The following is a 71,576-nucleotide window of genomic DNA, read 5'->3' on the forward strand; positions in this document are numbered from 1 at the left end:
ATGGCCTCTTAGCTTCGTGATAAATATTGTCAACTCATGTGACACTTAATACATTGTTACAAATTTTGTAATCTCCAGGTAATCTCAGATCCTACCTGTAACAGGGTTCTATATAGACCTAAGTTCTAAATTTTTGAAACAGGAAACCTATCACTTTGAGTCACAAACATTGCTGAATACAAGGATGGTATATGGATTTGGTGTTGGCAAAGAACTTTTCCCTTTTTTTTCAGGGAAGTCCAATTTAAAGGTTGTTGTAAGTCACCAGTGTACGTAGGACATACACGCACCCATTGTTCTTGGCAAAAGTACTGCATCCACAGGGTAACAAAAATGGAGACACTTCTTCTTGAAGGGCTGGGGGCTCTACTTGGTGGTATATGTGGTGTGTTTGAACAGCACTGTGCCCCTTGGGAGTCATAAACGTCTTTTCTCATGAAATCTGGATTTAGACTGATACTTGCCTGAAAAATCACTTTGTTTTTTCCCTCCCGGGGAGATGGGTCTATGATCTAACCCAAACATTTCTCACAAGAGATTACAAATTATGAGGATGACCCAATTTCTCATTCATCGTCAGGCCAAGAGATTGTGACAAGATACTCTATGGGTTTGATATAGGACTAGCCACGTTAGACTCTTAGGGTCCCATGGTGGTTTAGTCACTAAGTTTTGTCTGACTCTTGCGACCCCATGGACAGTAGCCTGCCAGGCTCCTCTGTTCATGGGATTCTCCAGGCAAGAGTGGGTTGCCATTTCCTTCTCTAAGGGATCTTCCTGATGCAGGAATCGAACCCAGGTCTCCTGCATTGCAGGCAGATTCTTTACCGACTGAGCTACAAGGGAAGCCCAGGATCCCATAGATGGTGTCATTTAAGACCAAATGACTTTGAGTCTGGGAACAGTCTTCCGAACTTCTGGGTTTGTCTGGTCCAGGCCATGAGAATTTAGTGTTGTGCTAATGAAGGAGCATGGCTCTTTTCCAGGAAGGGAAAAGGTCTTCCTGTTAGTAATCAGACTGGAGTATGGATGAAGGATGGTCTTAAACTTGAGGAAAGGCGTCTTCCTCTCTCTGAGACAAAGTTGGGTCTGGGATTTAAGGAAAGAGTTTTCTTGGAGGTGGCAGGGATAGAAACAAATAGCTTAGCCAAGTGGAGCTAGACCAGTAACCAAGACGAAGCCCTAAGTGAGGTCAGGGCTGTGCTTCAAGATGAGACATCTGTAAGGTGAACAAAAATTATTATAATTTTTTGGTCCAGGTTCGCCCAGAACTGACACAATTTTCAAACTAAAATTTCTGGAGAACTCCTTCTTTAAAGAAAAATTTTTGAAGTTTTTATTGGAGTATAGTTGCTGTTCAATGTTGTGTTACTTTCTACTGCACAGGAAGTATATCGGCTATATATATATACACATTTCCCCTCTTTTTTGGATTTCCTTCCCATTAAGTTCACTGCAGAGTACATCATGAGAAATGCTGGGCTGGAAGAAGCACAAGCTGGAATCAAGATTTCCAGGAGAAGTATCAACAACCTCAGATATGCAGATGACATCACCCTTGTGGCAGAAAGTGAAGAGGAACTCAAAAGCCTCTTGATGAAGGTGAAAGAGGAGAGTGAAAAAGTTGGCTTAAAGCCAACATTCAGAAAACAAAGATCATGGCATCTGGCCCCATCACTTCATGGGAAAAAATGGGGAAACAGTGGAAACAGTGTCAGATTTTATTTTGGGGGGCTCCAAAACCACTGCAGATGGTGATTGCAGCCACGAAATTAAAAGACGCTTACTCCTTGGAAGAAAAGTTATGACCAACCTAGATAGCATATTGAAAAGCAGAGACATTACTTTGCCAACAAAGGTCCGTCTAGTCAAGGCTATGGTTTTTCCTGTGGTCATGTATGGATATGAGAGTTGGACTGTGAAGAAGGCTGAGTGCCAAAGAATTGGTGCTTTTGAACCGTGGTGTTGGAGAAGACTCTTAAGAGTCCCTTGGACTGCACGGAGATCCAACCAGTCCATTCTAAAGGAGATCAGCCCTGGGATTTCTTTGGAAGGAATGATGCTAAAGCTGCAACTCCAGTACTTTGGCCACCTCATGCGAAGAGTTGACTCATTGGAAAAGACTGATGCTGGGAGGGATTGGGGGCAGGAGGAAAGGGGGACGACAGAGGATGAGATGGCTGGATGGCATCACTGACTCAATGGACATGAGTCTGAGTGAACTCTGGGAGTTGGTGATGGACAGGGAGGCCTGGCGTGCTGTGATTCATGGGGTCGCAAAGAGTCAGACACAACTGAGTGACTGAACTGAACTGAAGGTCACCACAGAGCACTGAGTGGAGTTCCCTGTGCTATACAGTAGGTTCTCATTAGTTATCTGTCTTATTGCTGTTGTTCAGTCTCTAAGTTGTGTCCGACTCTGCACTCCCATGAACTGCCACATGCCAGGCTTCCCTGTCCTTCACTGTCTCCCAGAGTTTGCTCAAACTCATGTCCATTGAGTCGGTGATGCTATCCAACCATCTCATACATGGCATAAATAGAGTGTATATATCAATCCCAAAGTCCTAATTCATCCCCATTTCAAATTAGGATGCTTGGCTGACCTAGCTATTAATCAAATGTTTCCCTTTGTGTTGTAATATCGATGCCCCCAAGACTTCAGTAAAACTGGTTGGAGGTCCAAGCTGTGCTCTGGGGACCCATTATTCCCCCTCCCTTTGGAGGGGCACACATCCATGTGTGAGGAGAGAGCAGTGGCTACCTGCCTTAAACATGACTCTCAGATGTGGTAAGAAGCAGTCAGTGGAGACGCTGAGCATTAACCTGGACTGGTTAGAGGAACACGGAAGTGGCCTTCACAGGTCCCAGGAGAAAGATGGGAGAGGTGACAGTGACAGGATGAAGGCTGGACTTCCTGTCAGGGCACAAACGATTATTTGAGCATTGAAAGGAAGTGTTGACCTTGAAGCTGGTAAACTTGGGGACATCTGGGTTACATATATTTCTAGACATCTTCCTGTGTTGTATGGAAAAACACATGCCAATCTCAGAATTGATTTTTCCATTCATTTCCTTGGTACCAAATATATAAGTGACATTTTTCATTCCTAATGCCAGGTGTTCCAATATAGAATTGCCTGTGCATTAAGCTCTTCTTCAGTGGAAAAAATGAGACAGTAGACTTAAGACCCACCCCCAGCACTTCCTAGTTGTAGGACCTTAGGAAAATTTCTTAAGTCTTCAAAACATCACTTTCTCCATGTCTTCCAGTCTTTCAGGATTACCCGGAATTAAGTGAGAAAGTTTCTATCAAGTAGGGTCACCACATTAAGAAATCTGTGGACCCTTGCCACATTGCCTTTGTTGGCTCCTTCCTCCACAAAGTAGGGTTAAAAAAACAAATTATTATCATAATAATTTTAAATTGTATTATATGAATCAATAATATATTAATGTATTTAATTTATTGTATGAATTGATAATATATTAATGTATTTGTTATAATAATTTAAATTTTATTATATGAATTAATAACATATTGTATATAAATACATTTTAATTTTATTATATGACTCAATAATGCATTAATATAATTATACTATTATTATATTCATTGTTTTCATCTGATTTTAAAAGACATTAAAACACCCCTGTTGCCCTAGGCACTGTGTCCTGTTGTGGCCTGCGAGTCAGCCCTGATGTCGAGTGCCTAGATGAGCATTCAGTAGGTCCTCCGCAATTTTTATTCCCTTTCTCTCCCATTGGACGTCAAAAGAAAAAAAAATTTTTTTTTCAAAAACTTCAAGTGGCAAATTAAAATTCAAGAAATCAAGTCAAAAGAAAATGTTCCCCAAGCCAGTGGATATCTGTAACAGCAGGTTTCACTTATAGTGAATATCACTTTACTGCTTTTAACAAACTTCAAAGAAAATGTTGTAAGGCCATTCATTCTACATGTCTGTTTCACATCAGTCACAATTATATCCCAGCTTCACTTCTCTCCCCTTGTTATACCTCATAAATTGTGTAACCAGAATGTATGTGTAGTATATGGATTACATTAGGAATTGTCAGAAGTAGCCTGATAGTAAGCATTTGCAGTCACCCTCCCTTCTGGCTTCTCTGAACCACTCTGAAGGTATGTTTAATACACTGCACCCACAGTAACAGGCGACAAAAACACAGATCAGGGAAGGTTACCCAACATTCTTAGTAGCCCTTCCAGAGAACTGAAATTGCCACTGCGATGTCTAAACAATGGCCCTGCAGTTCTGTGAGAGGTGTCTGCTTACCTGTTGAACTGTCATACAGAAATAAAAACGAAAATTTCCACTGAGAGTGAAACCTTGCTTGTGGTAGGCAGGGACAACTTGGGTTTCCAGAGCAGGTTCATTCAGCCCGGCAGTGAAGAATGAGATATCCTTTAAGAAACGCTCTCTGTGAAGTGCCTGTCCACGCAAGAAATGTCTCTAAGCTTTCAGCTTGATTGTCTTCTGCTCTTCTCGCTATGGGGAAGACCCCTGGGTGTCAGCCGCCATCCTTCGCATAAGGAAACAACTACAGAGATGAAATGGCAAGCCGGGGCCTCTCTGGCAACCATTTGGACAGCAGCAAGAGAAATTCACCTTCTCTCCAGCCTCCCCACCTCCCATCATGGGTCCTTTCTCCTCACAGTGTAAAGAACCAAGGAAGTGACTCATCTGTGCCCGGCAACTTTTTCTGTTTGAAAGATGCAGTTAAAAAAAAAAAGTTATATGGTCACAGAATATAGATTCCTTGTTCTAAATGAAAGAGCTTTAATAGATTTATATTTATCACTCCTGTTGCATTTATAAGATCATTGAAATTCAAGACTGTATCATTTGTCTTGCACTGTTAGGGAGAGAGCTGCTTCCCACATGTGGCTTTTCTAGATAACCCAAGCTTTCTACCCTTTGAAGCACCAGCACTTGTTAAAACTGAATCTTTTTTTTTTTTCTTGATAGAAAAATGTCCAAAATGTTACACATGTCTCCCAGGCTTTTAAAACAGACTTCCCTGAAACATAATTTAGCCTTTGTTGAGGGTCATCCTACGCTGTTATGCTAATGCCTGAGAGGCATGATGGTGAAAGGACTCTGAAATCAGACAGGCTGGGTTCACATGAAATTCCGATTCTGCAGTACTGACCATGAAACCCTGGGGCAATTACAGATCTCTAAGTGCTGCCATAGAGGTGGGATAAAACCTGCCATTTCTGAGAGATGCTGAGAGTGTAAATGACCTGCCACACATTCAAAAGTGTTCAGTATGATGCTCAGGAGATAGTAAGCATTAAAAAAAAAAATCATTGTAAAAACTAAATTGTACAATAAAATTTTAAAAGTGAATAAGCAAAATAAAAATGTAGTGAAACTGTAATAAACTGAAAAAGCAGGGTCATGATACAGAGATGACTTCAAAGGCCTCTTAGAGTAAGCATCATTCATTCCACCTATCCAAAATGGTCCCAGATCTGCTCTGTGATGACCTAGGTGGGTGGGATGGGGAGTGGTGGGACGGAGGTCCAAGAGGGAGGGGATATATGTATATGTATAGCTGATTCACTTTATTGTACAGCAGAGACTAACACAACATTGTAAAGCAATGATATTCCAATTTTAAAAAACTGGAAAAAAATTAATTAAAATAAGTACAAAGCTAAAAAAAAAAAAAAAATGACCCCAGGTCATAATGCTTTTTGAGTTCCTTATCTTCTTATCACAATTTTCTTTTCTTTTTTATTGCCCAGCAGCTCTCCCTTCTCGTTGTGCCTACCAGTGCATACCTCTGGTAATATTGTCTCTGGTATTTTGCTTCAAACATCCTGTGAGATGGAAAACCATATAAACAAGTTGGGGAGAAGTGTTTTAAAGTAAGAGCAAATAGTTCTAAAGCATGACTTTAGACAGTTTTTTTTCTGGGGGGTTGAGGGTAGATGAAAAACAACTTTTAATTCATTATGTTAGTCAGGATGGGCTAGGTTTTGCTGCAGGAACAAAAGTCTCCAAAATCTCAGGGGCAATAACACAGCACAAGTTGGTTTCTCATTCATTTTATGCATCCACTGGGTTTCAGGAGAGCTCTCCTCAGCATGGCCATTCAGGGACCCAGGGGAGCAGAGGCTCCATCTCAACACATGCTTCCAGGGTGCCCCTATAAGGGAAGAGGAAGTGGTGAATTGCTCACAAGGTCTTATAAATTCTGTAGGAAATCACATATGTCTTTATGCTTACATTTCATTGCCAAGCACAAAAGAACATAGCCACACTTAACTTCTAGAGGGCAGATAAATGCAGTTCTATCAGGGGCTGGCAACAAGGTGGGCATTATCTCATGCATGGCTTTGGTTTTACTTATTTTAGGTAATAATAATCCAAGGTCATGAGTGTTTTACTATGTTCCATGTGCTGAACTAGGTGATTTCCATGTACAAACTATTAATATTTTCTACCATGAAGAATTAAAGCTCAAATGGATAGTTAGGTTGCCTATCCATAGTCATAAAGATAGTAATTACATGATTAAACTGATGCTCAAACGAGGTGTGCCTGACACCAAACCACATGTTCTTAACCAACTTATTCTGAATCTCAAATACGTTCCAGATCACTGAGATTAATCAATAACATTGAAATAAGTGACTTACTGTTTCGTCGGTGCAATTTATCCACTAAAGAATGGTCAGAACTTGCTTGTTCATTTTCCTTTCTTCATTGCCTTTCCATCAGAGAGACTGCTTTCAATTTTACAAACATATTCTTTACAACGTGATTAGCTGTGGAACATGCCATGAGGGATTCCAGGGCAAGGTATAATAAACACCACAGTTCTTGACTTCTGAGATTCTATAATCTTTTAAGGGAAATATTGAATAAAAGAAAGCAATTAAAAGGGAATAGAAAACATAAGATAGTTACATACAAATCAGAGAGAGCTAAACAGAGTGCAATTATGTGTTATGTGCTACAAACATATAAAGTTGTTGTTGTCAATATTGGATTATACAAAGAAAGGTCTTTAAGAACTGGCAGGATTTGGACAACAGAGACCTGAATCCTAAAATAAGTCAGATGATGTATGTAAAAAGAGAGACTGGCCTGATGGAAATGAAAAATATGCATTGGGAAGTAGAGAGGGAGCTAAGCTGGCTGAAACATACAGGCATGTTATAAGGGGCCATGAATATCATGGAAAATCCTGATCATCTCCCAGAGGCGGAGAGGGGGAAAGGCTTGTTTCTAAATGGTTTCTAAACTGTAGAACATTTCAGATAAAGTTGACATCTCCTCTACCCCCCAACCTTAGCCCCTCCTGGTCACCGTCATCTCTTCTCTTTCCCAACAGGAAGCTACTGTCATGTTTTGGTGGGTAGTATTCAAGTTCATAATTTTATATTTTTCTTTTACTTGTGTGAAAATTATGCATTCCATTTCTATTCTGTCATGGCTACCCTTACATTCATGTGTGCGTGAATGCTAAGTCGCTTCAGTCATGTCAGACTCCTCGTGACCTTATGGACCATAGCTCGCCAGGCTCCTCTGTCCATGGGATTCTCCAAGCATGAGTGGAGATTCTCCAGGCATACTGGAGTGGGTTGCTGTGCCCTCCTCCAGGGGATCTTCCTGATCCAGGGATCAAATCTGGGTCTCTTATGTCTCCTACCATGGCAAACAGGTTCTATTATACCACTAGAGCCATGTGAGGAGCCCCACCCTTATATTCATATTCACACTTAGCATCTAGAGTTAATCAGTGTCACTTGAAAGAGGGTGAAAGTGTTAGTCACTCAGTAATGTCCAACTCTTTGCAACCTCATGGCCTGTATAGCCCACCAGGCTCCTCCATCCATGGAATTTTCCAGGCAAGAATATTGGAGTGGGTAGCCACTCCCTTCTCCAGGGGATCTTCCTGAACCACGGATCAAGCCTGGATCTCTTGCATTGCAGGCAGATTATTTTTTTACTGTCTGAGCTTCCACGCATGTGTGCAAAGTCTCTTCAGTCATGTCTGAATCTTTGTGACACTATGGACCGTACCCCACCAGGCCCCTCTGTCCATGGGATTCTCCAGGCAAGAATCCTGGAGTCAGCTGCCATGCCCTCCTCCAGGGGATCTTCCCAACCCAGGGATCGAACATGTACCTCTTACATCTCCAGCGTTGGCAGGCAGGTTCTTTACCACTAACGCCACCTGGGAACCCCACCTGAGCCTCCAGGGAAGCCCGATCAATATCACTGATCTCCTTCTAAATAATATATGCTTTAACCCTGATTTGCTCTCCCATGTTCCATGATTTTATTACTTAGAAATTTATTTTCCCTTATTTTTAAACACTCATAAAGTAGCCATTTCAATTTATACTATTAAGTGTTTGTTTAGATACTTATCCATTTAAAAAATATTTCCTGCATCCCACTTCTTCTTTTCAAGGTAATTTACTTCCAGGCCAAAGTAAATATTCATGTACAACATGCCAAATACTGCTGGCCAAAAGAGTCATTTGTATCTGGAATTTACTCTATTCTACTTTCACTCTGGAAAGATAGTTTTTCTGTCAGTAATTTAAATGCATTATTCCTGTGCATTTGTAACTATATTTATAACACAACAGCTGTGTTCTGCTAGTTATTCTTGCTTTGAATATTATGCCCCCAGTCTAATTGTCATTCATTTCTAGGTAATTTATTTTTTCTTTCTAGTTAATTTTAGGAGAAGGCAATGGCATCCCACTCCAGTACTCTTGCCTGGAAAATCCCATGGATGGAGGATCCTGGTAGGCTGTAGCCCATGGGGTCACTAGAATCGGACATGACTGAGCGACTTCACTTTCACTTTTCACTTTCATGCATTGGAGAAGGAAATGGCAACCCACTCCAGTGTTCTTGCCAGGAGAATCCCAGGGACGGGGGAGCCTGGTGGGCTGCCGTCTATGGGGTCTCACAGTATCGGACACAACTGAAGCGACTTAGCAGCAGCAGCAGTAAATTTTAAGGTTGATACTTCGCAGTTGAACTTCTGTATTTAAGAATGGGTTTGTTTTTAATTATACTGCATAAGAACTGGTGTGCTTCTTTAAAGACTCCTGTCTTACATAATGGAAATTATTGACTACTATTTATTTGCTACTAACTCTTTCTTTTTTTATCCACTTGGAACTCTTAATAGACATAAATAGGACCTTATCATTTGATCAATTTTCATATTTTTCATTTCTTTATCTTGTATGTTATATTCTGGATAATTTCCTGTAATGTGTCTTCCAGTTCACGTAACCTCTCAGCAGCCATCTCTGCCTTACAGTCCAACTGGTCTATTAGATTTTCATTTCAATTAGTATATTTTTTCCTTTTTAGAATGTCTTTTCCAAATCTGCTCATTTTCAAATAGTTTTATTCTCGGTTTGTGACTACTATTCCTTTTTCCATGTCTTGAAATGATTTTGTTTTTATTTATTTTAAGGTCTTTTTTTTTAGGGTCATGGATTTTGGAATAGCTTAGCTGGTGAGCTCTGGTTTGGGCTTTCTCGTGAGGTTGCAGTTTAAGAAGTTTAGGGAATCGGCAAGAATTTCATTATCTGTGGCTGGACTCCTGCCTCCAAAATGATCCTCTCATATGGCTGGCCAATCAGGGCTGGCTTTTAGCCAGAGGTCTCTATTTCTTTGACCCTTTGAATGCCCTCAGGACAAGGTATAGGGCTTAGTGCTAAGTAAGTGATCTGAGAGGGCAAAGCCACAGTGCTTTTATAACTTCCCCTTGAAAGTCACATGATCTCCACCACCTTCCATTTGAGAGAAATGAGTTATGACACCTGGCCCACATTCAAGGGGAGTGTAAGAAGACCTGTCAAAGATTGAACTTATTTTAAACCATCAGAGCAGCAAAGAGACTCAAGCAAAGAATGCCGGTGCCTATGGGAGTCAGGCAGGCTGAGGCCGTGTGGAACAAGGGAAATGGGTGAACCCCAAAAATGCCTTCTTCAGGAACAAATAAAGATAAGGCCCATCCATTTTCCAGTCAGTTTTCATTCCCATCCCAAAGAAAGGTAATGCCAAAGAATGTTCAAACTACCACACAATTGCACTCATTTCACATGCTAGCAAAGTAATGCTCAAAATTCTCCAAGCCAGGCTTCAACTGTACGTGATCCGTGAACTTCCAGATGTTCAAGCTGGATTTAGAAAAGGCAGAGGAACCAGAGATCAAATTGGCAACATCCATTGGATCATCGAAAAAGCAAGAGCATTTCAGAAAAACATCTATTTCTGCTCTATTGATTATGCCAAAACCTTTGATTGTGTAGACCACAACAAACTGTGGAAAATTCTTAAAAAGATGAGAATACCAGACCACCTTACCTGTCTTCTGAGAAATCTGTATGCAGGTCAAGAAGCAGCAGTTAGAACTGGACATGGAACAACAGACTTGTTCCAAATTGGGAAAGGAATACTTCAGGGCTGTGTATTGTCACCCTGCTTCTTTAACTTATAGGCAGAGTATATCATGCGAAATGCCAGGCTGGATGAAGCACAAGCTGGAATCAAGATAGCCGGAAGAAATATCAATAACCTCAGATATGCAGATGACACCACCCTTATGGTAGAAAGTGAAGAAGAACTAAAGAGCCTCTTGATAAAAGTAAAAGAGGAGAGTGAAAAAGTTGGCTTAAAACTCAACATTCAGAAAATTAAGATAATGGCATCCAGTCCCATTATTTCATGGCAAATAGACAGGGAAACAATGTTAACAGTGAGAGATTTTATTTTTTTTGGCTCCCAAATCACTGCAGATGCTGACTTCAGCCATGAAATGAAAAGATGCTTGCTCCTTGGAAGAAAAGCTATGACCAACCTAGACAGCATTTTAAAAAGCAGGGACATTACTTTGCCAACAAAAGTCTAGTCAAAACTATGGTTTTTCCAGTAGTCATGTATGGATGTGAGAGTTGGACCATAAAGAAAGCTGAGCGCTGAAGAATTGATGCTTTTGAACTGTGGTGTTGGAGAAGACTCTTGAGAGTCCCTTGGACTGCAAGGAGATCCAACCAGTCAACCCTAAAGGAAATCAGTCCTGAATATTCATTGGAAGGACTGATACTGAAGCTGAAACTCCAGTACTTTGGCCACCTGATGTGAAGGACTGACTCGTTGGAAAAGACCCTGATGCTGGGAGGGATTGAAGGCAAAAGGAAAAGGGAACGACAGGATGAGATGGTTGGATGGCATCACCGAATCAATGGACATGAGTTTCAGCAAGCTCTGGAAGTTGGTGATGGACAGGGAAGCCTGGCGTGCTGCAGTCCATGAGGTTGCAAAGAGTTGGACACGACTGAGTGACTGAACTGAACTGAACCCATTTTCCAGGCTTGGGGAAATAGATTTGGCTGATAGGAGGAGTTACAAAGCGACATCTTTGCAAAGGATGTAGACTCAGAGAGGGGTGAAGATTTGAGATATTTTAAGTGCCAATCTGCTGCAACCACTAAGAAAGAAAAAAACAGCAACAATTAGATTATGATACTCCATTAATTATCAACTTTATCCCAGTTTGGGCAACACAAGTATGAGAGAAAAGTACATCTTAGAATCAGCAAATATAGTAGCTGCACAAAAAATTTCATATTTTCACCTATATGGTTGTTGCAAAAGCAAACACCTATAACTATTATCTTCCATCTTATATAGAGGTCATTAAAAATTAAGGGACTTTACCGGTGGTCCAGTGGTTAAGACTCCACCTTCCAACAGAGGGGGCCTGAGTTCGATCCCTGTGGGGTGTGACCAAAAAAAAAGTTTTTAATTAAAGATAGGCAATCATCAATATGGAGGTTTTGATCATTAACTCTCTCTGCACCTCAGTTTTCACATCTGAAATGTAGATAAGGTACTACTTTGATTTTCCTACAGATCAAAAATGAATTCAAAATAACTTCAAAATTAATATGTTATCAAGTTGTAAGGTGCTATGAATGGACAGAAGCAGCTATAAAACTTACAGGCAGCATGAAAGTAGATGATCATTTTCTTCTCGAAAGCTCAGGAAAAAGTGACTAATTCCTCATGCTGCTAGTCGAACTGGAATGATTCCTACATTTTAAAGAAATTTCACTGCTTAAAGGCAAAAGGGGGGAAAATGGGAGGTGGTGATTGGAAGCTGAGGATGGTCCCATACACACAGATCCTTCCCATAAATAAATTAAAGAAAAGCCCAAGTTGGTCATTTTCTAGCTGGTGCAATAATTCCAGGTGCAGGAGAGATACATATCTCATTGGCTGAGTGAGCATGCCTGATCATTGTTCACACATGGCTGTTTCCTAATGCTTTCTGCACGGCCAAAACAGAGAACTTGGGGCTCTCAGCCAGAAAAACCCAGGCTGCCACTTGGGGAGCTTGAAAGCTCCCAATATAAAGAAGTGACATACACCTGAGCAGGTCTGATATATATTCCTTTCTGCAGAGGGCAGTGGAATGCATTCCCGGGCCATTCATCATCTTGCTAAAATTAGATCCTGCTTAGAAGGAATGATATATTACTGATTACATAATAAAGATAGCTATATTTCTCATGAGAAACAGAAGGGAGAGGTATAGTTAGGTGGAGGGCAAATATATCCTTGATATGAAAAATGGATTCATTAAGTATTTAATCTTTATACCATTCCTGTGAAATAAATGCACACATACATCATACGTGTGTTAAAGTGAGTTGATAATTAATATTGTTACACTTGAGAAAAATCTTAGCTCTCCATCCAGAAGTCATGTCGTGAGTCGGAGAATACAGGCCGAGGCATGCCCTCTGCTGACCTCTGAATGGGACGGCATGGTTGTGCTCTGAAAGCCAAGGGAATCATCTCATGTGTGTGTCAAGGGTGAGTCATGGGTTTGCATCAAGATTTCACCTCATTTTTCGGTGAAGGCCAGTGAGAGTCACAGGCCCCCCAGGTGGCTCAGTGGTGAAGAATCTGCCTGCCAATGCAGGAGACACAGGTTCTGTCCCTGAGCTGGGAAGATCCCCTGGAGAAGGAAAAGGCAACCCACTCCAGTATTCTTTCCTGCAGAATCCCATGGACAGAGGAGCCTGGCAGGCTACAGTCCATAGGGTCGCACAGAGTCAGACATGATTTAGCAACAGAGCATGCACGCCCGCAGTGGGAGTCACAGGGCCTTTCCTCAAGTAGCTGGATCTTATGTTTTTAAGGGTCATGGAGAGGCAGCTGTAAAGATCCCATGTACTAAGGGTCTCTGTTAATTGAGTACAGCCTTCATGCTCTCCTCTTCACAAATAAACTTTCTCCCTCTACATCCCATCTCATTCTATTTCCCTCCTCCAAGAGCCTTGCCAGAAAGGGCAAACCTCACAGTTTGTAAAACCTGGAGCCACAGTGGAGGAATTTCCAGATATCCTGGTGATGATATTCCAACTTAAAACAAACATGAGTGCATTTGGTTTGAGTTAAACAAACATGCAGATTTGTAGCACCTTGGATGTCAAAGATCAGTGAATCTCTGAGTGAAATGAAAGAAGAAAATAATTCTAAGAATTAATAGCTTGGAATAGTAGACTGATCTAACTAAACCAAAGAGATAATGTTAGATAAACACTAACAGGCTATCAAGGGTTTAAGTCCATTACTTGTATGCTTATAGTACAGGAAAACTTATAGGTTTTAAGTCAGATGGACTTGGGTTCTTGTCCTGACTCTGTCATTTCCTAGTAGGTAATTTTTTTTAATTTTTTCTTTCTTGTTGAATTTTTTATTTTATTTTATTGACCACACTGCATGGGGGATCTTAGTTCCCTGATCAGGGAATCGAAACCATGCCCCACTGCAGTGGAAGTGCAGAGTCCTAACCACTGTACTGACCCCATAGTTAAGTGATTTTTAAACAAGTAATTTAACCTCTTTGGAGCTCTTCTTCCTTATCAATAATATAAAAATTAAAATCCTCTAGCCACACTGTTCTGAAGACTGACTGCATGCACATCATCTGGCAAGGCACCTGGTATAGAGTAGGAAAGCAACAAACATTATTTCCCTTCCATTCTCCATCCCCTTGAGTGCACCCACCATAGATGAGCACAGAAAAGGAATGCCAGAAACCTTTTACCTCTCCTTCTGCTTTACCAGGCTGGAGATGAGTAAAAGTTCTAGAGAGTTAACAGGAGCACCTTCATGGGGAAAATCTTTGCAGTAGTAAGGATAGGCTAGGCTCTGCTGCAGTAACAACAGCCCCCAAGGCTCTGTGGCTTAACATAGTGAAGATTGATGTCTCTTTCATTCTGTCTGTCCACTGTGGGTCAGCAGGTGGCTGTGCTTCATTTAGTCACCCAGGGACTCAAAGATTCTACCATTTTTCGATGCCACCATCTCAACACAAGGTTGACAATTCATCATCAGAGGAAAAGAGAACAACAACATCAAAAATACAGTGGTGGCTCTTCATGGCTTCCACAAGGAAGTAATGTATGACCCTTCCTCTCATGTCTCAAAGGGGCAGGGAGGTACAATCTGCCTGAGTGCGTGCATTAAAGAGAGGAGATTCAGAGAGTGGAGGCCCCTACACGAGAAGCAAAAAGATGGACTGAGCATGCTTCATACAACCAAGTCCACAGAGGCTCCCAAGAACCCCACCGTGGTTGCTGTAGACCCGACTACCCCATTCCTCTCCTGGGAGGAGGCAGCTTTGCATGGCAGGCCCCCCAGTCTTTGCCAAGATCTCATCTGAGCCCATTCTCTCCCCTGGTTCCTGCTTGTGAGCAGCACTCTGAAGTTGCTATTGTTAACTTGTCTAAATAATTCATACACCTTTCTCAACTCACACGTGAGTTGCCAAACTTTTGGATGCTTCATGGCAATGTGATCAAATTGTCATTTTGTCACCTTATTTTCACCTCAGATTGAATCAAACTCCCCATAGAGCTGATGTTCACACAGTTTTTGCTTCTTTCTGAGAAATGCTCAATCAATATCTCCCTTATTTGCTTTCTATCTGTGGTTGGCTGACTGCATTAATGGCCCGCATTTTTCACCCCTCCCTGTGTCCCGGCCCCTTGCACATGGCTTTACACAGCCTCCTGCTCAGGGAGTGGGGTTTGTTTCTCCCAAGAATTTGAAGGCAGTGTTGAGGGGCCATGTTCAAGGAGATTGCCCTGTTGGGGGATTTGGCAGCAGCTGAGTTTGTCAGGCTAGAATGAATCAGGAAGAAGCCCCCATTGTGGTTCTGGGTAGTTCATCTCTTTGAAGCCTTGGACGTGGATATAAGGCCACCATGAATTGGAAGTCAGCAGTAGCTAAGCAAAAAGTAGCCAGAAACAGGGAAGGCAGTGGAGGATTGGGCTGAGTGTCCAGGAGAACAGCTAGAGACCAAACAGGAAATTGGAAAAGGGGAACTCCCTGGTGGTCCAGTGGTTAGGACTCTGTGCTTTCATTGTGGAGGGCCCAGGTTTAATCCCTGGTGGGATAACTAAGACCTAAGACTCCACAAGCCCTGCAGCTTTAAAAAAAAAAAGGAAATCGAAACAGGAAACAGAGTGGAGAGCCCTGGTGGCCTTGGACCAGGCTCACTGGACATTGTTGAAGACAGCAAGACCAGTTTCCGAAACCACCCACAGGTAAGAGGGGGATCCTAAGTTCTTTCCAGGTTTGGTCAGAGCTGGATGAGAATCAAGCGCCTCTACCTGGCAGCCGTGGGAGAGGCAGGGCTGACAGCGGCTACCCTGATCACTCACTTTTCTCAAGAATGGACTATAGCAGCCTGCTAATCCGGGGTTCTCATTCATGGCTACAGATCAGATCACCTGGCACAGTTTAAAAAACACTAGTGCCTGGGACTTCCCTGGCAGTCCAGTGGTTAAGAATCTGTGTTCCAAAGCAGGGGCTGGAGGTTCGATCCCTGTTCAGGGAGCTAAGATTTCACAGGCCTCATGGCCAAAAAAAAAAAAAAAAAAAAAACCCATAAAGTAGAAGCGTTATTATAACAAATTCAATAAAGACTTAAAAAAAATCACTAGTGCCTGGGCTAACCCTCCAAGGTCCTGATTTTACTGGTCCTGGTTGGTAGGATAGATCATTGTTAATAACATACAGCCAGGGTCAAGAACCACTTACCCAATCTTGTCTGTCCCCCAACCCTTCCTCCCAGGGCAGACCTCCACACTTGTCTTTCTAAACCACAGTTTAGTTAGGCACACTACCTGCAATTCTTGAAGAAAAAAAAAAAATTCACACACACACATACACAAGGATGAGAAAAACTTTTTGAGAGTAAATTTTTAATCTACTGATCATGCACAGAAGTTATTTAGCTTTAGAACCTGTAAGGTAACCAAATACAGACATTTTCCCCTAGCCATATATTTGCATGCCCTCCAAAGTAATGGTCTGACTCTAAAAAGATAAGCAATGTATTGTAAGCCTTCAGAGTACTTCATATTAAAGAGATTCCTTAGCAACTTAAAAATGACAAAATACTAACTTATCAATAACTATTATATACATTTATTCTTATCAAATAGTGGAATTCTAGGGTTTTACAATTATTTATATATTTATTTTCAGCTGTGTTGGGTCTCGCTGCTCACGGGCTTTCTCCAGTTGTGGTGAGTGGGGGCTGCTGCTGCTCATTGCAGTGGCTTCTCTTGTTGCAGCATAGGCTCTGGGGCGTGAGGGCTTCCGTAGCTGCAGCTCCCAGGCTCTAGAGCACTGGTTCAGTAGTTGCGGTGCACGGGCTTCGTTTCCCCGCGGCATGTGGCATCTTCCTGGACCAGGAATTGAACCCATGTTCCCCTGCATGGGCAGCAAGATTCTCAACCATTCTTGAACCACCAGGGAAGTCCAATTCTAGGGTTCTTACTAAAGAATCTTACATGCTAAAGAGAAAATAAAAGAGAATGCCAGGATACACTGATGGGGGAGGTTCTTTGGGACCTGGGGTCAAGGCAGGGCCTCTTGGAGAAAGTGTCATTTGATCTCAGTCCCAAGTGAAGAGAAGGTAGTAGTTATGGGACCATCTGGGGAAGAAGGCTTTCCAGGCAGAGGGAATCATCAGCAAGAAAAGCCAGCAGAGGTTTCCGGCTTGGTGATCAGTGAAGAAAGGCCATAGTCCAGCCTCTTCAGATGACACACAGCAGTTTATCATCCCAAATACGGAGCACCCCAACCAGCTGAAGGGCAGAAAACAAACACCACAAAATAAATGAGGAATAGGAGCCAAATACAGTTTCAAAGCACCATGAGCAAGCACAGCTGGTGTTACAGGCAGTGTGCTGGGGACGATATTATGCGCTTTTGCATAACATTTATCAAGAACAGAGAATGGCATGGCCCCGCTCAGTTTTCCCTAGGAGTGATACAAAATAATCTTTTATTAATCTTATTTTAAATTTGTTACCATTGTACATGATCTCAGAAGACCAAGTGGAGAACATTTGAAATAAATCAAAGGAATAAATGAATATGAAAGAAAAGACAATTATATGCTGCAATAAAAATTTCTGCCCATTCTGTTACACTGTAAAGCATTTTGTAAATGTAAATATTGTACATAAATGTTAAATAAATCTATTAATATGAACTTCCTCTGGGTTTTTAAAAATAAGAATCTCGGTAGGCAAAGAGTTAGCATTTCATATTGAAAAGTTCCCTCAGGCCCACATTTTCCAGCTTCTAACAGTTATCACAAGGAAGCCATTATCCCAGTAGAGACAATGAGAGTGATGCTCAAAAGCCTTGAGTTGGGGGCAGACAGACTCAGGCTCAAATTCCTACATGGCTATTTAATAACTGCGTGACCTCGAACAAGGTAAGGTATCTTTCCAAGCCCTTATATTGAAATGTCTAAAATGTAATGATTCTTTTTATCGAAAATTGTTATTGTTGGAACAAAAGGAGGTTCTGTTGAGAATAGGGAGCAGTGGCCATGGCATCTTCATGTTCACCATTCCTCCCATCATCTTCTCATCAGAGGGCATGGCTGTGTGCAGGGGGCTCATGCTCACACACTTAGAAAAACGCAGGACAGGCTCAGGATAGAAGAAAACTGTGGCATGGCTGCCCCCCTCCCTTTGGAAGACTTGTAACGGACAACAAGCCCGCTGTAGCTTTATCCACCCATCCTCTCTGACAGTTAAGAATCCAGGACTGATGAGCTCAGTTTGTTGCCAACTGGTTGTCTGTATCTAGCCTAACCGGTTTGACTTCTCCTTCTTGATTGAGGAATTTGATAATAATCTTAAGAAGGGTTTCTGGAGAGAATCTTTCCTGCAACAAATTGTTACCCGGAAACTCATAAAGGATACCACCCATCCATACAAATAGAAATTCAACTATGTGGCAATTAGTTACTTTGGAGGACTATAGAGATTAATGTTACTCGTGATGGAGAAAGATATTCCACTTTAGGCATAATTCCCATACTGCCAGCAGGGGTATGAACATATTTTTTTCCCTTTTCCATTCAAAACAAAGACAATGAGTGCATTAATTAGAAGCTGTTGGATTTATTCTAGGTAACAACTCAGAATATATATTGAGAGAGGGAAAGGGAAAAGACTAATCAGGAGTCATCTATCACTACCTCATCTGTTGGTGAGGTTACACTCCCAGGATTCCAGCTGTCTGTTCTGAGTTTACTCTGCTTCACAGCTTTGGACCCTCTGCAGAGTGACTGATCAAAATGACCATGCCCTTGTGCTTCACCAGAATAACCATGGCCTCCTCTGGACCAAAGGATGGACTGTTTCCTTACTGACATCATTAAACACTAGGTGTATCTGGATGACAAATTTTGTTCTCTGTAGGACAAAAAAGACACAGAAGGTTAGCTGCTGTTCCATGTGTGTGTGCTCAGTCTCTCAGTCGTGTCCGACTCTGTGACCCCATGGCCTGTAGCCCACCAGCCTTCTCTGTCTATGGGATTCTCCAGGCAAGAATACTGGAGTGGATTGCCATTTCCTCCTCCAGGGGATCTTCCTGACCTAGGGATCGAACCCATGTCTCCTGCGTCCCTATATTGCAGGCAGATTTTGATTACTAAATGACCTTATGAACACAAAGTCTTAAAGGTCTAGCATGGGTTTGCAGTGGTGATTTAGTCGCTCAGTCGTGTTCAACTCTTGCAACCCCCACTGACTGTAGCCCACCAGGCTCCTCTGCTCATAGGATTTCCCAGGCAAGAATACTGGAGTGGGTTGCCATTTCCTTCTCCAAGGGACCTTCCCAACCCAGGTCTCCTGCATTGCAACAGATTCTTTACTGACTAAACCACCAGGGAGCATGGGTGCAAGCACACTTAATATTCAAAATACTACATGAGTTATGTAGAATAAACAAGCTGTTGAGTTTCATGGAAAAAAAAAATTAATGACCCCAGAGTGAGAACTCAGGTTTAAATCTGAGTTTGATTACTGAGCAGCTGTGTGACCTTGGATGTGGTCATTTCACTTTTCAGAATATATTTACTCATCTATAAAATGGGAATGATAATATTTACTTCAGGTTCCTCATAGCACTGTGGTGGAAATTAAAACAGAGAGTGTATGTGAAAGCACTCTGAAAACTGCCAGAGGAGCTGCCGTGTAAATGGTATCATTATTACCAATTTCTAGAAATTATTGAACACCATATCCTTAGACCATATCAGCAAGTAGACACCTGACAAATGAGAACTCATTACTGTGTCATATCCCATTGTCTCTGGCTGTTTTCATCCTCAGCTGATAGGGTGGGCCTGTGGGCCCTGTTAGCATAAATCCTTGGTAGAGGGCATTTCTCTAAAGGTAGAAAGAATTTCTAGATCCTGTCCCACCGCACCTCTGTGTCCTTCCACATACTCATACCACCAAACATACATCACTCAAAATTCCTAAAGCAAGGTAAGAGAAACATAGGAAATATATAAGCTCCTCTGTTTTAGATTTCCCCACTGTTGTCAAGATTCTTTACAGATCCAAATGGCCACAGCCTCAACTCCTGAAATCCTTGTAGAATAATAACTGTCTATTTACCATGTGTTGAGTGCTAACTGTAGTGGGTCACAGTGCAGAGTATCTTTTTTAATCCTCACAACAAGCATATGGAATACTGTTACTGCTCCCAGTTGAAAGATTGGGAAGTTGAGACTTGAAGAGGTTAAGCAACCTTCCTGAGGGTCATATGCTAGCTCCTAAGTGGCAGAGATAGGACTAGACTCTAGGTCTGCTTGGCTTCAAAGTCCATGGTCTGACTGCTGCATTATCAAGTTTCTCCTAAAACACTGTTCTGTTGTTATTGTTAGTTTTGTGTAGAACCTGCCATTGGGAGAAGTGGTTATTGAGCACTTAGACTTCTTCAACGTCAAATTAGAGACTGTCAAATGATTCATTTTTCCACCTAACAGATATTTCCAACCAACAAATACCTACTGTCTGCTCTAGGTATTGCACTGGGGAGGGAGGGGTCTGACACTGTGAATGAATCCTGTCTCTTAATCCTAAAAGAGATTTGGTGTAAGGATAACAAATCAATGACAACTTTTTTCTCTAAGGTGTGTTGACATGTATTGCATCAGGAAAACCCCTTCAAATTATAATACAAATTCATGAGGATTTTCTTCATCATCTATAAAAAAAAGTCACCCTAGGATTTCTTTAATTTCATGCATTCAATCCATGAAACAATAAAAATTTGCTAGGTTTTTATTAGGAGGCAGTCACTGTGCTAACCAACCTAAAGACAATATTACATCTATGAACACTTTGTTTACTCACTGCCATTCCAGAAATACCAGAGAACATCAAATGTTAACACATGTTCATTCTTAGTTATGTAACTTGACAGGGAAAGAAGGTAGTTGAGATAAAAGTACATATATCTATAAAGCTTTGTGTGTATATATATATATCTCCATATATCACTATGACCAAGAATTTGAGACTCTTCCCACTTTAAACTTTCACAAAGATGTTTTGAGCTTATAAACAATCTTCTTAATTTGCTCTGTGGGGGCTTCCCTGGATGTCCAGTGATTAAGAATCCACCTTCCAATGCAGGGGACATGGGTTCGATCCCTAATCAGGGAAATAAGATCCCACATGCTGTGGGGTATCTAAGCCCTCATGCCACAGCTACTGAGCCCACATACACTGGAGCGTGTGTGTAGCAACCAGAGAATTACACGTGCTGCAACAGAGATTCCCTGTGCTGCGACTAAGACCAACACAGCCAAATAAATAAATGATTTTTTTACATTTGCTCTGTGGAAGAAATGTTTATAAACCGTACAATAGCTAAAATTAGGCTGCAAAAAAATAAAAGAGGTAAAGGGAGAAATGAAAGGCAGCACAGGTAAGCTAGAAGCTAAGTAAATTCTTAAATAAGCATCAGGGTTTTTAATGAGCTTTTCATGCTTTCTGAGCACCCAGATCAAATCAAGCTTTCATTTTTCTGAATGATGGTTCCACTTTGTACATTAAGCTTATTTTCAGATTTGTGGGGGCCTTCTCTTGGAGAGATAGATGTAAACTCCCCAAAGGAAATGGCCTGGCTGTATTTCTTTATACCTCCACACTGAACAAAACAATTCTGGGCACATAACAGGCACTGAATATGTACTTGCTGATTAACAGATTAAGATTCTTGGAAAGTTAACAGTAGTACATGAAAGATTGCAGAGAACATAAACAGAGATAGTACCTAAAAGCCACCATCTTCCCATCTGTTGGAAGCAGTTAGAATATGGTGGTTAAGAAGCCAAGTTCTGTCATTTTCTATTTATGAATTTTTAGGAAAATTACTTAATCTTCTGTGCCTCAGTTTATTTTCACCTATAAAAATGAAAAAAAAAAACCAGACTGTCTATATTATAAAGCTGTTATGAGAATAAAATTTAGTTAATATAATAGCATTTATAACACTAGCATATGATAAATGGATAATAAATGTTAGCTATCATTATTTGTGATTCTTTTCTCTTATTTTTGAGACTGCAGAAGTGATTTAAAATGAGAAAGATGATATAACAGATTGATTTACTTCAAAGATAATAGGAAATTTAGTTCTTTACCACGACTAAGTTTAACATAAATAATGAAATTCACAGTTGACTTCAGGTAAAGAATGGCAGACTGCCCATGTGCATCTACTTTCACTCCCTCCCAAGACCATTAAAATGGCAGAAAACAATCTTATTTACTGGGCTGCATTGGGTTTTAGTTGCCACATGTGGGCTTAGTTGCCCGAAGGCATGTGGGATCTTAGTTCCACAACCAGGGATTGAACCCGAGCCCTACTGCATTGCAAGGCGGATTCTTAACCACTGGACCACTAGAGAAGTCCCAGAAAACAATCTTTCAAAGGGATAAACCCATCGGGATTTGGAGAATTAAGAGAGGATATAACAGCAAGTTTCTTCAGTCAAACCCTCACATCTATGGAAACTGGGTTTATATCAGTTCCGACATGGATTGCAGAACAGTGGGGAAGGATAGAGCGTGGTTGGAAAAACACAACAGAGCATCTAAGAGATGTGAAACAATGACAAAAGATCTGACTTATGTACAATTGGCATCCCAGGAAGAAAAATAAGGAGAAATAATACTCAAGAATATTCCAAAATGAATAACAGATACCAAACAACTCAAAGAACACCTAGCAGAATCAACACTCCCCTCCCCAAGATACGCCCACACCATATGCATATTACATAGAAACTGCTGAAAACCAGAGACAAAGGAAATTATGAAGGCAGCCAGTGAAAAAAAAGACACACAGCATATAGAGGAATGAAAATTAAAGACTTAAAGTAGACTTCTCCAGAAACTATACAAGGGATGAGGTCTCTGTAGCCGAACATCAGCAAAAACCTGTCAAGTCGGAATCCTATACCCAGCAAAAATGTCTTTCAAAAAGGAACAGGAAATAAAGACTTTCCTGAACCAAAACCATAAAACAAATATGAGCAAATTCATTGCCAGTAGATCAATGTTACAAGTAATGTTAAAGAAAGTTCTTCAGACAGAAGCATATAATAGCAGACAGAAATCTGAATCCTCACAAAGAAATTAAGAGCGCTGGAAATAGAATAACTACAGGTAAACAAGGTCCAAATTTAATTTTCTGTTGCTTTTAGTTGCTCTGAAAGATAACCACCTAAAGCAAAAAGAGTAAGATTGTGTATTTATAGCACATGTAAGAGTAAATATGTGGCAAAAACAGAACAAGAGATGAGAGAAGAAACTGGGGATATAGTGTCCTTATAGCAGACATGAAGTGGGATACAATGTGAAAGTAGACTGATTAAATAAGATGTACATGGTAAACCCTAAAGTATTCAATTTTTTAAAAAGAGTTGTACATGATAATTCAATAGTAGAAATACCATTGACTCATAGAAAATGCTCAATTAATTAAAAAGGAGGCAAAATGAAAGGAAACAAAAGACAAAATGGAACAAATAGGAAACAGCTGGTTAGATGGTAGATTTTAATTCAACCATATCGATAATCACATTAAATGTAAGTTACACTAACTCAAAGATAGATTGTTATATTAGATAAAAAGCAAGTCTCAACTATATGCTGGCTACAAGAATACCACTTTAAATATAAAGACATAAATAGATTAAAAGAATGAAAAAAGATATTCCATGCAGACACTACTCAAAAGAAAGCTAAAGTAGCTTTATTAATATCAAAACAAGATTGGACAAGAAATATTACCAGTGATAGAAAGGCTTATTACCTGATGAAAAAGGATTCAATTCTCCAAGAAGACAGAAACATTAATGACTTTACGCCTATAATTTCAACAACTTAGAACAAGTGGACAAATCCCTCAAAAAGCACATCTTACCAAAATTAGCACAAGAAGACATAGAAAAAAATCAAAGAGCTTTATATCCATTTTCAAAATTGAATTCATAATTAAAAACCTTTCAACAAAGAAAGCCTCAGGTCCAGATGGCTTTACTCATAAATTCTATCAAAGGTTTAAGGACAAAACTAATACCAGTGTTATATAAACTCTTTGAGAAAATAGAAGGAAATGCTTTTCAAGTAGTTTAATGAGGCCAACATAACCCTGTTATTAAAACCTGACAAAGACATTACAAGAAAAAAAATTATAGACCAATATCTTACATGAATAAATATACAAAGTCCTCAATAAAATATTAACAAATCAAATTCAGTGTTATATGAAAAGGACAAATGTTATTAATAAATGGAGCTTATGCCGGGATTAAAGGTTGGTTTTACATTATGAAATCAATAGTTGTAATTCATCACATTAACAGAATCAAAGAGAAGAAAAATCTCAATTGATGCAAAAACATTTTTGACAAAATGTCATACTCATTCATGAAAAGAAACTCAGAACACTAGGAAAAGAAAGGAATTTCATCAACTTGATAATGGGCATATATGAAAAAACAACAGTTAATGTCATACTTAATGGTGAAATATTGAATGCTTCTTAGTTCAGGAACAAGACACCCAATGTCTCCACATCTATTCAACAATATACTGGAAACCCTATCTAGCACAACAATGTAAGAAAAAAATAAAAGTATAAAAATTAAAAAGAAGCAGAAGTCTTTTTTTTTTGCAGTTGACATGATTGTATATAGAAAACACTCTAAGGAATCTACTCCCACAAAACAACTAAAACTGAAAAGTGAATTTAGTCACAAGAATTAAGGTCAATATACAAAATTTATATTTCAAAAGTTACCAGCAAATTATGAGAAAGTGAAATTAAAAAGTAATCCATTTACATTTGTAGGAAAGGCATAAATACTCAAAGATAAAGTTAAGAAAATATAGATAAGACTTAAATTCTTAAAACTGCTACATACTGTAGAAAGTTATAAATAAAAACTTAAACCATATAACATGTTTAGGGATGGGAAAAATCAATACTGCTAAAGTATCAATTCACCCTTAATTGATCTATAAATTCAGTACAGTCCCAATCAAAATTCCATGTAGTAGAAATTTACAAGTTGATTATATATGTACATGAAAATGCAAAAGCTAAAAAATAGTAAAAATAACCTGAGAAAGAAAAACAAATTTTGAAAACTTGTACTTTTAAATTGTGCTGAAAACTACAATAATTAAGATGCTGTTACTTGCATAAGGAAGATAATAAAAGTCAGTGAAGCAGAATGAAGTCCTGAAATACACAAACACACACACACACACACATCCTTTGTGGAAAGGAAAGTTTTCCCAAAAAATGATGCTAGAACAATTGTATACTCATATTTAAAAAAGAAAGAACCTCGACCTCTACATCACACCATAGACAAAAATTATATTTAGATAGGAAAGGAATCCTTCATGTAAAATCTGAAACTAGAAAGCTTCAATGTTTTCTAAAAGAAAACATAGAAGAATATTTGCATGATCTCCTGGTTGGCAAAGAGCTCTTTGATAAGATACAAAAAGTACAAATCATAAAAAAAATCATAAGATGGACATAACCAAAATTTAAAATTTCTCTTCATCAAGTAACACCACTGAGAATATAAAAAGATAAACTACAGACTGGGAGAGAGATTTGCAAAGTCGATTTCTGACAAAGAGCTTGTTATCTAGAATGTATCAAACTTCCATAAATCAATAATAAAAACATCCCCAAAGTGGAAACAAATGAGTATCAATAAAGAAAATTGACATACAGTAGTATTTTCATACAATGGAACACTACTTGGTAGTTAAAAGAAATAAGTTTCTGCATGAATCTCAAACATATCATTTTGAGCAAAAGAAGTCAGGAACAAAAGAGTACATAATATCTAATGCCTTACAGAGAGTTCCAGAGCAGGTAGGTCTAATCTACAGTGAAAGAAATAAGAAGGGTGATTGCTTTACAGAAGGGGACTGATTGCAAAGATCTATAAGGGAACTTTTGGGGGTACTGCAAATGTTCTGCAGTTTAGTGTACAGGTACGTCAGTATATTCTTTCATTAAAATATATATGGTGATGGACAGGGAGGCCTGGCGTGCTGCAGTCCATGGGGTCGCAAAGAGTCGGGCACGACTGAACGACTGAACTGAACTGAAAATATATTGAATGGTACATTGAAAATCTGTGCATTCATTGTATATAAATTATACCCTGGTTTTTAAAAAGAGTAATTAAGGAAAATCCACCTTCATGGTCAAGGGAAGAAGCAAGTCACATTTATGTAACATCCCAAAACTGGTAAAGCAAAACAACCTATTTCTCCCTGTGACATTATTTTCTAAATAATCTGCTGTAAGAATTGAAAGTGGTTGCCTCTGATGGGCAGGGTGGGGAGCTGGGGAGAAGGCTTAATTTTTTTTATTTTTTAATCACAAAACCTGGAACTACTTGACCCTTCAAAAATCTGTGTATATATAACTTTAGTAAAAATAGAGAACAACAACAACAAAAATCATACCCATTTGCAAGTTGGTGATATTAGCTTCCATAGAGAATTACTGACATTCGTTTTCAAGAGGAAATTATTTCTGATGGGTGAATCTGGCAGAACTTCAGGCTGTTAAGACCAGGAGACTTGAGTCAGTCCATTTGCTGTTGGTGTTCATGTGGGCCACCTTGTTACCAGTCAAGCAGAAAAGACAGCAGGGAACTCAACACATCCAGGGTGATAATACACTGGAAAGGGGGGCATTAAATTAGAGGAAGTGAGCAGAACTGTGCCAGAAACCCGGTCTGTACTCCCTAATTACAGAGCCTCACTTTCACCAAACTGACACCAATGTTAAGTCAAATTAAATATTGTCTAATTAACCAGCATATACAAGAATTCAAGCCCAGTGACTAGGTAGGATTCAGCCCAATAAAGGAAACTTGAGTACTTGTAAATGCTCAGTCACTCCCCCCACCCCACCCCCACCTGCCATCTCCACCAACCGCTACAAGATTTGTCCATTTTGTTTTCACGCATCTCCACTTCTCAGGGCTCTGCTTGTAATATTTACAGAAAAAGGCAATGCTGGTAAACAGTTTCACACAATGAGGTGTGAGAGTTGATAGGGTCCTATTCAAGCTCTGAACTCTCCTGATGAGCTGCCAAAAGTCGTTATGAATGGCCCGGCTGACAGGGTGATGACTGATAAAGGAAAAAACAAACAGCTCTGGTAATTCATGAAAACACACAGTGTTGAGACAACTCAAAGTGCGAGTGACAGTTAAGATAATGGAATTTTGGAAGTGTTTCTTAAAGGGATCCTCAGTATACAATTATTCTGTTAATAGATTCTTCCTTAATGTAGCTGGATCTTCAACTTTTTTTCCGCTGAAAGATATTTATTATGATCGTTGGCAGAGAGGTGCTGGTCTGGGCTTTTATACTATGATCAGTTTTTCATATAATTTCCTCTTTCCAGAGCAGGATGAATTTTAGCTGAAGCCTGTGCCTGCCATTTAAAGAAATAAAATATCCTATTTCCATTTCTATTATGAGAAACATTTCAAAGCATTCTTCCCTCATTTCTTTCATTTATAAACCATTTGCCACAAACCTTTGATTAGAAAATAAATATTGGTTTACACACTCAACTGCTAATATTTTAAAAGACAACAATTTAAATGTGGTTGAAGTCAATTTCCAATTCACATAGCCTATTTGGGGTTCGTTTCCTTAAATCAGGCGTGACCAAGCAAGAAAGTATCAATTTGTCACTGTTTTGCCTTTGTGCCCAATGTTTTTTCATGAAGTGCATTGTGGTTTCTGTAACAATGGCCTATTTCTCAATTAATGTTTTAGAAAGCAGGAATATAAAGATATATATAAAGCATGTGTTTATGTACATAGACTACTGCAGCGAATAAGGGGAATGTGTTCACAAAAGTTATATTTTAGAGCCCAGCTACTGAGAGGTCTGGGAACAAGCAGCTTGTTAAAAATGCAGAATCTCAGTCCTGCCCAAACCACTGTCCCCCTGCCCCCACAGAATCACATAATTTGCATTTAAACAAGATCCCCAAGTGATTCATATGCACATAAGGTTTTGGGGATCTCTCTAATTTAGATGATTGAGTTTTTTACCTAAGCTTCCCTGATAGCTCAGTTGGTAAAGAATCTGTCTGCAACACAGAAGACCTCGGTTTGATTCCTGGGTTGAGAAGATCCCCTGGAGAAGAGAAAGGCTACTCACTCCAGTATCCTGGCCTAGAGAGTTCCATGGACTGTATAGTCTGTGGAGTCACAAAGAGTCGGATACCACTTTTACTTTTCACCTTAATAGTTTAAGTTTTAGAGAGGAGAAAGCTTATAGATAAGAGGATCCATATTTTCCAAAAAGTTTAAAACTATGTCATAAATACTTTAAAGCTGCCTCCAAATTGTTTAATATCTTCATTCAAAGCTCTTACTTTCTTTTCCTCCCCTTGAAGAAGTCTTAGAGCATCCTTGAACTCACCAAGCCTTCTAAGGGAGATTCATCCTTTTCATGAATCATGTTCCTTTACCCCAAACATTGATAGAGTTGTCCAGCACATTCCTGAAGGATAAGCATGGTGGAAGGGTAGAGCCTGGATATTAAAAATCCAGAACCTATTGTTATATTTAAAAAATTGAATCACTGTAGTGAACCATATTACTTTTATAACTAATAAAAACATTTTAAAAACATTTAACGGAGAAGGCAATGGCACCCCACTCCAGTACTTTTGCCTGGAAAATCCCATGGATGGAGGAGCCTGGTAGGCTGCAATCCGTGGGGTCGATAAGAGTCAGACACGGCTGAGCAACTTCGCTTTCACTTTTCACTTTCATGCATTGGAGAAGGAAATGGCAACCCACTTCAGTGTTCTTGCCTGGAGAATCCCAGGGACAGGGGAGCCTGGTGGCTGCCGTCTATGGGGTCACACAGAGTCAGACACGACTGAAGTGACTTAGCATAGCATAGCATAGCAAAAACATTTAAAACAATCATATTTTGATTGTAATGTTGACTGTTCTGCTAATATAAGACAGAGTTGAGTATTTTACAGGAGAGATGACAGAATCCTTGGAAAGGCCTAGACAATAGAAGTAGCTTTCACTCACCTGCTAAAGTCTGCAAAAATCCACCACTGGACGCATATTCCTTTCATTTTGTAGTTGATGGTATTTGTGGCATCTTCTTTAGACTTGGAGGGATCTTGAGATGTAGTCCAGCTCTCAACAAATTTCCTGGGTGTTGAGAAATTTAAAAACATGTAAACACTTAGGATGGACTGAAAAACTGTAAACAAAGACAAAAGACAAAGGGTAAACTGGAGGAAATATTTGCCTTCAGGGCTCATTTCCTCGATTGAAAAGGGGTCTATATAATTCAGGTGGAGAAAGATATACCAGTGGAAAAGTGGACAAAGGATATGGATAGGCAATTCACACTCAGAAGTAAAAAATACAAACAGGGAACAAATGCATGAAATGGTGCTCAATGATGTTGATAGTTAAAGACAAACCCAAGCAACTATGGGAGAATGGATGTTACCTATCGTGTTGGCAAAAATGAAAATACTTGATAACATCAAAGAGGTGCATTCATCCACTGTAGATGAGAATGTATTGGTCTGACTGTTTATAAGGGCGCTTTGGTAGTATCAATCCAAATTCTGAATATACAGAAATTCTAATCCAGTTACTTTACTGCCAGGAATTTAATCTAGAAGAATACTTGCAAAAGTACCTTAGACGAGATGGATGAGGCCCTGCAGCGCAGCATGACTTGCAGTATTAGATTGGTAGCATCTACAAGGAGCATCACTCCAGAGAGCTGGCAGCCATGACAGCGCAACCCAACAAAAGAAGACTACAGCATCTGGGGGCCAGCTGGGCTCTGGGGGGACTTTCTGCAACATTCCATTTGCCTAGTTTAGGCCTCTGCATGATGGAGTGACCGCAGAGCCATTTTGCAATGGGATTACTTGAAAGTTGGCTTGTAGGAAGTATTGATCACCTCTTATGGTCTTTCTCCCCAGAAACTTGGTGCTGGAACAGCTCAGCGTGTCACCTGACTTCAAGGAAACCACCCAGGTATGTCCAATGTGTGTTAAAAGCAGGTGCTGTTGATCTGATTCTCAGAGCTGTGTCACATTGACGACACACAGCCGATGAGTTAAATCCCTTTTGACACGTTACACCAGCCTCTGACATGTTACTGATGTAAAATGACATAATTTGTTGAAAATGGTAATATTTAAAACTATGATAATATATAGATCCAAATAACCAGCAGGTAATATCACTTTCAAATATTAAAATGGAATGATAGTAATTACTTGGTCCCATTCTGAAAATGCACCTTTCTCAGAATGATGATAATCACATAATAATAGCAACTAACATCTACTTAATACCTGCTATTTACAGACATATGTTATGTGGATTATCTCACATCCTCTTCACAACAGCCCTCTCAGGTAGGTATGATTAATAACCCCATTTTGTAGACTAGAAAACCAAAGGCCAGAGAAGTGAAGTAACCTGCCAGAGGTCACACGGCTGCTAAGTGGCAGAAGCCCCTTAGCAACATGGCTACATACGCCTTCTTTTAAAGGAATCCAGAAATTTCAATGGGCCTTTTCAAAGTCACTTCAAAACCTAGATGATATCTCTGACACACACACTGAAAAAGAAATACGGAGCATGTAAATGGTATGCTTGGCTTGCTACATGAAAGTCATCAGGCCAGTGTTTCAGCTTTTACGAACCACTGTTTCTTTATCTTACAATGGAGATAATGACAGTACCTTCATTACAAAAATTGTGGTGAGAATTCAACACTGTTAGGAGCTGAATGTGTCTCCCTCTCCCTCATCCCAAATTTATATATTGAAGCCCTAATCTCTAGAACGGTTTGGAGATAGAGCCTTTAAAGAAGTGATTAAGTTATAAAATGAGGCCATTTGGGTGGCCCCCTAGTTAATCCATTCTAACTAACAAGGGTCCTTATAAGTAGAGGACATGAGGGCAAGAGGCACACGGATGCTTACACACAGAGGACTGGCCAGTGAGGACACAGCAAGAAGGCAGCCATCTGCAAGCCCAGGAGAGACCAGACTCGCCAATACCTTGATCTTGGACTCCCAGTCTCCAGAAATATGAAAAAATAAATTCCTATTCTTGAAGCTACTCAATGTGGTATTTTGTTATAGCAGCCCTGAAAAATATTTCAAATATATTTGGAATAACTACCATAATATCCAGCAAATAGTAAGTGCTCAGTAAATGGTTTTAGTATTAGTTCAGTTGTGAATACACACACACACATACACTGTCACACACACACTCACAGCCTTTGTTTTGACTTAAGGGGCATGTATCCTAAGGTATCTGAAAAATGCCTCTGGTCCAAACAAAAGACTTTTCATGAGACGTTTAATTAAAAGACTAAGGATTTCCCTGGTGGTCCAGTGGTTAAGAATCTGCCTGCCAATGCAGGGGACACAGGTTCAATCCCTGGTTCCAGAAGATTCCACATGCCATGCGGCAACTAAGCCTGCGTGTGGCAATTACTGAAGCCTGTGTGCCCTAGAGCCCATGCTTCACAATAAGAGAAACCACTGCAATGAGAATCCCAGGACTGCAGCTAGAGAGTAGACCCCACTCATCACAGCTAGAGAAGGCCTATGCACAGCAAAGAAGACCCAGCACAGACAAAAATAAATAAAATTATAAAAAGAGAAATGGTTTAAAAAATTAAAAGACTGAACATAGTTCACTTTTCAAACTAATAAAGTCTAGTTAACACTGATTAAAAGTCAGTTACTATTATATGGCATCCTATTATGATGTTAAAACTGCATGTGACTTTCGAAAGTTCCTTTTTTTGCCTGGTAGCTACACGAAGCACATGTAGTTAAGTCTAGGCTGAAAACTGATGCCATTTGGAGAATAATACACAAAAGTCATGACAGAAAGAGGGTGAGAATATCCAAACATAAACCAGTGTAGACTCCCAGAAAACATAGAACTCTGACATTTCCTTGAATGAAGCTGCCTAGATCAGAGCTGGTCTATAAATGTCTCCTGAAGCACCAGTTCCAATCACTTGCCTTAAACTTGTCTTAAGGAAGGTTCTAATGACGCATCTGGGCCAGGGGAAGAGTGCCAGGTGGATTAGGAATGGCTGTTTGAACAAGGGGAGAAACAGTTACTATTCTGGATCTGGAAATTAGTTGATGGATCCTTCTGACTCCTGAAGTTTACGGCCTATCAGATTCAGGCTATTATGCATACTGGATGCATCTCAATTCTGTAAGTCAGCAGTTCTGAATTCACTAAAAAGTAAGTGTTTTCCTTTATTCATCTATTTCTTGAGACATTTAAGCTTTGTTACTTAAGAACATAAGGAGAACACTGCCTCAGGCCAACAAAGACCGTCAACCTAATCACTGTGCGGGTTTCTCAAGCCGACAAATCCATACAATCAGAAGAGGAAGAGAGTTTTTCCTCCAGAAGTCACCATGGTAGCCTTTTAGGCTGCCGCCAACAAATAGGCACGTGGTTCACACATTTGCATCAATCTCTAGCTAGTTACTGTTTAAGTTAACTCCTGATGATTGCATGTTATCATGGAGGAGGCCAGGTCGTGGGATGTGTCACCCACTGAACTGTCCCCTGGAATGTGAGAGGGGACATATTGGCCCCACACCTGAACTTCATTTGTTTCTACACGGAGGACCGAAGCTCCCACTGTAAGCGTGAGTCAAGGCTGATGCAGTAGCCAGCCAACCCCGTCTCCTCAATGGAGAAAGTTATTCCTAATGATTAACAATTAGCATTTGCATCCAAAGCACCAAGCCCAGTTGTCTAAAGTAAGGTGCTAAGAGGTCTAAGAATCTGGGTTTAAGCCCCAAATGGGCCAATTAGCTTCACGCAGAGAAACCTGCAGCTCCACTCCAACTGTAGTCTGCCCTGTGAGTTAGGGGGAGGAAAGAGACAGAAGCCCAGAGGGACAGGGAGACTGACTCAAGTCAGGTTCAGCACCAAAGGGCAGGTGCTGCTGAGAGAACCCCGCCCCCTTTCTCCCCAAGATCATCACAACAGATGTGTAGTCCGCACTCAATACGTATCACTGCAGAAGGGTAAGAGAAGATGCTTGATGTTCTAAGTTAGTCATTGCGTCCCAAACATGTGATGCCTGTGGCATCTCACACAGTTCCTTATGCACAGGGATGTGCAATAAGTACCTGTTGACTGGCTACATTTCAAAATAAAAATCAGCCTATTACTTTCATTCGATAGAACAAAGTATGCTCACATCTCTATTAAATCTGTTGAAGGAAGCTGGCTCATGAAGCAACTTATTGTACTGTGTTAAGGATTCTCCCCAAAGTTTGTAAATTAAAAAAGAATTATTATGTTACTTTAAAATTTCACTCAAAATAAGAAGTAGAACAAAATAAGAATTATGTTGGTTTATTTTCAATGGTGAAAACAATCTAGAAGACTTTAAAGACTTCTTCAAACTTTAAGAAATTCTAACAGGCAAAAATAAATTTTTTTCAAAAATCCAGCAGGCAGGCTGCTGTTAAGATGATGCCATAATTTAGAAACTCATTGTGCTTAATCCCGATATTAAATTAGTTAATAACTTTTTTAAAGAATAATACTTTTCAGAGAGAAAGAGAGCTATTCTTTTCATGACAGTCTGTTGGTAGCTAAATTGTCAGAAGTCACTATAAAGTAAAACATCAACAAACAAAAAGAGAGATGACTCCAGTCAGGGGGTGTCCGGCTTATATTTATTCTAGCTTCATTTATACTCTCCAGATATGCACAGTGACAGTTTGTGAATGACACATTTCTCATGCCATTCTGGAAGCAGTGCCTCCTCAGGCTGGCTTCACTTGCCACCAGCAGAATTGCCATACTGTGGAAAACATTCTAAATGACTGCTTTTTTTCCTGAGAGACGCAAAAAGATGAGCTTTCATGGACAGCAAGGGATCCCTTAACTGATTCAGTATACTTTGCACATCGTGATAGGAACCTTCCCAATTGAACATTTAGTTATGCTTTTTTAAAAAAACAATAAAAAGTTGCTTCTAAAAGAATGCAATCTCTCATTCAAATATCGGGGTTTCTAGCACCTTATCTGAAGAAACCCCTGTAAATCCTCTCCCCTTTCATTGTCTCCTGAGAGGCTTTAATAACCAGGAAGCACAAAGATGGAACTTGAATTCAGGCAGCATAAGTGGTAACCTTCTCCCCCACTCCCTGTTCTCTACAACCCTGTGGAATGCTTTTTGAAGTCAGAAGGAGCTCCCTAGGAGGTGAGGGCTGACTTTGGCTGCCAGCAAACAGAAATGTTCAGCTACTTAACACGGGGCCACATGTGGCAGCTACAAAAACACCATCAGGATGTGAAATCTACTTGCTTCAGTGGTAATCCCCTTACCCTCAAATCTTTGCAAACCTAGGGAACTATGGGAATAGGTAAACTTGGTGGGGAAGAGTGGAAAGAAATAGCCTGTGATTTTAGTCCAAAATTTGTACTGTTGGGTGAATCTTGGAACATATCCTGCTGTGCTTTTTTTCCACATTGCACTTTGAGTCTGCAGTCTTGGGCTGCATGAGTGTTGTGTTTAACACAAAGCCTGGGGTGGCACAGGGGTTTTGCAAAACTGACTAATAGGTGTTTTATGTTAATTATAAGTCAGAAGAAAGGCGATGTCAGAGTAGGTTCCCAAGGTGCCCTTCTCAGGCTAAGCACTGTATTTACTTAAGTTACATCAGACTATAGCTTCCTTTACCCTGTGGACAGAGGGCTGTGTGCACTTGCCCAGAATGATCTGGGGCCCACTTTTGTGCCCTTCTGTAGGTGCCTTGGTGAGCCACGGAGTCTGGTCCTGCTATTTCCTATGAGGCATCAGTGCTAAATGCAGTGCTCACCCTGCAAATGATGGGTGACTGGAAGTGTCAGGCATACGTTTTCTCCTCAGTGCCAACAGGAGTTAGACCAAATAGATGACCTTTGTGATCTTTTCTTCCTCTAAGGAGATCACATTCACCAGATGTGATCTTTTCTTCCTCTAAGATGTCATGACTCCAGCCAGTGATTCTGTGATGCTTTAGTGTAGAGGGAGGAAAACATCACAGAAACCAGTAGAACATGCTGACACCAACAGAAGCTTTGGCATCAGACAAAGCCAGGTCCAAGCCCAACTTCTCTCATTCATAAATGCTATGGACTGGAGCAAGCAATTCATCTTCTCTGAGTCACAGTTTCTTTATTTATAAAAACAGGAATAACAGAGATAATTTACCCCCTGGTGGGAATTAAATGAGATCATATATAAAGAAATGGAAACCCACTCCAGTATTCTTGCCTGGGAAATCCCAGGGACAAAGGAGCCTGGCGGGTTACAGTCCATGGGGTCGCAAAAGAGTTGGACACGACTTAGTGACTAAACAACATCAAAATGTTGCACATACAGTATGGTGCCCAGCACGTAGGAAGTGCTCAATAAATGTGAGCTCTCATTATTAACACAATGAATCAACTCCCAACCCAAGATCACTGATCTACACACTCTTTTCCAAAAAGGACAGGGCTTAAGTCATCACAGCTGGAACACAGATGTGAGGGAGTGAGGAGCAGACATAATCTTCCTCTCCACATGGATCCAGCTTCACTCCTTCGTAAAGCAGTATGTGGTCCCAGATCTGGCACTTGAAAGGCAACATGGGTGCCTCTGATGGCAGCTTCCTCCAGGCCAGGCAGAAGGAAAACGGTGTACTTCCTGCAGTCTAGAACAACCTATCTCTGCTGTGTTTATTTACTCAGCAAATGTGTACCACGCAGGTGCCAGGATTTGCATTAAGAGTGATAAAAGATAGAGCTTTCAGCCTAGAGAGGCCAAAAGACAATATAAGAGGGAGAAAATGGAGACACCCCCAAGAGGGGTCTCTGATGAGGTGACAGTAAAGCTGAGACCTGAGGAAGAGATAAGGGTTCCATTCCAGGCAAAAAGGACACAAGTATGTAAGGAAAAAAGAAGGAAGACATGACTGCACTAAAGATATCAAAATCATCTTCAAAGACATCAAAACAATTTCGAAAGCAGAGAGTGTGGAGAAGTGATAAGCTGGCTTTAAAGAGCAAAGGAAGCTAGAATCTAAATTCTGCAAAGGGGAGCAAAAATGAGAATGAAGCCCATGACACCTAAAGGCTCAGGAATGGGAGGAAACAGGTATGGTGGAGCGTGGGGGCTGAGGGTTAAGGTAGGGATGGGCTCAAATTCTTTGCACAGCAGTAAGACTCCCAGATCTTCTCCCCTCTCCTATGTATCCAAGCAATGGTCAGGGGCAGGAGACATTAAATTAAAGGGTCCAGCCTCAGAGATTCCATGCAGAGAGAAGAGCTGTTCAAGACATGGGGCTTAAAAAAGCCACATACTTTTTTTAATTTTTATTTTTTTAATTTAATTTTATTTAACTTTACAATATTGTATTGGTTTTGCCAAATATCAAAATGAATCCGCCACAGGTATACATGTGTTCCCCATCCTGAACCTTCCTTCCTCCTCCCTCCCCATACCATCCCTCTGGGTCGTCCCAGTGCACCAGCCCCAAGCATCCAGTATCGTGCATCAAACCTAGACTGGTGACTCGTTTCATATATGATATTATACATGTTTCAATGCCATTCTCCCAAATCATCCCACCCTCTCCCTCTCCCACAGAGTCCAAAAGACTGTTCTATACATCAGTGTCTCTTTTGCTGTCTCGTACACCGGGTTATTGTTACCATCTTTCTAAATTCCATATATATGCGTTAGTATACTGTATTGGTGTTTTTCTTTTTGGCTTACTTCACTCTGTATAATAGGCTCCAGTTTCATCCACCTCATCAGAACTGATTCAAATGTATTCTTTTTAATGGCTGAGTAATACTCCATTGTGTATATGTACCACAGCTTTCTTATCCATTCATCTGCTGATGGACATCTAGGTTGCTTCCATGTCCTGGCTATTATAAACAGTGCTGCGATGAACATTGGGGTACACATGTCTCTTTCGATTCTGGTTTCCTCAGTGTGTATGCCCAGCAGTGGGATTGCTGGATCATAAGGCAGTTCTATTTCCAGTTTTTTAAGGAATCTCCACATTGTTCTCCATAGTGGCTGTACTAGCTTGCATTCCCACCAACAGTGTAAGAGGGTTCCCTTTTCTCCACACCCTCTCCAGCATTTATTGCTTGTAGACTTTTGGATCGCAGCCATTCTGACTGGAGTGAAATGGTACCTCATAGTGGTTTTGATTTGCATTTCTCTGATAATGAGTGATATTGAGCATCTTTTCATGTGTTTGTTAGCCATCTGTATGTCTTCTTTGGAGAAATGTCTATTTAGTTCTTTGGCCCATTTTTTGATTGGGTCATTTATTTTTCTGGAATTGAGCTGTAGGAGTTGCTTGTATATTTTTGAGATTAGTTGTTTGTCTGTTGCTTCATTTGCTATTATCTTCTCCCATTCTGAAGGCTGCTTTTCACCTTGCTTATAGTTTCCTTTGTTGTGCAGAAGCTTTTAAGTTTAATTAGGTCCCATTTGTTTATTTTTGCTTTTATTTCCAATATTCTGGGAGGTGGGTCATAGAGGATCCTGCTGTGATGTATGTCGGAGAGTGTTTTGCCTATGTTCTCCTCTAGGAGTTTTATAGTTTCTGGTCTTACGTTTAGATCTTTAATCCATTTTGAGTTTATTTTTGTGTATGGTGTTAGAAGTGCTCTAGTTTTATTCTTTTACAAGTGGTTGACCAGTTTTCCCAGCACCACTTGTTAAAGAGATTGTCTTTAATCCATTGTATATTCTTGCCTCCTTTGTCAAAGATAAGGTGTCCATATGTGCGTGGATTTATCTCTGGGCTTTCTATTTTGTTCCATTGATAAATATTTCTGTCTTTGTGCCAGTACCATACTGTCTTGATGACTGAAGCCACATACTTTTTATTTTATTTTATTTTTTTAAACTTTTTAGCCTACTCCCGCTTCCTACGCCGCCGGACTGTGCCCGCCCAACCACTCGGTACCGCTCGGTTCACCCACGTTCGGAGTAACAGCCGAACTCTTGCAAGACCCTTCCCACATACTTTTTAAAGCATACTCCCTGGGGCCTTCCTCCTCCTTGCTTCCAGAAAGTGTGAAAATGTCAGTCGTTCAGTTGTGTCCGACTCTTAGTGACCCCATGGACTGTAACCTGCCAAGCTCCTCTGTCCATGGAATTCTCCAGGCAAGAATACTTGAGTGGGTAGCCATTCCCTTCTCCAGGGGATCTTCCTGACCCAGAGGTCAAACCCCAGTCTCCTGTACTCCTGTACTGCAGGCAGATTCTTTACCCACTGAGACATCAGGGAAGCCCTAGTCAGCCACTAAATCAGACCTCCCAAAGAGGAGATTGGTAGGTTCACCTCTCAAGACCCAAGTCTCAAGAAAGGGAGACTTTCAAGAAGTTCAAGGGTTCCTCAGAGTCAAGAATGGCTTGCCACTTGATCCTCCAATTCATTCACCAAAAAGCTTCACAACGGTACACACAGCTTCCCATCAGCTTTTGAGTACCTTTCTCTTAAATATTATACCTAATGACCACAAGACATTTGAGGAGATCCTCCAACAGAAAGAAGAAGACCTAAACATATCAAAAAATGGGATCTGGAGGAAGCTGAGACCATGAGGAGCACCAAAGGAAATACTGCTGAAAATCAAGTTATTAACAACCTCAGAAAAATAAGGGGAGATACTGTGTCAATGAAGCAAGAATAAGCAGTTAAAGAACAAGAGCAATCAGGGTATAAGATAGAGCTCTTAGAAAAGTGTCACACCTCCAGTAGAGACATTCTCACATGAAAATATTTTACTTCTTTCCATACTTCTGTAGAAAGCTGTGAAAGGACATGCTCCATGAAAATGAGAAGCAAGAAAGAAGAAGACATAAAGCAAGAAAACACAGACTCTAACACAGGACAGCAGAAATATAAGTTTCAGGATGACAACCAGGTGGCAAAGCAAGAAAGCAATCAATGCAAACTGGAGAAGGAGGGAAAGAAAGTTTCCAGAGAGAGTTCCCTAGAAAAGAAAAACCAAATAAACAAAAGAGAATTGATAAATTATTATCTGGTAGGTCTAACAGTTTAGAAACTCTTGATAGTGAATAATGGATGGAGCAAATGGAAATTAATCAAATATGGAAACAAGTCCATCATTAGCATCAAGGGAAAAAAGTGTAAATGATTAGGGAAGTTTAGTTACACTATTTTGCCAGCAGTAAAAAGCAAATTTAACCAAAAATTATATTGTGAGAATAAAGTTTTAGAACAATAGAAATGGTAAACTAACAAAACCATATATTCATGCATCATGAGTGGAAGTCAATAAAGCACTCCTTTAACTGATAAGCAAAGCAGAAATCATATGATTTAGAAATGTGAAGGCAAATAATAGAAGAAACAGCTAGAAATTTTTCAAGGGTTATCTCTGAGGATTAGAATGGAGTGAAGAAGGGCAAGGTGAAGACCTCCTATTTTTCTTTTAGTGCTAGCTCACTGTTAACTAATTCATCATTGTTACCCTGACAAAAATAAAAATTAAAATGACAGAAATAGATTAATAGAAATTCCAGAGCAAATCACACTGTAAACAGGTATAGGAATAACTACTATGGAAATGAAGTCATCCCTCTCAATGGAGCAAACTCAGAGATGACAGATTTGAAAGACCCAGAGTGAGTGATGGGCAGTCTCTCAATATCACTGAAGGCCCACCTGGAGAACAATAGATTCTGTTAGCAGGACAAGGACTCTGGGGAGGCAGGTGAGGCCCCCAGAGTGCAAAATTCAGGGAAGCACACACTCTCAGCATCATGCGAGGTCTGTCTGACTTTGAAGTCACTGACAGTGATCACCTCAATTTTGCACCCCCTGGGCCTCCCTTGGCCTACTCTAGTGCCAGCCCTTCCCCACACTCACTCACCCTCACTCACAGGTACAGTGGGTTGTAGCAGCAGTGTGTGCTACTGAGAATTGCTCACCAAATGGAAGGAGATGTGTGCCTGGGGAAGGCTCACTGTTGAGGTCTGGAGCAGCAGGAGAAGCAAGAAAAATGTGAAATAACTCCAGACTCTCAAAAAAAAAAAAAAATCACAAGGAGTACCACACTGGGGAAAAGGTTGCCTTTAGTAATCTAAGGGAACAAAGACAGAAAGTTTATATCAATTAAATGCACAATCCACCATGAAGATACAGCAGAAACAAATCTTTACTCTATGAAACAACACAGCCTCAAAATATATAAACACATTATTGGAGATACAGGAGAAGTTTTCAAACTACAAGCTCCAGGCCACTGACAGGTTAAGACATGTGGAAAATAAGAATGTAGAGTATTTGAAAAACATAATTAACAAAGTTGATTTAATAAGTAAACTTAAAGATACTTTTCCTAAAGAGAGAAGGCATATTTCTTTAAATATGCAGAATGTTTACAGACGTTAACTGTTTGACTACAAAGGAAATCTCAACATACGACCCAAAGGGCAAATGATACAGGCTTTATTCTCAACCTATTATGAAAAAAAAGAAACCTAAAATAAACAATATATGGATAGCTCTCTCCTCTTGATCTATGCCCCCCCACAAAATACTGCTGTAACCACTTATTTTTTAATGCTATTTTCAAAACAAATCTTTGGTTAAAAAATAATAAAAGTGTAAAACTATAGGCTATTCAGTTAAGAAAGACAATGAAAGCAATACATATATAAACTACTGGACACAGTCAAAGCAAAACCAAAGGAAAATTTATAGCCTAAAGGTAGGTATTAAAAACAAAAAGAGAGGGAAAAATAAACACACTATACATTCAGCCAAAAGACCCAGGAAAAAGTCAATCATATAAACTAAAACAAGTAAAAGGAAGAATTAAGATGAAAGAAAAACAAGTGAAAAAGAACATATCAATAAAATCAAATTTTTTATATACATAGACCAATAAAGTAAAACTGTTGTCTGACAAAGATAAAAAGTGGAGAAAGCAAAGTAAGCTACATTTGGATTAAGAAACTGTACATAGTTAGAAATATAGGGAAGATGTTTTAGGTGAAAATACTATGTATAATAGAACTTCACAATGATTAGTTTAAAATCTAATGAAATAGATCATTTTAAGAATTTTTAAACTATCTAGAAAAAAAACAAGTATTTACCCCCTCTCCTTGTCTCTAAAACCAAAACAAAGCACATATTCATTCATTCAGCAGATATTTATGAGGTGTTATTCTGAGATATCATAAGGAGTGAGGATTAGAAAGTTCATCCCTTCCCCTAAATTGTGCTATAAATTCAATCTATTCCCAACTGAAATCCCAAAGGAATTTCTAAATGAAATTTTTACACTGACACAAATGTTTATCTGAAAAAGCAAATGTATGTCATTAAAATATCTTAAAAATGTTTATGTATATATAATTTTGTATTATATATAGATATTTATAATATATATTATTTTTATAATATGAGAGTGTTTGATAGAGATTATTCTTTAATTATAAGATTTTAAACTCACTTTTGTGTTATAATGGTAAAAAGTGTGATGCTGTAGGACTGGACAAGTGAAATATTCCAGAGAATTGGCAATCCAGAGATATATATAGGCAGAATATATTAAACAGAGGTTATCTTTCAAACCATAGAGAAAAAAAATGGACAGCTTACAAAAGGAACCTGTGGGCGTTACTAGAAGTAAAAGGTTTGATCTTTATCCCACACTGCACACCCAAATAAATCCCACTTGAGTGGAAGATCAAAACTGTTAAAAAATTAAAAGTAGTAGAAGAAAACGTAGGAAAACATACTTGTAATCTTGTAGGTGGTGAAAAACTTCCTTATACCTCAATCCATAAAGCAAAACTTGTAGTATTAAAATAAACCAAGGTAAAAATATAAGCAATGGGCTTAGAAAAAATATTTGACGAAGTATAACTAAGACCCAACAGCCATTAACAATTAAGATCTGTTGTCATTTGCTAAGAAGACACCACTACATAAAAATGAGCAAAGACAGAAACAGCCCAATTCTCAGAAGAAGAAATGTAATGGCAATAAACATATGAAACCACATTCAAACTCACGACTAAGCAGAGGTAAATTAGAAGGAAAAACAAAGCATTTCTGCAGGCACACTGGTTTGGTTAAGAACTCAGACTGGTGTGCCAGACCTCCTGGGTTTGACCCAGGCTCTGCTATTACTTGCCTGGGGCCTTTGGCAAGCACCTCAACCTCTCTTGTGCCTCAGCTTTCCTATATGTAAGATGGAGATTACAATACATCTTAGCTCTTTATTGTAATGATGCAACGGCATAATATATGTAAAGTGAGGAAATGGCAACCCACTCCAGTGTTCTTGCCTGGAGAATCCCAGGGACGGGGGAGCCTGGTGGGTTGCCGTCTCTGAGGTCACACAGAGTCGGACATGACTGAAGCGACTTAGCAGCAGCAGCTTTGAATAGTGCCTGGCACAGAGTAATCATGCAATAAATGCTAGTTCAATATCTTTTTATGACATGTGCTCAAAGATGCACACACATCTGCTGCAAACACACATATACACACATACACTCAGGCACACTCGGAAGTTCACTGCAACGCTATCTGCCATAGTGAAAAACTAGAGGTAACTTCAAATGACATCAACAGGCAATAGCTAAACGAATCTTATGCCTCTAAAATATGGAATGACAATTAGCTATGAAAAAGAATAAGGAAGATTTGGGCACCATTATAGGAAAGTATCCGTGATGATTAAGTGGGGAAGAAAAGTATGTTCTTTAAATACACCATGTATAATGTATAAATAACATCTCTTTGTGCACATGTATAATATACATGAAAAATATTATGGATGCTTGATATATTATCAAACTGTTAGCAAAGGTGATCACCAGTGAGAGAGGGAAGACTAGGGAAGAGGGTGCAAAGGAGAGTTTATCAAATACATTTCTACATTTTTCTTTTCTCTCTCTTAAAAAAAATAACCTTTACATCTAAACATTACAAAAAATAAAATAGAAATCATGATCAGTTAGAATAAATTCTTGAAAACAACTGTCTCAGACAATGGTAAGCAAAAGAAGATGGTGAAACCAAAGTGTCTTGCAACTTTTTGTTTTTTTCAAGAAAAGACAGAATGTGATTGGCAAAGGAATTAGGCGAGTTATGCTTCAAAGAATGTCAGTTTAGCTACGGTTTTTCAAATACTTTGAACACGGGCTAAACATGTCAAAGTCATACATCTTTCACGGACAGGGATTCTATAATAAATAGTCTCCATTAATTGTTTCCATTGTCCATAATATTTTGTAAGTTTTACATCCCCAGGAAAATAATGTTTGCCAAATTCAAACCAGGGACCTTCAATATTCCTTAGATGACATAAACAAATTAAAATGAGACCGACCTAAGCCAGTTGTGTTTATCAACCTGATCCCCTCTGAAAAGGAGAAATGAAGTCAAATACCCTTTAATACTATTTATTAGTGGAGTAATATAATACATTTTGACAAGTTGAACGGTTGTAACAGGCGGCCGTTGAAGTCTCTACAGGGCCTGTTTAGAATGAAAACAGGAGTGAGAGACAGCTCTATAACTGGGTTTCAAGAACAGCTCAGCCATCAACTATATCCTAACCAAGTACTTTTATCCAGTTAATTTACGGAGGGAATCCCTTAGGGTCTCTAGCCGTCTACCACTGTAGCTCATTAGAGTCTAATATCCAACTTTTCTCATTGTAACACTGAAAGCATTTATGCTTAAAATGTAATTAAACTTAAAACAAACAAGATCTTTATTCCCTGACAGTCCTGCTATTTTTAAACTGACAAAAGCATGAACTTATATAGGATTATTTAGAAAGCACTATACATTTCAGCCACTTACAGCCAAGACATTTGCCCAACTGTTCATCCTGCATGCAATTAGAAATCTAAATAGTTGGGTAACGGGTTTCTATTGGGAATTAAACTTGCAGATCTCTTACAAACGAGTAATGTGGTAAGACTTGCTGTCCAATGAGGTGTCTTATTGAAATATCCCAGGCCGTTTCACTTGTCACAGCTGTCGTTTCAGCCGCTTGCACTCACAGTGTATAGCTTTCATTACGAAAATAGAAATTTGTGTCCTAAGTGCTGTTACATTACTAATGCTAAATATTTAATTCCCTGGGGTTCCAATTATGGTTGAGCACTGGCAACACTGATTCTACTTTTTAATAACAACTGTAAAAGCAATTTGAGCATTTTTCAATTAATTAAATACATACTGAACGAGTAACCTCTTGTCATTGTGCCCTCTAGGACCCAAGTTAATTGGTGTAGAATAAAATGTTTTGAAAATCAACCGATATTCCGGTCTGCACAGTTATACCACTAAATTACAGTTCACGAAATGAAGTTTGTCTTTTAATAGTTACGCTCAATATAGTTCTGCAGATGTTAGAAGGTACCTGTGTTTTATATACTTAACTGTGCCTCTAATTAGAGCAGAGTTGAAAGCTGGGTGTCAGTCCTCTAAACACCAGTCAGTATCAATAATATTTTGCATTGTTCGCAGATAAATGCAACAAATTTCAACACAGGACAGTTTCCCAGCTTTCAGGAAGGATATTTTCCCAATTCACCTTAAACATTTATAAGAGTTGGCCCTGAAGAATTCCTATCATTAATTACACTCACAGGAGAAAAGTTCAAAACTAGATTTTTAGATTTCTTCACAAGAGTTACAAGTCTAACATCTGGGAAAGTCCTTCCTCGTTAAACACTTTGTTGAAGTTTCTCCTTCTGCCATAGAAGGGTGTCGTAAATAAACTCTAAATTGGTTTTTCAGCTTTAAAAGGGTGGTGAGGATGAATCATAAAAGCAGATGCCGTTTTACCCACATTTTAAAATGAATCTTTTTCTGAAGTGCAATGAAACCTGATTAAAGAGACCATCTTCTTGTAGAAAAACGTCTCTGACAGGTGTTCCTCCAGCTCTGAGTCTTGATTGGCCGTAATCTAAAATCCATGCTAGGAAAGTGAATGCCTTTTCGGCAGCTGTCTTTCTAACAGAGATGATCCCCTAAACAGGTTTCACTGAATTAGGGATCTCCGCAAAAGCATTGTGGTTCATGGAGGAAGACACAGAAAGTGAAATGAATCACTCTGGGAGAGGAGGGAAAAAATTAGAGAAAATTGAATCATTTCCATACCAATTTTTAGGATTTAAATCTTTAATATTTCTAGGATGTTAGTAACATCTTTGGGAAATGAATTTTAATTATAGGATTAACTTGATAGCACCAGTCTGTGAATATAAATAGATCAGCCTAAATTTCTGATTTTTAAAAAACTAAGCTGGATAATGAGAACATTTTAGAATTTGGGGGTTGGGTTGACTTATCAGGAAGCATTCTATACTCCATCAGCAAATACACACACACATACACACACACACAAATGAAAAGAAAAATACAAATTTGTGAAAGGTTTATTTAAATATTGTTCTATTTGGAATGTAACATCTTAATAGACCTTCAAAAACATTGGTTTAACGTAACCTATCATTAACAATTCTTAAAACAAAAAAATAGAGTTTGCAAATGACAAATAAAATGCAAATTATTCTTGTCAAAGACTCATTTTTTTCCAGCTCTGAAACAGTTATATTTTGAAATTTGAAAGTAAAAAATAAGGGAAACTTTTGATTTGGATACAAGTGGCACAGATATGATTGTTTGTATTAAGAAATGGATCAGAATATATTCCAAAACACCTTAGGCACCTAGTATTGAAAGATAATAATTTCATTAACTGACCACTACTTTAGTGGTGTTTTGAGGCCAAAACACCACTGAACAACAGTATTTTGTTCTTTAAAAACACTGGACAGTTATCTTCAGTAACAACGAATGCCACTATATTTAGTTGTAGGGTCCCCAAATTCCTGTATGCAACTAACCAGTCACTCCTTGAAGCCTAAGTGGGCTAATAACTAAGGGCACTCTATTTAGTTCTGGGGTCCCCAGATTACTGTACATGACTGACCAGTCAATCCTTGGATCCCAAAGGGGCAGTCCCCACTGCTCCAGCAGCACCAGGGGGACAACTAGTTGAAGAAGACAGACTTCTCCCTCAGGATCACACGCCACTCAGGTTCTCCTCCTCTCATGCTGGCAGCTCTGACATTTCACATTCTCGGAGCGGTGGGCAGCCCCCGCTGCACGGTGAGAATTAACGTGTCTGCACGCTGTAAACTCAGAGGTTTCAGCTCTTACTCATCAGTGCGATAACTTAGGGTCTCACGGGGCAAACCCACCGGTCTGGGAAGCAGAGCTCCCGGGCTCAGTCTCAAGAACGCTAACAGACCTTGGACATGTCGCTGGACGCCTCTGCACCTCTGGTCTACTGGCTCTGACATGGGGGACAGTGTAACCCCTGGGCTGTTCTCAGGGTCCAATGAGGAAGCACAGTGAAACCTTGGAGATGCTGCTAAGCACCATGGAAATGCCAGACAACCAACTTTCTTGTCTAATATTCACCTGTCAACATCGTTAATAAAGCAATTTTCATTTGTTTCTGTGCAAAGAAACTAATGTAAAAATATATGTAGTAGCTCCATAATAATGTGCATTAAAAACTAGAATCATTAAGGGCTATGCAGTTTTTTTAAGATGTATTTATTTCTTTGGGCTGTGGTGGGTCTTCGTTGCTGCACGTGGGATTTCTCTAGTTGCAGAGAGTGAGTGCTACTCTTCATTGCGATTGTGTGGGCTTCTCGTTGTGATTGCTTCTCTCGTTGGGGAGCACAGACTCGAGCCGTGCGGCCTTCAGTGGTTGCAGCACGTGGGCTCAGTAGTTGTGGTGCACAGGCTTAGTTGCTCCATGGCAGGTGGGATCTTCCCAGACCAGGGACCCAACCGGTGTCCCTTGCATTGCAAGGCAGATTCTTAACCACTGGACCGACCACCAGGGAAGCCCCAGCTCTGCAGTTCTGACAATATGTTTTTTTAGAAAAGCATTTTTTGGATGTGTTAGCTTTAGTCCCAATAAGTTACAAGCTAAAAGAGCATATGTTCAGCATTTTATTTTTTTTTAAAAAAGGAAAAAGAAGCAATAGGATAAAGAAGAGAAGGAGAATTTGCAGGGTAGTATCATGATGTAGGCATCACTGAATAAACTATGAATATAAGATGAGGCCTGTTTTAAATCTGATTTGCTTTTCTAAGGAATATTCAACTAGCTGCTTTAGTTCCCAGACACAAGGCCCAGAGCTCCCTTAGCCTGGCTGGAATCAGCTTCTGGTTGCAGAGCTTTGCTAAGTAGAGAAGCGTGTTGAGGGGAGGAATTACAGCAGTTCTGCCCCACTGACTAGAACAAAGACAACCAACACATTAATAAATAAGAGTTTTCAGGGAGATAAGGGTTGGTGGCAAGTCAGTACACAACTGCAGTATCTGACCTGTTAATGGGTTCCAGGAAGCCCTTTCTCAGGCAACCCCCCCATATTCTCATGAGTTTCATCACCTAGTTTTCAAGTCCACAGAAGTATAAAAGCAGTAAATTGAAAGGCAGAGGGAACGCTAGCGGTGGGTGTGGGTGTGGGGGGTGGCGGCAGTGAGAAACACAGCTGACAGCCATTGAAGAAAGAAGACTGGTTTAAGAAATGCCCGTGAGCATTAAAAACAAACAGCAACAAAAACCAATACAGAATAACCAAGTCCTTTAATGAAAGCTGGGTGATGCCGTGCAATTCTAACTGAAAACCATGAGTAATTATCCAAGTTCACTGACTTGATATCGCATTTTCAAGATAAGAGGGAAAGGTATTATCCATTTTTAAAAGGTTTCCATCACAAATAGTTAATGTTCATTCTTCAAACTTGGCTATCTTGAATAACCCACTCCCCGAGGGTTCCAGATTATCGTGGTTTTTACTGTAGTTAGATAGTTTTATGGTTAATGTACTGCGGTATAAATAAATATAGCTTAGCCTAAGTGTCTCCACTGAAAATATGTATGTCATAAAATGACAAATAAAATAGGTCAATAACCAAACCCACAGTAAATAATTCAAGCACTGAAGTACATAACATTAGAATAAACTAAAACGAGCCTTCTTCAACACTGACCATAAATATATTCACCATGGCTTTTCAAAATGAAAAACAAAAATGTCCTAAGATAAATGGGGAGAAAAGAGAGAAGAAATTGCTCATTTGTACCCTTTTGATAAAATCTAAATAATCAGACATTGTGTTCATGAGAAGAGGCTGTAGGCGAATGAATCCAAGCTATGCATCTGGGTAACGGTCTAGTAATATTCTACACCGCTCATTTATTTCACATCATAATGACCTATTAGGTGCTCAACAGATCGTTGTCTATCTGAAATATAATTTACAAGTGGTCTGGCTGTCACATAAATAAAAGAAGAGAGATATCGGGAGTATCATCAACTTTTCTTGGAGGTGTTTAGACCTCTAAGACATATGCAAAGGGAAAGAGTTTGAGATTGTAAAGGAAACCACTGTACTGCCAGCTATAAAGCACACATTGATTCTGACTGCATCTGGAGGCAAAACCTACTGGGGGAAGAATGTCCCATTCTGGTTATTTTTCAGAGTAGGAGACTGTGGCTAATCTATTGTTGTTCATTGGCTAAGTTGTGTCTGACTCTTTGCAACCCCATGGACTGCAGCATGCCCTCCTCCAAATAGGACCAGGAGATGATGAAGACAAGGCCAGAGTTCCCCTTCATGGCTTCCCTGGCACAAGCCTTGCTACTAGGTCATCTGTTCAGTCAGGAGACAAAAGATGCCCTGATTTGTGGCTTTGGGGAAATAGGGTAGCAGGGTGAACTCTATGGAGCCTCTTGAGAACAGAGTGTGGCGACAAAGACCATCATAGCGTTAGCAAGCCTCCTCTACTCGCCTCCCTGAGGCTAATGATGTCAGGGTTTTAATAGCCCCACTGTTTTAGGTTTTAATTTACATGGCTACTTGGTTTGAGTGTTTGATAGAGTTTATGATCATTTGAGCCATTTGAGGCAGGTGTACTTGCCTTTAATGTCTACTGGCTTAACTGATGCATTGCTATACTGTCTACTTTATTATTTCAAAGACAGGATATCAGTAAGCTGTGCAATTTTCCCCATAGACTGAGAATTCTAGACAGTATACTAGGTCATGGACATGGGTATCCCCCCTCTAGCCTTACCCAGTCTATGAAAAGCTCAACCCTACTTTCCAGGTCCAAATTCCACATAGCCCAGCAAAACACAGGCAGAGCACCAAAGATATTACCAAGTCACTTTATGGTAAGGTTTTAGCTTTCATATTATTCACATGAAGCATCTCATGTGTCTATCTCATTAAGACACCTGGGTTAAGGATTAATTTTACAAACTATTACACATGTTCAGTGTATGCCATTGCATCTTTCACTCCACCAATAAAGGACATTTCAGGCCGCTGCAGTTGATTGGCAAGTAGGGGCAGATTACTCATTGTTTATGCTATTCTGAAGGGAAAAAATTCAGGAATTTAGAAACTATAAAGGTAAACTTAGTGAGGCCTCGAAAGGCTATTTAGAGACAGGGCAGAAGAAAGGGGACATTTTCCTTCCTTTGAGCAGGGTTTGGCAAACTGTAGCCCATGGGCTAAATCCAGCCTGCAGCCTGTTTTCATAAATGTTATTGGAACACTTTTGTAAAAGTGTCATTGGAACTCAGCCACACCCACTTGTCTATGGCTGCTTTTGCGTTGCAATGACAAAATAGTTGCAACAGACATTGTCTAGCCCACAAAGCCAAAAATATCCATTATCTGGCTCCTTCGAGAAAAAGTTTGCCAAGTCCTGCTTTAGAGGCTCTCTCTGTGAGGAGGATGGGAACCCCAGGGGAGCTGCCTCCATCCTGGAAAGTTAGTTCCCCACCCCTGACCTTGAGTGCCTCTTCTCTGGTCTCCCCCAGCCCTGAGGCATCCAGATGCTGGTTTCAGGGTCATGTAGTAATTGCTCCTACCTAGTGGCCTGAAACACACCCCTTTCCAGTTGTGAGATACCCAACGAAGACACAAGGACGTGAGGTCAGAAGTGTGGCTGAATCTGTAAGTTTCCCTTCCAGCTCCACACTTAAAATTGACTGAGCTCCTGGGTCTCCTTCATCTGTGCATTTGACATCAAATGCAGGAAAATCCCCCAGAGGATGATGTTAAAGGATATACGGGATTTCAACAGAAAAGAGTGAGTGGAAGGAAGGCCTTCCAAGCAGGAGAGGCCACAGATGCACAGTTGCCTGCAATGATGGAGGTGTATGATGGAAACGGTAGTGCACGCTGTGATCTACTCTAGGAAAACCAGTTTCTGGAGAGAAGGGTGCATAGGCTGGAGTGGTAGAAATGATGCCAGACGGGTCCTCTGGTCAGGTGGTGAGCAGCCTTGTGAATGGGGCTGAGAAGTTGAGGAGCATTAGGCAGAGGGTGTCTCTAAAGGATTTAAGCAAGGGAGTGACATGGTCCGATCTCTATGTTAGGAAGATCACTCCGACAGCTCGGGTAAGGTAGGTGGGGGGTGGAAGCTATCTTTGCCCTCCCATAGGCTGCTGTTTCCTCCCCATCACGTCCACTCTGAAAAGCCCTAATCACCCTTTTCTTTGTACTCCAATCAGTTTGATCTTCTTCCCCAGGGATCTCAGAGCACCTTCTAGACAACCACAAAAGTGGTATAATTCCCATCCCAATCACTATTTTTTTGACTGCCTCCTACTCCCATGCTTCTCCACTTATCTGGCTTAAAGGGCGAATTGCTTATTGTCGTTTTGTTTCGTTCCTATTTTCTAATCTTCTGCAGACCAATATTTTTGTAAAATATAAAATTGTGTACTTGGATATCACAGCAATTTCAAATAACTATTCAGGTTTCTAAATGCTTTCTTTTCTTTTTGGTATTTATCTCGTCACAGGCTGGTAAGTATTTGTGGACTTCCGGTTTCTGGTCCGACACGTAAAGAGCTTAGACGTCAACAACTCCAATATAAAACAAGTAAAATACTGAACAAACTGAAAAGTGAAAAATCAACAACCCTGCAAGAGCCATAGGAGAAGTGAGGTTACAGGGCAAACGTTTGCCCCCAAAATTGGAGAGAGAGACAGGTGAACACAGAAAACCATAATAAAGCAGAAACCCACAAGCAGAAACCTCCATGAGAGCAATAGTGGGGTAGGAGAACCTGAACTGTAATTGACCAGATGCCAGAAGCTCAGTGTAGACAACGCTGAGAAGCAATGGGGAGACCCAGGGGGACCCAGTCAAAGGGAGTTCCCCCACACTTTTATGAGTTTTATCTCTAGGAGCTCAACCAGATTCTCACAGTGAATATCCAGAAAGAAAAAAAAAAAAAAAAAAAGTTGAGTTTCTATAAGGGGGAGGGGAAAAGGAATTATTTTAAAATGTTCCAGAACTTTCATCTTAACAAGATCTGTCCTCAGGGAAAACTATTTTAATAGAGCCTAACCTGCTAGGGTTTTACCAGAGCCTAACTGACCGCAAGGAGATCCAACCAGTCCATTCTAAAGGAGATCAGTCCTGGGATTTCTTTGGAAGGAATGATGCTAAGGCTGAAACTCCAGTACTTTGGGCACCTCGTGTGAAGAGCTGACTCATTAGAAAAGACTCTGATGCTGGGAGGGACTGGGGGCAGGAGGAGAAGGGGATGACAGAGGATGAGATGGCTGGATGGCATCACTGACTCGATGGACGTGAGTCTGAGTGAACTCCAGGAGTTGGTAATGGACAGGGAGGCCTGGCGTGCTGTGATTCATGGGGTTGCGAAGAGTTGGACACGACTGAGCGACTGAACTGAACTGACCTGACTTGACCTGACCTGAGGGAAAAGAAATACCCATTTCCAGCAGGCTCGAGCCTTCCACAGGGAAGAAGGGAAATATGTAACTCCAGCCCACTCCAGCCACCCTGTCCTAGCTAAAGAAGAGGAAGACTAAGAAGGATTGTCAAGTTCAGGCAAGAGGCGCAGGCTCATTAAGTCAGAGACCTAATCTCATTCGCTGCTGGTGGGAATGCAAAACAACGCAGCCACTTTTATAAGACAGTTTGGCAGCTTCTGATACACCTAAATACTCTTACATATGGTCCAACAAGAGCATTCCATGGCATTTACCCAAAGGAGTTAAACATTTGTATCCATATAAAAACCTACACACAGATGTTTACAGCTCCTTTATTCATAATTGCCAAAACTTGGAAGCAACCAAGATGTGCTTCATCAGATAAATGGATAAACTCTGGTACATACAGAAAATGAAATATTATTCAGCACTAAATAGAAATAAGTTGCAAAGCCATGATAAGACAAAGAGAAACCTTAAGTGCATATTATTAACTGAAAAGCCAATCTGAAAAGTCTAAATACTTGATGATTCTAACAGTATGACATTATGGAAAAGGCACAGCTATGGAGACAGTAAAAAGATCAGTCGCTGTCAGGGGTTGGTGGAGAGGAAATGATGAACAAAGCACAGAGGATTCTCAGGGCAGTGAAACTATTCCGTGTGATACTTTAGTGGTGGATCCACATCGCTACACATTTGTCCAGATCCACAGAATGTAGAACACCAACAGGGAACCTTAAGGTAAACTGTGGACAATGGGTGATGGTGTCAGTACAGGTTCATCAACTGTAACAAGTGCACTACTCTGGAGGGGAGGTTGACCCTTGCGAGCAAACAAGTCACAACTCTTTCTCAGCCACTCAGGAATATCTAGGAGCTACTCTCCACCTATGTTCCAGTCCCCTGCTTCGAATAACAATCCCACCAGCCCCAGCTCAACAGATAGAAGGAAGTCAAGGCAGCCTGAATCCTTTCTTTTTCTTTCTGCTGTGAACATAGCAGTGCCCTCTGGAGGTATACATGTTCATTTCTATGGGATCCAAGAGTCATAAGTTGTCCTCCCAATCTATGTCAATTATAGTAAACAGATACAGACAGAAATATCATAGAGAGCTACTTTCAGAATTTATAGCCCTCCAGCTAGACTATAAACTCTGTGAGGGAAAGACCATGTCCAGTGAGGTCCCTACTCAATTGCCAGCACTGTCCAGTACCCTGTACCCAATACCCAGTACATGCTCAGTGAGGACTTGTGGGTGAATGTTGAAAGTAATATGATCCAGATAATGTTACTTACTAATCACTTAAGCATATATTGCAATCCAAACTCACCAAGCTTCTAAAAACAAAACTATTCTCCAGTCTTTTTTTCCTGGAAGTGTTTTGTCCCTCCCTCCCTATCTTTAAATCCCTCTGCACAATTGAAATTTAGTGTTCACTGCAGAGGTGATTGCAGCCATAAAATTAAAAGACGCTTACTCCTTGGAAGGAAAGTTATGACCAACCTAGATAGCGTATTCAAAAGCAGAGACATTACTTTGCCAACAAAGGTCCGTCTAGTCAAGGCTATGGTTTTTCCAGTGGTCACGTATGGATGTGAGAGTTGGACTGTGAAGAAAGCTGAGCGCTGAAGAATTGATGCTTTTGAACTGGTGTTGGAGAAGACTCTTGAGAGTCCCTTGGACTGCAAGGAGATCCAACCAGTCCATTCTGAAGGAGATCAGCCCAGAGCTTTCTTTGGAGGGAATGATGCTAAAGCTGAAACTCCAGTACTTTGGCCACCTCATGCAAACAGTTGACTCATTGGAAAAGACTCTGATGCTGGGAGGGATTGGGGGCAGGAGGAGAAGGGAGCGACAGAGGATGAGATGGCTAGATGGCATCACTGTCTCGATGGATGTGAGTTTGAGTGAACTCCAGGAGTTGGTGATGGACAGGGAGGCCTGGCTTGCTGCAATTCATGCGGTCGCAAAGAGTCGGACACTACTGAGCGACTGAACTGAACTGAACTGAACTGAATCCATTGAGCTGTTTAGGGGACAGCTATCGCCAGGAACAGTCTTTCCCTTTCCTTCCTTTATATCCTTCCAAACCACATCTTTTTTTTTTTAAACAAATGTTGCCCAGTAATATTGAACAGTTCATCTCAGACTTGCTTTCCATAGGATCATTACAGCTGTATCACACGAGGAAAAAACATTTAATAATGAAAGAGAACACTTTATTTTTTTTTAAAGAAATCTGCCTTTCAGAAATCAGAAAATCTGATTTTCAGAGAAAAGAAAATAGACTGATATGAAAGAGTAGATTGTGTTCTCTGGCTGCTTCAAGATTGTGAGTTCCAACCCCTCTGGATATTCTACTAGTACCTCAAAACCAACTGATCTGCCCACACTGTCTTTTCTCCATTAGACCTTCTTCTCCTAGGTTCCCTGTCTCGAAACACCACCACCACGACCTAACTGCTGCAACCTTCAGGACATCCTCGCTGACATGCTTTTCCTTTGCCTGCCTTTGTAACCCTTCAGTCGCATGTCCTTTTATTTCTAGCATCTTAACATCTCACATCAATCCACCGACATCCCTCCTTCCCCTGGCCATTTTCTCAGCTCCTGCAACTGATCTCATCCCTGGACAACTACTTGCAAAACCACTGAAAGAGTCTCTTACCATCCAAAGACCCTTGCGTCACTACTGAAAGTTTTACCTCCACAATGCAGAGCTGATCTGGTGAAAGGAAGATGAAGTCCAAGCTGCTCTGTCTGGCATAAAAACTGCCCTTCCAGCCTGGCCCCTGCTTACTCTCATTTCTTCCCCATCTCTGCACACATATCTTCTGCTTCCTTCGAGCTCCTCACTGACTCCCAAAGGCGCGAGGCTTTCCCTTCCTTCAGGACTCAACCTCAGTGCCCCCTTCCTACAGGAAGCCTTCCTTGACTTTACCCTCCCTCCGTCAGGCTTGCCTGGGGACTGTGCCCCTGTGGTCCCACGGCACCTGGCCTTTCCCTCTCACCATGCTGAGCTGAAATGGTCTGTTTATGCCTCTGTAGCCACGGCAGATGCTAAGCTCCCAGCTCCACAAAGACAAACACCGCATGCCGTTCACCGTTTCAACTCCAGGCCTGAGTCCAATGCCCACTTTGTTGAATTCAGGGAACATGCATTCAGATTTGATCCCCTGAATTTATCACAATGTTAAAACCCAGCAGGTATGCATAAACAGTAATGAATACATGGAGCATTCTTTTGGTTAAAACCCAGTTCTGAGATTAACATGCTCTACCTTGTTCCTTGTACCCATACTGCGTGCCAAAACGTTTGGATGGCACGTACAGATGATGAGTTAGACATTTATTTCTGACGTCTGTAAAACAAAATATTATGAAGACTAGGGTTGTGATACAAGCATCTGAAGACTGAATTTCCAGAATTGGGGACAAGCATCTTCAAGTTGGCAGCATCTGCTTTGGAGTCAAAAGATCCTTATTACCACTGAGGCATTTCATCTTCCCAGGACTCAGCTTCTTCATGTGAAAAACACGTCTTCTCTAGCTTCAAAAGCCTGCAAGTGGGAGCTGCCTGCTATTTTTATGCATTGAGTTTGAAAGGTGTTTTGAATAAAAAGTCTTCTGGAAAAAAAATTAAATAGTCTGCTAATGTGTCTTGCAATTGACACTTCAGTATATTTATACATAAAGCTTAAAGATGGCAGGTAGGCTAAGGTAATTTAGCAATGTAAGTTGTTCTAGAAACACTTTGTGGATAAAATATACATAAACAATTATAGACAAAATTATAAAGTGCTCGGTATTTTAAAAGAATATACAGAGAATATAGCAATCACAGCAGAGTCAGGAAGTCTAGTGGTAACCAACCTATGATTTGCAGTATTTGTAAAAAAAATTTTAAACTATCTAAAATAGCACCGTTTTCTTTTTCTCTCTTTTTTTCTTAAACTGCTAGATAAACAGTATTACAAGATGATTCCACAATACTGGGTCATTACGTATATTCAGAACTTTTAAGTCGCCCACCTCATGTAGCACTTTCCTAAGACCCAATTCATCTTGGTCTCCTCACTGGAAATGATATATAGTTGAGGGTACTGGAATCTATATTATTACATATAAAGCCCTGAGTGTCTTAATTTGGATGTCTTTTATAATCACTTTGATCAAATCTATGATTTATATAAACTTATGGAACTCTAATAGTCCCTTAGGTGGCTTCCTTTTTCCAGGGCCCAGTCATATTAGAGAGTTCTGGTTTAGCCTCCTAAAATTGGATGTATATTTAGAAAAGACTCTCAGCTCTCCTCCTACCTTGAATGCTTGAAAAAAATGCACAGAAATACTTGTATTTTCTTAGGGTGCCCAAAAGAGTTTTTTAGTAAAGCCATCAGCTCTATGTACCATCTTACAAACATGTTCTTTATGTAACTTTTATCTACATGTGATCTTACAGTTTTAATTTTGGAGCTCTTCTAAAAGAATTTAAAGTTCTTTTATTTTAAGCTTAAAATAAATAAAACATTTCAAAGTATTACAGTCTTATAGGTTATGCATTTAAGACATTAGAAAGGTACAAAATATTTTATCCCTTATCAAACATAAAGGGAAGAAAATAATATTTTGATTTTCACAAACTGAGCTTCAAAACAAAAACATACTTCCAAGCCCTGGTTTTAGGAGGAAGAGTATCCATTTGTTTTTTCTCTCAAATACACATAATTCAAATATTACTCTTAAAGAAGGCCTGCCACATTTCTGGTGAGTTACTAAAACATAGGAAGCTATTAAGTATACTTTGGGGCAGTCACAAACCATTTTAATGTTGCAGGAAATTCTAGCCAGACCAGACTGCACCCCACTTTCAACAAAATGCACTGCAGCTCATTTCTTTCTCTTCCTAATATCTTTTTTCCTCCATTTCATGTATATGCTCCATCCCAGTTGAAGCCCACCATTTTCTGTGAGGCCTGTTCCAGCAGCTTCAGCTTTCCTAGTCTCTCTCCTAAATTCTGAAGGTTCTGGATTTCTGGTAACACATAATCATGCTGGTCTCTATCTCAGTTTCTTTCTACTTCTCCCCTGTCCCCATCCCCTAAACTAAGAATCAAGAGAACCATTCTCAGGGATCAGGGTCTGTGTTGCTCTTCCTTATCATTAGGGTCCCAGTGCCTAGAAGTGCTAGACAGAGGTGCTTCCCTCGCTGCTTCATGATGAGTGACCACCAGTATTTATAGATTCCATGTGTCCACAATATCTTTTTTCCAGGTCATTTTCAAGGGCAAGGGCTATTTTATTGTCTTATGTCATTTATATCACTGTGGTCATGGCTATAATGGGTTAAAGATGAAGTTATATTTAGAAGCACTGCAAGATTGGGGTCTACTTGGCCTAAGGTGAAGTCCCTAAGGCCTCACTCGAAAAAATTAAAGATTTATAATATTGACTTTTGTTAGAAGGATTATTGTAACCCCTTAATGGCATCCAAAGTTTTCTAAAAAGAAATGGAGCTACATCTTCATTAAGAGCGATAAAGTCAATATATATGGTAGAAAATCAAAATAAAATTATCTTTGAAAATTCTTTCAGTGGGTTTCTCCCAAAATATAGCATAGATGGTTTTGTATATGCCTTATTATGTCTCAGTAAGTATACCAGGATAATTTCTACCGGAGTTGGAAACAAAGCCATTCTTCCACTAAGCATCGCATACAGTAGCTGCATTTTAGGGGCTAGGTACTAGAAAAGATGGCTTTCCCAGGTGGCTTAGTGGTAAAATATCCACCTGCCAATGCAGGAGACTCAGAAGACACAGGTTTGATTCCTGGGTCAGGAAGATCCCCTGGAAAAGGAAATGGCAGCTCACTCCAGTATTCTTGCCTGGAAAATCCCATAGACCCAGGAGCCTGGCAGGCTATAGTCCATGGGGTTGCAAAAGAGTCGGACACAACTAAGCATGCCTGCACTAGAAAAGATATTGTTTGTTTTTCATTTCCTTCTTTTTCTTCCTACATGCATATAGTTGAATTAGATGGACATGAAATGCAACACAGCTGAACACAAATGATAAAGATAATGAATTTATTCTACAAATAAAATCTGCAGGCTACATGGTAGTGACAAAAGTTAAAGTCTACAAATTGAAAAACTATTACAATATAGCCTTGAATGTCAAGTCTCTATTAACACTTGCAAATTTTCCCCAAGTACCCTGCCAGCTTTGCAGCACTTTCTATAGTGTATGTCTACCTTTATTCCTTTACACAGAAATTGCTTACCCCCCCCAAAAAAGGTCAGTTTTTTCTCAAAAGTATTTCTCTAGAAATAAGAACAAAATCTAGTTTGTGGAAAAATGTTTTTTTTATATCTAGCTACAAGTTATTTAAAATAGTCTGTATGTTTTGAAATCGTAGACAAATCCAGTTAAAGCAAAAATACCACAAAAATGTAGATGTTCTCTTTGTCTCCCCTTCCATACACACAAAATCAATTCTAGTCTTAAAAAGACTCTATGTAATTATCATATGACCCACAATCACACTCCTGGGCATTTATCCCAGGAAAATGAAAACTTATGTTCACATAAAAATCTGTACATGCATGTTTACAGCAGTTTTATTCATAATAGTGAAAAACCAGAAACAACACTGAAGTCTCAACTGGTACAACAGTTAAACAAACTGTGGGGCAACCACACCACGGGATATTACCCAACCATAAAAAGAACAGAATACTGATACGTGTGAGTTGAAGCTCCAGAAAATTGTGCTGAGTGAGAAAAGTCAATCCCAAGAGGTTATATACTATATGATTCCATTTATAGAACATCCTTGAAAAGAAAAAACATTACAGGAAAGGAGAACAGCCTAGTGATGCTACAGGAAGAGGAGCAGGAGAGAAGCATGTACGACTGTAAAAGGACAGAGTGAGGAATCCTTCCGGGGATGGAAGTTCTGTATCTGGGCTGTAATGAGGCCAATGTCCAGGTTGTGATACTTTCCCTACTGAGGGGAAACTTACTAAAGGTACAGAGGACCTCTCCATTATTTAGTAAAACTGCACATGAAATCTGTAATTATCTCAAAATATAAAGTTTAATTAAAAATAAAAAATATTCTAGCCTAAAAATTTTACTTTGCTGTACGGAGATCTGAGCTTAAGAATTTATCATAGCATTTTGTGAGAACTATAGAAGTGGATGAAGTACAAACTGGGTCATGCCCAAAACAGTAACTCGCCACTACTTCTTCGGGTGTCAGCAGCATCTGTGCATCTCTCCAGTCCCCTCACTAAGGGCTACCTCTGGTCACACATACCCCTTGACAGAGTTCATACCACAGAAGCCAGACGCCTGCCTGCCACGGAGGAATCCTTCCGTTTCCCTTCAGCCACCACAAAGGCCACAACAAGGAATTTCCCAATGCCAAGGCAACCCCTCATTATTCAGTCTGCCCAAATGTAAGAACTCTGTGGAAGACTGGATGTCAACCTTTATATAAACCAAATACTCAAAGACGTAACGAATGCTCTGCCAGTTGAGATGATTTTTCCCTCATACCTGAGTTGAGCTAATAGATTTTTTAAAAAGAAAATGTTCCATTCCAGAGGGACTACTATAGAGAATTAAAATTATATATATGGATAACTTCTAAGTCTTTCTTCTTCCATAAATATAATAGGGTCACATTAGAAAGTGATTTTAAACCTATTCTAATGATATCAGATTGCCAGAAGAATTGCTATAATGGAGAAAGTGATTTTTTTCTCAGGGAGGAACCCTCTTTTTCAGGTATAAACATTCATTCAGTCCAACAAAGTCATTTTAGAAAAAAAGTCAACATACAGAATTGTTTTTATTTTTCTATACTTTGATTAAAACAGCATTCAGTAACACACTATAATGCTAAGCATTTCAAATAAACTGGTGATCAAGAAGGGCATAACCTCCTTCTGCATGACAACTGCGGATTTTAATTGGAAAAATCCTGTAATCTATAAATAAGAATATCCAAAACATATTTAAACCACTTGAGCACTTGATTTTTCCATGTCCTTTGCATCTAGATTGAACAGACCACAGGAAATTTCAAAGACTGATTGCTGAATCTAAAAGAAAAAACAAAAAAATCTATTTAGTTGTCATGATCACTGTCACCACCAGCCCCTAATATCTTCTTATATTTCACCAACCTCACTTAATTTTGCCCAGCTGCTTTATGCTTGGGAGAAAGACAAATCACTAATCAATCACGTACACTAATTAAAAATGCTACCTTTTGGAGGCATTGTAATACCTTAGTAATAGGGGTGAGGATTTCCTCTAACTGCTTACTTTGAAACATTTTTGATAACACATGAGCCAGGATGCAGTGAACATTTGCAAAGGCTTAATGCTAGAGTCTACATAAAATATCAAATTGCCCCCCCACCGAAAAGTGGCGGTACAATTCTGCAACTGGTTGAGGTCACATGGAAAATAGAATTATATGCTAATTTGTTTCTATATTAAGTTATCATAGAAGGTCAGACCAAACAGAGTAAAATGAATTCTGGAAAAAAATTAACTAAGTAGATTGGTAATGTACCGTATCAAAGTAAACTGTTTATCTTAATAGATACAAATGCAAGAAAGGTTTTTCAAACGGGGGTATTTTCTCCTTTTCGAAAAAAATAAATGTTTTAACCAAACCCAGGCAATGACCTGCATGATTTAAAAACACTTTATCTAAATAGTTTTTCCCTAAAGGAGAACAAGGGCAGGTATTTTTTTTTCAAGGGGAGAAAAGAAACGGAAAAGGGCAGAGTATCCAAAAGAGAATAATTTCCCCAGAAAAAGCTTTATCTATGTACTTATTAAATTTTACTCACATAAATAGTTCTGCACATGTATTATAAAATGAATAGCCAGGTTTAAACTACATGATGGGGTCAGGAGGTGCTTACCATATACATTTATTATTTTATTCCAAAATAAACTAAACAACAATATAGATGTTTTCCTTAACACAGATTTGTCTCAAGAAAATATGCTTTATTTTTTTTAATTACTGAGGAGAAAGATCTATATTTATTTTTTTCTGGAGGGTATATTCTGTAGATAAGCCTTATCCATAGGTAAGTTCTCATATCTAAGATCTAAGATATGAGATCAACTTAGAAAACTATAAACCAAATTAATGGTTGAAAAATTTGGGCTATCAGTTTCACATATGATAATGGTGCAGGCTTTATATTTCTATTTTCAAAGGTCCTTTATAGAAAAAGGGAAAGAACTTGGAGGAGAGGATAATGGAGAACTAAAATCTTACAGCATTTGAAACCAAGGGACCGGTATTTTATAAAGTATCCAGTTTATTGCAGGACATAACTAGGATGAGTAACAGAAATCATCTGTCTCACACCCTCAGGCAAATTCCTGGGGAAAAAAAAAAAAACAAAAGGATAACTTTTGTTCTAGAGTCTATCCTATTTTCCATTAAAAGATCTGTTTGTATTTTTCATTTTATTGCAACATTTCCAAAGCAGTGCTGCAAATGAACTAGCACTCACAAAGAGTCATCTGAATTTTCTTTAAATCAAAACTCATTTTTAATTTCTAAAGGGACTTTACCTATTGCTTTCAATAAAATTTCATTACTATTAGTTATCATAAAATATGTTAGGTTTCCATGGAATACCAGTTCAGGCATAAGATCTTCAGGCTCCTCGATGAACTATGAAACAAAACTATATACTACTTTACTATCATTCTTGTTTGACGGACCTTATATTTTAGGGTCTTAATCCATTAAAAAGTTGAGAATTACATTTGGAAAGGAGGGGAAAGTCTAACAAAAATGGAAACATGCACTGCTGCCTAAAATATCAGGACTTAAGTAAATTAATCTTCGTTCCCAGTGAAAGCAATCTTATGTCCAGGGACTGGGAATTATTCTACCATAAAATACAGCACATTAAATACTACAATAGACCCATTTGAAATGTCTTAACATAATTATTATGTCATCTACAAATGACTAGATATAGACTTATATGTTAATATTCAATACCACAGGTTCTAATGCAAAAGATGCTGAAATGGTAAATATATTAAGCTGGTTAAAGGTAACAGCAAGTAAATCAGTATCTATTCTATGACTAAAAGTAAGACTCCAAATAAGATTTGAAAAAGAATCGATAAAAGCAAGGGCAGAATATTTGGACCCTGGTTATCACAAATAACACTATCATTCTGATGGTTTGCATATAAAACTCCTTATCTCCACTAGCTAGTTGAAAAGAATGAAAAGCTTCTTACAACCAGCTAAAAAGAAAGTCTTTACCATGCTCCTTGAAAAAGCTCATTTTCACATTACTCAGGCTTCATTATGCTAAATCAATATTCGTTTAGTCACTGGGGTTATTGACATATTTTAAAATAAAAGTATACCCTTCAGCTACTGCACTCATTACAGGTAATTTGTCTTGTCAGAGAGCAGGGAATATTATCCTAGTCTTTCAGGGGCTGACAGCCCATGGAAATACCTCCCCATGGTTACAACTGTAAATAATTTTAAGGTAAAATATTGAAAAATCAATGACTGTTTCCTGCAATCTGTCACAAACAAATCAATCATAATCTGTACTGCCAGAGAGTATGATTTGAAGGAGATGGGAGCAGATGTAATTCTTGGCTGGAATCTCTCATTTCAAAATCACTTCACATAATGGTGTCATCATTTAAACACTTAACAGTCAGCGCAACTGCCACTGTAACATCTAGTTGGACAAAACCACAAGGAGGAGGAGGAGAAAATGCCATCACTATTATGTTAACAAACATTTAATTTAAATGGTTGCTGCATTAGGAAATTTCAGCTGAAAACAGTTTTACCTGCCCCCTTTCACAGTTTTAAATTAATCAAGGCTGATTTTCTGTGTACTAATGTTTAATAAATTAGTCCATGGCTAAAGAATGTATTCCTTTTACTTTGAAAGTCCATTGTAGAGAACAAAATTTGGAATTAATAAATAAAACATCTGGATTTTAGAATAATCCATAATTCTATCTGTATCTCAAAGACAAAAAAATAGTGTCATAGATGTCAAGATTATACTTTTAAAGTAGGTTTAAAGGTCTCAGTTGCCCAGATATTAAATTTTATATTTTCCTTCTATTAATAAATATTACATTTCAACTTTGTAATACTGAAGCACAATTTAGAATGATGAGCAAGACTTAGTCAATTCAAAAATACCCTTGTATTCCATATACAAGCTATACCATAGATTGATATTTTAAAAGCTGGAGTAATAACCCAAGTAATATGAAGTGTAAAAGTTGGTCAAGGTCATAATATTGAATTGTTCTGCAAATGTAAACTGCCTTCCAAGTAACCACTTTTAGATAATTTTTTTCCAGGCCACATGTTAACAGCTCTTCAGCTGCTTCCAACGTCTACCTAGGCCAGAAAAAAAGAATCTGAGATTGGTATGCTTCTTCTTCCTATTGTATTAACCAAAAATGTCATTTGATTTAAAGATTACAGAGTCTTCTTGAAGTTTTTTGTTTTTAACTCTATACTAGCTCTTTAATAGAAGAAACTGGTTTTAGCTACTACTACTGTTGCTTACCCATTTCCCAATTATATAATTAGACATCATAAAGTCCATTATTCCATTAACATCCTTCTATAGCTATAGTTTGGGGAGTAGATATTTTTGATGACTAGAAAAGTATATCATTTTTCTTAAAAAGAAAAAAAAAATTACATAAACACTGTAACACAATTTAAGCCTTTATAAACATTCTTCGAAATAGAATGATTGAATGATAAACTGATATTTTATAAAAGGATTTGACTCTGTTTTTAATTTAACTTGCATAGTCAAGGCAGCAGCATAGCCTGAAAAGATGGAAGCTTTTCTTTTTGATACAAATTTTCTCGTTTTTTATTTTTGTTGTTCAAGAATCTTATATTCACTCTTGGACACCAACATTAGGTTTTTGAAACTGAAAATGCATGCGGAGAAATGCTCAAAGATCTCATCCAGAATAAAACAGAGTCCTCCATTCCATGTGAATCCCTGCAACAGCTGCAAAGAGAGCAGCAAGCCAACCTAGTGAGAGGAAAGGGAAAGTATTACCCACAGCCCAGGATTACACAAAAAATGGAAAGGGACCTAAAGCTGACAACTAGGGAAGGAACCCGAGTGGCGCAGCTCCCGGCCTCCCGTGCGCTACAGCAGCCCCGGCTGGGCCTGGAGAGCTCCTTGGCAGAGCTCTGGAACCAGTTGTCAACCAGCGAGTCTCCCACTCTGAGCTGGGTGGTGGCTGACAGTAAACTGCCCTGCAGACAGCGTGCTCCCCTAGAGAAGGCAACAAAGCCAGGGAGGTAAATGAGGACAGCTAAGCAACTGCTCCATGTGTGCCCATCACCACACACTAAAATGACACCTACCGGGATGGGGTAGGCCACCATCACAGATCTAATTCTCAGAAAGAAGCTATTTTAAGGGTGTTGAGTAGGCCTAGCTGAGATTTCTCAGCCCTCCCAACACAGCAGCTCAAAAACTCAGCAGAGAAAAATCAGATTGTTTCCATACCCCAAATTTAAAGAAATTGCTGCCTCCTAGATAAAGTTCTTATATGTAATAAAGGCGCAGGATTACAGAGAAAAGTATTCTCTTAAAAGAGATAATATTACCTCCCTATCTTCAGAATCTCCTCCTTCCAAAAGCCAGTACAGTGGCTCCATTATGGACTGTAGATTCTTAAAGAGAAAAACAGCAAGAGTTAGCTTCATCTTTCCTACCACTTCCTTCCTTCATTGAATTACAATTTAATTACCTATACTTGAATTGATTTTATTCCTGAATGATATATTTCTCAAAAAGCATACCCTAACCATTTTCACCAGAGAACATTTAGTATAACCTGCTCAATTAATAAACTATAATCTATTATTGTTGGAAAGGACAAGCTTTCTTTATCTTTTCAAGAGTAGGGAACTCCCTTCCACACACCTATTTTATATAAAATGAGAATTAGTTTTAATATATTTGAATACCATTAATATATAAATATGCATCTTAATAAATTTTGTCAAATAACAGATATAAAATCCAACCAATTTGACTGCATGTTTAGATTTTCCTATATTCATTCTTAGGAAGGAAAAAAAAATCTAATCCTCCGTCTTTTAAATTCAACAAGTTTATGTGGTTAAAAAAACAAAACCAAAAACTAAGCTTAAAGACAAACAAAGAGGAATCAGATTGTTCACTGTATAACATTTTCTTTGTATCTGTGTGTTTCCTAAGTCACTACAATACTTCAGCTCTTGGTCATACATGAAGACCTATAAGGCTCAGTCAGATATAGAAGAACACAAAGGTGCTATTTAAAAACAATTAGATATTACTTCATTTAATATTGAGAGTCACTTTAATGCCTTTGAAAGTATTCAGAGAAGCACTGCTTCTATAGCAGACTGTACTCGAGTTGCCTTCTGTAGAATTAGCTTTTTTTTTTTTTTTGGTCCTCCAACCATCTTTTTTTTAAGAAAATATTCTCTATCACTGAATCCTGTACTTTGCTTTCCCCACTAGACAACACAAATATTCTGCACAATTTTTTTTTTCTTATAGCTTTTCTCATCTGCTTGTGTTCACGAGCCCCTATTCTGATGAGAAGGGACAAGTTTTGTGCACACCTGTATGTCCTTTGTCATTAAGAGAGTTTAGTACCTATGACTAGAGCTGATACTCCCCTTATATTTATTCTAAAAAGAATTGGGGTAATGAAAATAATAAAAAGCTGTAATTTGATATAAATATTTCCTTCAAATAATAATTATCTCTTTATAACACATCATAACCTTAGTCTTGATTTTTATGAAAAGCACTGAGGTCATAAATTTCACTATCCAAAGATACCATTAAAAAAGAAATCATTCAGTATATTTCCATGAAGCAAAATGTTCCTACTTATTAATACATTGGTAAAATGGTAATAAAGGCCTCAAGTGGCGTTCTTTCCATTCTGTACTGAGACCATCCCTATTACCAATATAAATACTTTGGTAAAACAAACACTGGTGCTATTTTGGGTTTACTCCCAAATACACAAGCACAACTGTGCAGACACTCACTTACAGATGAGCGTGGGGATGCTCAAGGACAGATTTCAGTCAACACTTGGAGGAGCCCCACAGTTCAGAAGTGAACTTAGCTGAAAACATCCAAACGTATATGGAAGCATCATACTCATAACCTGCACAGAAAATAAAAATGATTCTGTTTAAGGAAATATAGAAGTCTGGTTAAATACTTCTGAGATATTAGATACGAATATCTAATCTAATTTTCCCCAGGGTATCACTTTATATTACCGCAAATAAACAAGTAAAGACTGTATCAAGGTGTGGAATATCATTAACCTGAGAAAAGGTTGGTAAAATGGATTACATAAAAGATAACTGTAGGAGAAAATTATATTCTCTTCTCCTAAACAAATACTAAGTGCATCCTCACTAATAAAGATTTAAACTTTAATATATTTGTATATACTGGTTTTCAATTTTGAAGCATATAAGTTAATTTACCACTCTAAATTGGTACTTAGGTATACTCCAGCTATAAAAATACTACAGATTTATGAAGAAGTTAAGTCATGAGTACCACACTCCATAGTAGTGCTATGAAAGCAAACCAGAGTCATTATTGAACAAAAATAATAATAATTCCAAGGTTTTACATCTTTTCAGAGTTGTATCAGCTGCTATTCTATTAAGGACAATTATTCTCTATAAAAACAGCTAACATTTATACCAAAAAGATGTTAAAACTACAGGACTCAACACCATGTAGACACTGAAGGGAAATATGTAAAGATATTGAGGTACTACCACACAAAACAGGCTCTGCTATCTCAGAGTTAAAATGTTATTCCAAAATATGATACTGTTTTCATAACCTATTTTAAAAAACATGTTTAATTCACTCAGGATCACATGATCTCATTTATTTGCACTGAAAATTTCCCCAAGATTTCTATACTGTAAAAATACATAACTATATATTAATACATTAATAATTACTTGGTATTATTTATTAAACCAGATGACAGGTAATTAGCTCATATTCCGATTTCATTTCTTTTAACATATCATACTTGAAAATAATAGATGGATAATAACACTGGGATGCTGATGCTGGCTGCCAGAAAAAAATTTTTTGATGGGGGATCTGGAAGATAACTAAAGCAATTATCTCAAAAGTAATGCTCTTGTTTTCGTTTCAGCAAACAAGTCTAAATAAATCATTCTTTGATTTTAGTTTCCCATATAATGACAGGCAGCTAATTATCCCTGGAGTCACAAACAAGCTGTGACTCTCTACCTGGCCTCTCCGATCAGAACGCCTATGGCCTCCTCCACTTTCACTTCCTTTTTTTACAATGAGTTTTAATATTAAAGAAAAACACTCACACATCTTACACACACACTGATGGACAGCCAGCTTCCAGGAAATCATGAGCTACAAAGAGAGGGGGGAAATCTTAATGCAATACTTATGTTGAAGGGTATTAGGTGCTGGATAAGCCAAGGGGTAATATAATCAACAGCATCCGTCTTGCTATTGTTTTGGCATTCAGAGATTTGAAGTAAAGGACAGTAATATTATTTTAGTGGTCATCCAGGTTATGATTCAGATCCTTAAACTATTAAGAGTCTAAATGTACTATCTTCTCTTGCTCATCAATTCGAATTTACAGAAACACATTTTGGAAGAAATAAAACAGTTTTCTTCGGTGTCTGGAAGTAAAACAAGGCTTTCCATAAACAATGTAGCTAAGTACTTGAGAAGAAAAAAGAATATGTTTTAGATCATGAAAACATCCTAAGAGACTTTTCAAAAAAAAAAAAAAAAATGAAGGGACATAAATTTCCTATATATTTACTTTTTCATTACATTCCTATTTCTGCACATTAAGCATGTCTTCCTCTACATATTTTTTTCTGAATACTAATAAACGTTTGCTTAATAACATACTAGGCTATTCATGCTTTCCTTTCTAAATCAGAAACCATTATTCCACAAAGATGGAGCACAAAGAAAGCCGATAGAGGCATTGCCAAAAAAGCCACAAGTAGTATCAATACATGCCAGAACACTTAACATTGAACTATCATTTCTCTCAAACTTCTGCTGCCAAAGTGCTCACAAAATCTGGAACTCAAAGACAGATTTCTAGTGCAATTAAATTCTCCAGAAGCAAAACTGTACAAAAATATGCCGCCCTTCTTATGTCACCATTTTATAGACAACATTTTCTCAGGATCTTAATTAAGATAACGATGCACACCTGTGTCAACATTCTCTGGCAAGACAGCCTTATCAATCATAATCCTTTAAGTACACTCCAAAACAGCAAAGCGATATGACAAAAGCAATCTGTTGCCTTTCCTAGCCTGTGTTGTGTCTCTCCCACAAGAATGATGAGATCTTTAAAATACAGCAGATCTACTTTTATAAGTCTTTAAAGTTTTTACTGTAAACAGTTATTACACTAAATAAACAGGAATAACCTCTTTTGCACTTGATTTAAACAATGACAACTGTACAGCCAAAACTCTAGGAGCAAGCTCCACATCATGTCTTAGCAATACAGTTGTGTCTGTTATTTTAAAGCTCTAAATTTTAAGAGTAATGCGTAACAGGATCCGTGCAGACATGACAAACCAATAAACCCTTAGGAAGTTTTAAAATTAGAATGTTTTAAAGTCTTTCATTAAGATCAAGGCATGCCTAGCCCTAACCTAAGTGCAAATGTTCAGAAAGATACAAATGCACTAGTAAGCGGAAAAGAAAAAGAATCGTCTTGGTAACCTGGAACCAGAGGGAGTTAGTTCCTGCCTGCCGTGGGAGAAAGCTTCAGTGACAGGAGATGAGTTAAACTACTGCTAAAAGTAAGCAGGCTCCCAAACTGAAAGCTGATAAATAAAGGGGGGAAAGGAGGGAGAGGAGAGAAAGGAACGCATCCAAGGCTAAAAGTTAAAACCTCCGGTTTACCAGCAAAAACGGAAGGCTTTCACATGAAAACGGAGAAAACCCGCCAGATGCTATCTGAATCCCGCCTGTCTGCTAATAATCAGCTCTTCCCTCTCGCATATTAACACGAGTCTATTTCAGACGCCGGGCGGCGGTGGCCAGCGGAGCAGCAGAGCCATCAATGTGCAAATAAAGCAGAAAATAGAGACATCCTTAAGAAATGAGTCTCAAATTTGACGCAGAGCGGAGGTGACAACCACAGCAACAGAACCATAAATTCTAAATGCTTCAATATCTTTCAGGATTCTCTCCAAGTCCTTGACACCAAAAAGAAGACAGTATTAGAAAACCGGGGGGTGCGGGGGCGGGAAGGAGTTGTAAGTATGGTGTGTGTGTGTTTTGGGGGGGCAGAGGGGGTTGCTCAGAGTGGCAGGATGATGTAATGAGGATGTCTGTGTTGACAGATTCAGATTCTCGGTGGCACAAACCTCCAGGGCTCCATTTCCGAGATCAGCATCCTGGACCAGAGCCGAGAGGGTGAAGTCGCCGCGCGTGGATGGAGGGGACCACGCCCACGCCCGCCCGCTGGGGGGACCGTCACACCACGAGAATCCCGCCCAACGTTCACGCAGCCCATGCCTACCGAGAGCCCAGAGGGGCGCAGGGCACCACCGCGTCCATCCCGTCCACGGGAGGACGTGGACGCGGCTCGAGAGGCAGGAAGCCCGGCCGAGACGCGGAGGGTACGCGGTGGCAGAGTGGACGCGGGGCTCACCTCTCCTCCGCAGCGCGGGAGCGTGAGCCGCGGACGCTCCCTCGTGGCTGGCGCGAGCCCCCGGCTGGCGGCGCGCGCGGGCCGCTACCGACCGTTAGCGCGAGGGGCTGCGGCGGCGGCGGCGGCGGCGGCGGCGGGCGGAGCCGGGGGCGGGCGCTGGGGAGCTGAAGGGCCGCAAGAGCGCGAGCGACGCGAGCAGGGCGGGGACGCTCCTGGGCACTCCCCGCGATCACCCCGGCCCAGCCCGAGCCCCGGAGAACACTGCTCCCTTGGCTGCCTGAGAGGCCGCCAGCGGTCGGCTCCGCGCGCTCGGGGCTGCTCGGCCTCGCCTCAGTCGCGGCCGGTTCGCTGCCACCTCTGCTGGGCTATGCCCGCCACCGCCGCCGCCGGCTTCCCGTCTCCATGACAATAGGGCGCAGACGCCCCGCCCCGCCCCGCCCCCTCGGCGCCTAGACTCGGAGGGAAGCGGGCTCACGTCGCCGAGGGGCGGAGCCTATAGAGGCCAGCGTCCAATTAGAGGTGAAGGCAGGGAGGGATGGGGCCGGGCGATTTCAGAAGTTGTAGGAGAATATCCGCCTGAGGGGCGGAGCCTGGGAGAACTGATGGCGGGGGGGGGGGGGGGGGAGGAGTCTGCGCGCGTGCGTGAAGTCGCGCTGCAGAGAGTGTGGGTCTGGAGAGCAGGCTTGTGTGCCAGACCCGGCTGGAACTTAGGAAATAAAAGTATCTCGACTGTCAGAGTCATTGAGGGAAACTTTGTGTCTAGGTATACTTCGGCTTCCGTGTGACTGCATTATAAAAGCCACAAAGTCCCGGATCTACTGGAGTGCCCAACACTGTGCCAGCCCCTGTCCTGGTTCACCAGCGCCCCTGTCTGTCCCAGAGTTCGAGTGCTTCTGTGGCTTGCGGTGGCGCTGGGTGTAGAGACAGGCAAAAGGTCTGTTTTGTATTCTGTTTTGTATTCTTCGTGGGCAAGGGCTCGGCCTGTGACTCAGTTGTGTTTGCCTTGCCAGAGCCTCGCTGCACAAACAGTGATTGGGTTGGTTACTCCTCCGCGGACTGTTAGCGGTGGAGCGTGGGCGGGTGCGAGCTAGAGTGCGTGCGAACTGGAACAGGACCCGCACTCTCCATCACCGTCACCACCTGCCTAGAGGGGCGAGCTGCCGGTGACGCAAAGCCCCAAGAAAGGGGCAGCGAGCCATTGTGGGAGAGGGCGTAATGGGGTCCAGAGACTCACTCCAGTGTAGCTGCTTCTCCGTCTGGCAGCTCTTGCCCACAACCTCTCTAGAGAAAGGCTCCCCCCGTAGTACTGGGTCCCCAGTGTCTCCTCCCTCGCCGTCTGGCGGGGAGTTGGTGGAAGGGAGGCTGAGCCGGAGACGTGCAGATGTCCAAGGCCTGTCTCTCGCCCACCTGCTGCTGCTGGTGGAGAAGGACAGTCACCCCGGACTCCCAGCGCCCTGAACGCTGGCATCCATCCGGTTCTCCCTTCATTCAGGGGCCTTCATTCCTGGTCTCCAGCGCTCTTGTGGGTCCTTTAACTAGGGGGAAAAGCCAGGGGAGGGTGGACGGCGATCCGCTTTGGAGCCCAGCTTCCTCGAGAACAAGAAATCCGCTAACTCCGTGATTTACTGTGGCGTAGAAAAAGCAGAGCGTTCGCTGGAGCGCGGTCCGCTGCTTCGTTCCCTTTGTGCGTTGGAACGGCAGACCGGCCACCAGGGCCCGCTTGTGTCGGAACCGCCGCTCCGCCTCCCCGACTTAGCAGGGGAGGAAAGTTGGAAGAGATCGTCGCGCCTGGGATGTGATTGTCATCCTGGGGCCGGCGCTCGAGAGTCTGAGTGAGA

At 40.0% G+C, this 71,576-nt stretch overlaps 2 long non-coding RNA genes across 3 annotated transcripts; both read right to left on the reverse strand.

Moving 5' to 3' along the window:
* Positions 1-16,270: 16,270 nt before the first annotated feature.
* LOC104974837 (uncharacterized) lies at positions 16,271-26,874 on the reverse strand. The gene is made up of 3 exons (XR_003030341.2): positions 26,432-26,874; positions 18,601-18,817; positions 16,271-17,188 (listed from the first exon to the last, which is right to left on the reverse strand). It is a non-coding gene; the product is annotated as an uncharacterized lncRNA (long non-coding RNA).
* Positions 26,875-59,763: 32,889 nt separating this feature from the next.
* Positions 59,764-69,538, reverse strand: LOC112441511 (uncharacterized). 2 transcript variants are annotated; one of them, XR_009491315.1, is made up of 5 exons: positions 69,452-69,467; positions 67,400-67,448; positions 66,066-66,183; positions 64,616-64,681; positions 59,764-60,035 (listed from the first exon to the last, which is right to left on the reverse strand). It is a non-coding gene; the product is annotated as an uncharacterized lncRNA (long non-coding RNA). The 2 variants fall into 2 exon arrangements; XR_003030338.2 differs by lacking the exon at positions 67,400-67,448 and having other exon boundaries at positions 69,452-69,538.
* Between the last annotated feature and the right edge of the window lie 2,038 nt (positions 69,539-71,576).

This window comes from Bos taurus, chromosome 18 (assembly GCF_002263795.3).
Source record: "Bos taurus isolate L1 Dominette 01449 registration number 42190680 breed Hereford chromosome 18, ARS-UCD2.0, whole genome shotgun sequence".
NCBI classification, from domain to species: domain Eukaryota; kingdom Metazoa; phylum Chordata; class Mammalia; order Artiodactyla; family Bovidae; genus Bos; species Bos taurus.